Source organism: Phyllostomus discolor, chromosome 5 (genome assembly GCF_004126475.2).
Source record: "Phyllostomus discolor isolate MPI-MPIP mPhyDis1 chromosome 5, mPhyDis1.pri.v3, whole genome shotgun sequence".
Classification (NCBI taxonomy): Eukaryota; Metazoa; Chordata; class Mammalia; order Chiroptera; family Phyllostomidae; genus Phyllostomus; species Phyllostomus discolor.
Window position 1 is genome coordinate 166,217,005 of NC_040907.2, and position 72,089 is coordinate 166,289,093.

Here is a 72,089-nt window from a genome sequence, read left to right on the forward strand (position 1 = left end):
ATACACGAATACTTAGCACTGTGTTACACTCGCCCGTGGTACTCAGCCCAGGAACGTGCTGAGCAGGCTGGTAGCCTGGGAGCAGTAGGCTGCACTGGGTGGCCCAGGGTGCAGGAGGCCGTCGCATCCAGCTATGCCGCACCATCTGCAGGTGTCAGCACACTCTGTGATGTTTGCACGATGATGAGATCTAGCGCGGCATTTCTCAGAACACGTCCCCATTGTTAAGGGACGCGTGACTCTTCCTAGACATCTTCAGGGAAAAGTAGTAAGGACTTAGAGAAGTGAATGATCATTTCTCTGGCACTATAAATAATTGTATTAGAAAGATATTCTATAGAGTATAATGCTTAATGACATAGGGAATGGTTATGTTTTTCTAGCCCTTATTGCGTAGCTTCAAGATTACACTATCATATTATTACTGTACTAGAGAAAGCCTTAGAGACTGGGGAAAACCAACAGACTGAGCTTTAAAACTCCTGGAAAGATACTGACTCAAATGCCTAGTATAAATAATGATGAGTCTGATGACTAGCATTTCACCTGTGCAGACATTAAAACAAATACAGCCACCAAAGTGGACCTTTCAGACTCACAGGTATTTGTGTGTTTCGTGAACAAATCCTTAAGTGGCAGTAGAAAGTTGGAAAACAAAACCTTTTGTCCAACGGAGGAATTTCTGACCGTCTTCCATCACCAGCCTTTCTCTGCCTCCACCCCCCTAAATCGTGGAGGGGTGACCTCTGTAATTTGTCTTTTCTTCCACATTCTCCTTCCTTTACTTGCTTTTCTTTTTTCCTTTTGCTCATCATTTATATAAATTCATATATATATAGACATACTACTTTTAAAAATTACTGGCTTTAAGGATTCAGCTTCAACTATCTAATATCAGATAATTCTGTGGTCAAACTCGATATTTTTTTTTCAGATTCAGCATGTTTAAAAAAAAGTGTCATTGTAAAACTGCTTAAGGGTACAGAGATAAAGTACCTCATTTCCTTTGTCCTGTGAACACTCCCTGGAGACACATGTTCTGGTTCATGTCTGAGCCCCTTTAAACTTGCCTGAGGATCATGCATGTTTATTTCAAGCTTAACAGCCTTTGCCTTTCCCCAGCCTTCACTCTTTCAAGCACCCTGGGCGAGATCTGCTTGTTGTACATTCACTTCAGAAAGCTTCCTGACTCTTACCTGTGATCAGTGATGGATAGGAAAGAGGAGGGCAGCAGCAGGTCCCCCCAAAATCTGGCATTTACTTTCTGGCATGCAGAGGAAGCAGTGTGTAAAAGGGAGCAGGACCTTTTATTCTGCATGGGGAGATATATATATATATATATATATATATATATATATATATATCAACAAGGTGCTTGAAAACTAAGACTTTTCCACATTTTTTGTTGTTTCATTCTTCCATTTTTTTGTTTGGAAAAGGGTGGTAGCTTTGGTAGAGTGAACCAGAGCCTTAAAAGTGGTTTCTACCAGGACTGCTAACTAAACCCTGAACTTGAAAAGATCAGTCGGATAAGTTTAGAAATAAATGATTATGTACTTATGTACTTTTACCTTTTAATTCAAAAATAATTTGAGTCACAGGAAGTTGCACAAATAGAATAGAGTTCCCACGCACCCTTCAGCTAACTTTCCCCACCGGGAACATCGTTGATAGCCGTGGTACCTCATGACACTGACACACATTGCTGCAATGTCATTCACTAAACTACAGGCCCTGTTCAGATTTGATCAGTTTTTACATGCACTCTTTTAAAATTTTGTGTGTATTGACAAAAATGTTATTCTTTTAATTATTTTTCATCTCTATTGCCTCTTTTCTAAAATTTTTAAATTAAAAAACTTTTGGTGTATGGTATCGTGAAAATTTCTCACATGTGTAGACTCGTGTAACTGCCATCGCCATAGATAGATACAGCACTGGCCCCTTACCACAGACTCCCCAGTCTCTCTCTCTCTCTCTCTCTTACACATTTTTGAATAATTTATTTTAGTGACAAATCATGATCCTCGGTATATTCGTTTAAACTCAAGAGGTGAAGGATGAATTTTCGGAGTTGGAGAAGAACCCAACACTGTGAACCACAACAAGCGGTACAACATTTGGAGTTCCTGCCGACGGCCTTTCCCGCCCTGGGCACTCGGATGTGCCCGAGCCGAGGAGTGACGCAGGGAGCGTGGGGAGTGGCTGGGAAGGCCGTGCGTCCGTCTCAGAGGCAGAGCCGCCAGCAGGGAAGAACTGTGCTGGAACCTCCGAGACAGGACCTGTGTAGGGCTTATTCCAAGTTTGGAGGGGCTTGAAACATAGATGACTTGGGTAAGCATTTATTTCAAAGGGAGATCATTTGATCATTCATTTATTCACAGTAAATCTGCTTCTAGATCAGTCTTAAACTGAAAACTCTTGACTACATGGATGCATTCATTGGTATCATTGTTTAAGATTGCAAGCTCCTACCCAGAAAGACGGAAGCAGACACCTGCAGGTTGCAATGGGGTGAGTTAGTTTCATCAGCTGCACTGGATGACTTAATAGGTTGAGCTGAAGATAAGAGGTCATTTTTAAGCACCAGATTTGAAGTCCTTGTGCCAGCCACAAGGGGACCTTGGGGCACAAACACCACACAGAGTCTTCTCAATGGCGACGAGAGAAATGACAGAGATCTTTGTCTCCTTCACAGTTTTCATTATAGTGACCTTATTTTTAAGGAAGCACATGGTTAAAATGCCAAACAGTTGTGGCTTGCACACACTAAAAGGGTTTGTGGGAGGGTGGCCCTGCAGCCTCTTGGCCTCTCTGGGCCACACCGGAAGAAGAGTTGTCTTGGGCCACATATTAAATACCTTGTGCCATGTAATTCCCCCCAAACCTCATAATGTTTTAAGTAAATGTATGACTTTGTGTCGGGCCGCATTCCTATCCATCCCGAGCTGCATGCGGCCCATGGGCCGTAGGTTGGACGCCCCTGGAAGGTATAGCCATCCAATACACACTTCTCTTGCCCGAGAACTGTGACATTACAAAGCGCGGAGAAGTCAAACTACTCATGACTGTTTGCGAAAGAGAACCGATATCTGTGTGCTAGATGGGATGATTCCAGAGGCCGTGTGCACTTTTAGAAATGGAATTAATGTATATAAAATCCAAAGCCTAGCAGGTCATCAATAAAGGGTGGGTATTCTTGTCATCATTTCATTTATTTTATCTCCTTGAATCCACATGAAAACATTGGAAAGTCTCCATTAGTATCCTCATTTTTATAGAGGTGGAAACACGATAAAAAAAAAAAGAAATACTTTCCATCAAATCACAGAGCACAGTGAGATTCCCCATTGGCCTTCTGATTCCAGTTGTGAGTCCTTTTTCCTGTCACCGAGCAGTCTCCAAGATTTAGGGACCTTACCTCTTTACTTCCTCGTTATTCCAGGTGTAACTTCCTCGTTAGGTTTCCCTGCACATAAATGTGCTCCAACCTCAGATCGTGTGTATCTTTTCTATGCTGCTCTTTAGGAGCCTCTTACAAAAGTGGCGAAACACATGAAAAGGCTAACTTGGTTTCTATCTAACACGTCTCTCTAACTCTGGCCCTGCAAGAGAGAAAGCTTTGCTGACCCCTTTCTCGGGCGCACAATCCATCTCGCATCACCTCCCCACCTTTCAATTCCGTTTCCCCGGCTTTTATCCCTCGAGACACAGATGCGAGGAATGAAAAGATGCAACATGAGATCCCTGCCTGCCACGACTTCCAATTTAGTCACAAGACAGACACCTACACAATTGACCATAATGCACAGAAAGGGACTCGATGACACGGAAGCATTGAGAAACAAGTGGATGCTGACAGGACAATCGTCACATTTGTGAGGGGACACTTGGAGTGGCATTGGAGCTGGCCCTGGAAAGAAAAGGAAGACTAGGGAGAAAGGGAGTCCGGGCAGCAGAAACAAAGGATGCCAACACCGTGGGTCATGAGCAACCCCCAGGAGCGCGGCCTGCAGTCCGACACCCACCGGAGCAGAGGGTTCTGGGAGGGCGCGAGCCTGTGGGGAGAGGGCTGGGGAGTAGGTTGCAAGGGGCGTCTGCCTTGCTCGGGAGCTGTGCTAAGCAGTGGGAGCCCGTCAAAGGATTTTTAAGTAGGGATGTGATATAATCACTTTCCCCCCTAAAAATAAAGACCATTCTGGGGCGAGTGTGGAGAATGGATTAAAAGGGTAGGAGATTTGAAAGTGGAGGATCACTTTAGGGGCCAACTTTTACAATAGCCTCTTCCCTCTGGGAAATAAACTCATCTACCTCCCGGTGAGGTTCAAATTAGGAATAAAAGGGTGAGTTCTCTTTTCTTATGAAAAACTAAAGATGAAAGTGGGGATGCCTCACCACTTGAGTGCTCTAATTGAAATTTCTTATGGAAAGGACCCGAGAATAGTTTAAATTTGATTTTTTTTTACTCTGGATAACTTTACTGGGACCTCTTGTATTCCACGGGCACTTCGGGAGGGGGGAGAGGGGGGTAATAAATACTATGTGAGAACCTAATGAAATTAGCCTTTTATATTTCGGCATAAATAGCACTTCACTAAAGTGCCTGAAGAATGATTATTTTTAAGCAGAAGGAAAAAATGTAGAAGTCATTCTTTAGTTTCAGCTCCAAAGCCCAACTGTTGCTTTCCTGCTACTTGATGGTGTTGAGTTTTCTCGCATTTATATGCATCTGCCTCTGGCCGAGCCACTAAGAAAGCACCTACCTCAAAGCCCTACCTCGCGCTAACGGCTTAATGTGACAATTTGTAGATGGTATTCTTATATTACCCTTTAGGACCTTCATAATTAGTTTTTCTTTAGTGCTGTATTAAAGCATTAAAGGCCATAAATTCCACAGTCACCTGTATCCATTTATTGCTAATTTATTATGGAACATATCATAAAACTTTCCTTGACAGATAGGCCTCTTCATAACAATAAATCTTTTTTCAACTGTTTAGATAACTTATGCTTAAGTTCAAGATGAGACCTCTAGGAGCAAATATTTAAAACATCTATTTATTACACATTGAGGGTGCAGGGTGGACAACCATGTGAAGTCACGGTGAAGGATTCATTTACATTCAGGATATTTATCACTTCCAACCTTTATAAAGATAAATCTGATTTCAGGAGGGAAAAATGTTCACTGGCAAGTAGCTGTTTTACTAAGTGCTTTAAAATGTCCAGTTGAATAAAGCTATCTCTCTAGTTAGTATATAATACCAAAAAAAAAGAAATGTTGCTAGTGAGATCAAATTTGTCACTAGTAACTCAGTGAAGTTTCAAAATGTGTGCAGTCTGAAGGCCTCTTTCTGATGGCAAATGTATCACGTTAGGCAACTGAGAGGCTGTTTCCTCCTGTTTCAGCCGTGGAGATGATACACCGTAAGCAGCCAGCAGTTCCTGAACATGTTTGCCTTTCTGCATCAACTTCCATGCGGGTGCACATGCGTGGGACACGCACCCAGAAAGAGAGAGGAGAAAATCAGCTCTCCAGAAAACCAATTGTCGAAGGAGCAAATTGCTAAAAATCAGCATTTCCATTAACTTTGTCAAATGCTATCAGTAACCATGCTGCCTCAGATGGTTGCAACGATCTTAGGGACATTTATTGTCTTTCAAAGCTTTTATTTTGCTTGAGTTTTTCTGCAGCTGCAGTGGATCCTAGGTTTTACCGCACTCTGACTTTGAGGAATAAAAATATCCTGTATATTTCAAACTATAAATACAAGTATATTGACTGTCTTGGGATTTATAAACAATGGCATGGATTTTTCTTTTATCGTATTTTCAGTCCATCCTTCTTCACTTTTCTCCATTTGCCATTTAATCAGCCCAATACGATATGAACATTGTGCGTGTGTTTTTAGCTTCTGAGAAGTGCACAATGTTTCAAGTCTTAAACCCATGGCCCCTATTAGAAAGAGTGATTTCAGCCAAGCATGTGGCTGAGTTTCCATTGTTCGAAGCTTTTGGTCTTTGCTCAGTTTTAGTTTTGCTGTACTCCTTTCACCCCAGCCGTCTGCCGTGAACCTGTCAGTGTAGTTCTGTTATGTCAAGTTCACGTGTGTTGATGTCTCGCAGACAGTGTGTCTCTGTGCAGAAAGGAAGGTACTGAGAGGGGATTACTATACTCACTGGGAGGAGAACGTCAAATAGAAACATATCAGCCATAGAGAATGAGTAATGTGAGAGTATTTAGAATGAGTGCCACTCAGCAAAGAATGAGTAATACCAGTTTACTCTGGTGACGAATCCTTAAAGACTGCTAAAAGATGAAAAAGTAAGACAAAAATAAGCATAAAAATAATTGGAAAGAAACAGGGGCCATCATAGTGCATATTAAGTTCTGGTCTCTAGCTGATAGTCATAGCAAGTTGAAGTTGCTGTGTGACTTCTTGGGAAATTGGTGAAATAATCCTAAAAAAAGGGCTAAAAATTTTGTCAAAGTAGAAAAAGGCATAAAATATATATATATTTTTTAAACTGACATTGTATTAGTCTGCTTGGGCCACCATAGCAGAATACCACAGACCAGGTGCCTTAACCAACAGAAACCTATTTTCACCAAGTTCTGGAGGCTGGAAGTCTAAGACAAAGGTGCCAGCAGGGGGGGTTTCTGGTGGGGACTCTCTTCCTGGCCTGCAAATGCCTGACTGCCTTCTCCCTGGGTCCCCACACACCCTTTCCTCCATGTGCACATACTCCTGGTGTCTCTCCCTCTTCTTATAAACACACTCACTGGTCCTCTTAGACCGGGGCCCCTTCCTTAGGACCCTCTTTAATTTTAATTACCTCCTCCGAGACCCTATCTCCAAATACAGCTTAGGGGGTTAGGGCTTAATCCTACAACTTTGGTAGGGATACAATTCAGACCACAATAGTATGAACTACAAAATTTCTCCATACATTCAAAGTCACAAATCCCAAAGTCATTTAGATTCACTTTTTTTGCTTTATTATGATTACAGGAAGCTCTGGTTCCTTTTCTGAATATTAAATACATTCAAAAGAGTAAACCACCCTATCATCTCTAGCTTTTAACAAGTTTAACACTCCCGTTAAAGCGACAGAAATCATCCCCTCCGTTACTAATTTATGTAAACTTTATGATGAAAAAAATGATCACATTTTAAATAATTTTGGTAGACTGTATACATGTGGCGAATTGGCGATTCAGAGAATTATGACTACGGTGCGTAGGTTACCCTGTGGCCCAGGAAAGTGCTCTGGGAACAGCTGCGGTCTCGTAGTGTCACGGCTGCGGTGAATGGTTCTGCGCGCGGTGGCGGAAAGCCAGAAGGAGGTCTGCAGAGTTCCTAGGAACCCTCATACCCAGTTGGTGGGAAGGCGAAATGGTGCAGTCACTTTGGACAACAGTCTTCCAGTTCCTCAAACGACGAAACATGGGATTTTCATATGAGGGTGTGTCCATAGAAACTCCTGACACTGAGAAGTGAAGACTGAGCCAAACCTACAGCCCGTTGCTGCAGAGGGGCCCAACGGGTGATCCGGGAGACAAAAGCCCCATTTCATTCTGTGTTGCTCTAGAAGGCAAAACTCTCGTTTTATTTCATATTGCCAAGCCCAAGTGTAAGTATTAAATACTCCTAGGAAAAATGGTAACATTTTTGAAAGTGGCTTATTTTGTTATAAGGGAAGTGCTATTACATTAAAGACAACCGCAGCCTTCAAAGGCGTTCTTAGATCATTTAAACACATCGTGGCTAAGGGGAAAAGGCCAAGTTAATAATGTGAAGATATTTTTTATCACCGTGAGTCTAAAATGTCTTTGAAACCCCTGCTACATAACTTATTATGAAGGACAGATTTTCCAAAAGCTTAATATTTATTTTTACAAAGAACAATTATAGTTTTTAGAACATTAATAATCACCAATGGTTTCAAACAGACGCCCTTTCATCAAGGAGCCAGACTCTCCCAGTTCACTAGATCTTAGTCGGTATAAAATGTTTAGTTTTGTTTGGGGCCACAGGGACTCCGACACACTTATCAGAAGCCTCAGCTTCATACAGAAAAAGAGAGGCTCAGACCATGTCAGTATAGTGCCGTTAATGTCTTCCACGTTTACGATTCCAAGGTCAAAGTCAAACCTCTTATTGTATTAATAATAGCAAAGCAAAAATAGGCTTTGTAGTTGCGAATTCATGGTTTTACAGAATAATTTCCCCATGTTTTTATTAATTCAATCCATCCATGGAACCATGCGGGGATTCCATTGCGTATTCCAATGGCGTATCTCGTGCTGTACCGTTAGCTTTGGGACACTACGAGAATGGATGTGCATACAATTCTCTACAGTCATCAGCGTATTTTCTTTGTTCCAAAGTTACACGGGCTTGTAACACTACAAGTGAGATGCAGTCAAATAAAGGGTAGAGCTCAGCAGTGACATGATGGAAAGCCAGTTTCCCTCTCCTCACTATGTAAAGCATGGTTTGCAGCCGCGTTCCCACGCTGCGTGTTACAAAGCGGGGCCCTGTGTTCTGGGTTCTGACACAGACTAATCCGTAGAGCAGCAATCATCAATGCCGTAGTAAAAACGCTCCAGGGAAGACTCCACCTGGGCTCAGCAAGCCCTTTCCCTCTGAGAGCATCCTGAACGCATGTCTCGTGCAGCGTGGGGAGTGGGGAAAACTCAGAGCTGTCAGCATGTTGCAAGAGGCCCTTGCTTGGCCGAAGCTTTCGTTAGGGACTCAGCTGACATGGATGTCCATCCCAGGTGACTGGGAGTGAAGATGGAGTGACGTGCCACCTGTGATTCTACCTGAGGGCCTAGCTCTTCCCTGATGCCTACCTGCCATTCTTCCCCAGTTTAAACTTGACCTCTGTGCAGGACAGTAGGAATTCAAAGCACAGCTGAATATACTCAGAGCTCCCTATTCTGAGTGGCAGACTTGGACTGTTTGCCTCTGAGAAGGGCAAGTTCACCTTCCTTATATGTTCTTAAGAAAGACACCCTCACCGAGCCAAACCCACTTTCTCTACTTAAGGTCAAATGCAGGCCTGTGAACCAAGCAGGGCTCTACATGAGACTTCACACTGACTCCATGAAGGTCCTGCTGGTGGCGGCAGGACTCTGGCAGCTGGCCTGGCTCATATAAAGCCCAGGTTTCAGTTACTTTGCAGAACTGAACATTTCTCAGCATTTTTCCTCATGAACGTCTTGTCATTTGTCACATTGCTTTACAAGCAATGCATGCTTTGAATGGGTCTATTTGGTTTGTATCTTGCAAATATCAAAGAAATGAAGTTTTATTTTTAAGAAGTGACAAAGAAGATCTTGCCTCTTTCCCTTAGGTGAACTACAAGACATGGGGAGAAGAATTCTAACTCACTCTTTGTTCATTTCCTCCATCAATTAAGAGGTCATTGGTGATTATAACTCTTTTTTTCTACTGACTTTTAAAAAACAAAAGAAATATTCTGCTTCTGTTTGCCAAATGATGTTCTACACTTATTGATTAGTAGATGTAGTCAAATCAGTTTAGAGACACAGTGTTCCAGAGAACTAAAGATGTTTCTTTGCTGAATCTGAGAGACAGCAACCAGAGTGGTCAGCAGTGTGGACTCTGGAACTTCTGCTCCTGACCCCTGACTCCACCACAGACAAAGTGTCAAACCATTTAATCTCTCTGTACCTCAGTTTCCTCTTTTGCAAAATAGGGCCAGAAATGGGGCATATCTCTTAAAGTAGTTGTGAGAACTACTTGAGTGGTTATATGAAGCCCTTAGAACAGAGACTGACACAAAATAAGCATCTTATACATGTTGACTTATAGTAGTAATTACTATAAGAGAGGCTCAGACCATGTCAGTATAGTGCTGTTAATGTCTTGTGCTGTTAATTATTACTTTCATTAAGTTTCCAAAAGGAATATAAAATAGTCAGCCTTTCCAAACCTCATTCATTCATTCATTCATTCATTTTCTTCTGTCCAGCATAAACCTTTTTAATTGAGAGGGAATTTGAGAGTAAGTGGTCAAATCAAGAAAAAAATATTCTCATTCATTCAGGCTATCTTTTTATTAGTGCTGCCTAGCTCTACTGGGTATTTGCTAATTCACTTTTTGATGTTTTTAAAGTTCAGATCAGAACACAATTTGAGGAATAGCCCATAGAAAGACTAAGACAACTGCACTCTCCATTTTTCTAATGTTTTAACTTGTGTTTGCTTCGTTAGTTGTCTGATCAACACTAAGATACAATATTTGAAGTCGTTGGAAAATATGGGATCTCAGAATTACAAACTTTTAGAGCTGGAGGGCATTTGGAGACCTTCCCGTTGGGCCCACTCATTTTACAAATGGAGAAACTAAGGACCAAAGTGGGCACAGGCAACTGTCTTTTTTTTAGAAGATTTTATTTATTTATTTTTAGAGAGGGAAGGGAGGGAGATAGAGAGAGAGAGAGAAACATCAATGTGCGGTTGCTGGGGGTCATGGCCTGCAACCCAGGCATGTGCCCTGACTGGGAATCGAACCTGCGATACTTTGGTTCGCAGCCTGAGCTCAATCCACTGAGCTATGCCAGCCAGGGCGGCAATTGTCTTTTGAATTGCACATTTTTAATGAGCGAACCTTTTATTTAAGGTTTATTTAAAACAGGATCCTTGTATCCTCCTAAAACATCAAATACTCAGTGTGTCAGTGAATTTACTGAATAAAAAAAAATAAACACTTTTAAAACTGCTTGTTTTTGACATACCTTTGGGTCTAGTCCTCATTTTAGAAGCAAATCAAACTGAAACAAAAAATTCCTAGTTTTATCGTGCAGCATTTCCTAGATGAAGTAATAAAACTAAAGGTACACCCAACTTTTATTTTTCTGTATTAGTGTACGAGAAGTGCCCCTTTTCTGAATGCAGCCGTAGCCTTCTGTCTGCTCAGATGACATGAAGTGGGGGGCTGAGCCATGGCCCAGTGATGAGATGCAGCCTTGACCTTTTGTTAACAAGGTGTATCCTATCATGGCCTGGAAAAAGTTGGCCTTCATTCTTGATTTCAGTTGGTATATTTAAAGGAGTGAAGTATACTTCAAAGATATGATTTCACGTCCTCAACATTTGATGACCATGTGTATTTCATGCACAGCATTATAGAGGATGGGGCGATGGGTGGGATCTGGGGGTCCTTTTCTCAACAGCGGAACCACCAGCTCCCTCTCCTTCGAGAGTGGGTGAGTCGTGCCTGTTTACTGGCAAATACGAATTATGTGCAATCTCCGTAAGGTGCGGGATAGAAGGAGGGGGAAACGTGGCTGTTGAAAGGGATGCTGGGAAAGGTCACAGCAGAGGAAACAGAAGAAAGAAGAAGGGGACATCGAGCAAAGAAAGGACAACATCTCCCAGAGGGCCCCCAGCACCAGGGACTGTGCAGGCTCCCCATCTGAGACTCTTGCCTTTCTTCTCAAAATCTATTTTTAGAAACTAAAATCTATTTAGTAGAATAATATTTCTCAAACTGAGATGCTTTTGGGTGGCAAACTTTTTTCTGAATATTTATATATGTAATATGGAATGTTTCAGAAAAACATATATTACATGAAATATATAAATATTATGTTACATATTTATGCATTATAATATATAAATATACATAAAAGCAGCACATCTAAGTATGGTAGTGAAAGAGGTTTCCCCTTAATAAAATAAATGTAAGTTTTCTTTTAAAACCTAGAGCCAAGTTTGTTAATAAAGATGAAGTAACTAACACAATAGTGAAACTTAAATATGTCAAAAATTCTAAAGGTCAAATATGAATGACAAGTTTAGGAAATATGAGATCTGTCTGGAAACTGTCCATCCATTGTTAATATAACTAGAACAGTTTGCACAGCATCCGTGTAACCTGGCAGCCAAGGAGCGTGACTGGGATGCGCATGTGTGAACACTGAAGACTTCACTGTACCAGTCAGTGGGGGCGGTAGACTGCACTGAGTGAGCGTGTGTACTGTGTGGCCGTCGCATTTAAAATGACTGAGTGAGAAGAGTAATGAACCTGCATCAAATATTGTATTAAGCTTGTACATTTCTCCGCAGAAACCATTTGGATTCGGAAGGCCACAGCTACGGGTGATTGGCAGCTTCATCACGACAAAATGCCCACTCATGCATCACGTCTCCTACAGAGATTTTTAGAGAAACATCACATCACCCAGGTGACTTGGCCCCTCTACAGCACAGATTTGGTGCCCTACAACTTCTGGCTTTTCCCAAAACTAAAAACACCTTTGAAAGGGAAGAGATTTCAGACTATTGATGAGATTCAGAAAAATATGACAGGGTAGCTGACGGTGATTTGGAGAACTGTGTGAGGTCCCAAGGTGACTACTTGGAAGGGGACTGAGGCATCATTGTCCTGTGTACAGTGTTTCTTGTATCCTGTGTCTTCTTCAATAAATGTCTCTATTTTTCATATTGCACGACTGGACCTTCTGAACAGACCTTGTGTATCTCTACAAAGAGCTTCTGTTTACATGTCTATCTTTTATCCTTTGCAGCTAACTGGTGTGGGGGATGATCTTGAAGAGTATGGGAGTATATTCTAAGTAGAACCGACATTCTCAAAGTGCACACACTCCGTAGTCACCTCATGCTCTCAGACATTCAGATGGGTGCCTGGTCCCTCCCCTACTCCCTCTGTGAATGGTGTAGAGACAATGGAATGAATGAATGAATCCTGTTTCATATATGAAGTAGAAAAAATATTTTGAGACAAAACTGTCTACTTGGAAACACATTTTTGATCAGTTGACATTCTGTAGTTTTACATTTTTTGTACAGGGGGATCCAAACTCTAGTTCATAATATATTTTGGCCTAGTAACATTTCACCAAAGTAACAGCCTTTTAAGAAATGTCTTAAGAGCGAAGTAGGTGTGTTATTCAGAGGAACAAAACCCTCCTGGGCATTTTCAAATGTTCCATTCCAGACTGAGATGGATCCAGTAGGGGCCCGACAGATGCCACTGTCATAGTGTGCTGGGACCGAATTCCTCTGAGTGCTAAGGACTGAATGCTGAAATAAAACGTGAAAGCTCGCTCCATGCTGTATCCTTCCCCAAATCGACAAGGCGTTTGTTTTGTAAAATCCTAAGTGGAGACACATTTTGGTGCCATAATTTCAAACAAGCCATCTCTTTTTGAACTCTGCAGCCTTGATGCATTAACACAATAAATAGCATGTCGAGTGCACAAAATCTCAGATAAACCATGTTCAACTACAAAAACGATGGAAAAGGTCCTCATTTTGCCCCACATCTCATTCTTCTTTCTCCACGCTGCTTTAAGAAAACTGAGTTTGGTCTCTCTTCAGTAAGAGGAGTTGCTGTAGACACGTACACTGCTGTGTATCTCGCCAATGGATCTATTTACAACTCAGCATCAGTCAGCTTCCCAGGCACCCCAACAAGGGACGAGAGGTCATCTTGACCACATCTACCATTTTGCGAGGCAAAGAGTGCATGGACAGTAGTAATCGAACACTCCAAAAATTAGTGATTGCGTTAAAATTGAGGTGCACACTCCATCATAGAAAAACTCTGTCTGACCCACTCATTTTATGCATCTCTCTTCTGAAATATAAGGAAAAAATACAGAAGTTATTATTGTTCTGTGTCCTGCATTGTGCCTCAACTCGTATGTTTAAAGCAGTGAAATACTACCACACTGGCTTTCTAAAGTCAGTGTGAAATATTTCAGTTCAGTAAAGTTTATCTATTGAAAATTCCAGGTGATGGTTTGGATAAACATGACTTTCTTTGTGTTTTTCTTAATATACTTGTTGAAAACAACATCTGAATAAAATAACCTGAATAAATAAACACCCCGAAAATAGCCCAGAATAATTGCAAAGAACAGTGTAGGAACCAGGATAATTCCTCATCGGTCAGTTACCAAAATGTTTTACTATGGTACAAATGCTTTGTAAATATATTACAGAAGCTTACATGTAAAATATATATATATGTATCCTTTAGGGCCAAAAGGTGTAAATCTGTAAGAGGCACAGGAGAAAGAAATGATTTATTCTGTTTTCCCAGCACTGCGAGTTTCCAGGTGTTCCCCTTTTGATCTGGCTACAGGCGATGCTTTTCTGAAGTGCTTTCTGATGGTGTCTGACATCATTTATAGCACTCTCGAACAGTCTCGTAATGTGCTAAACTACACCAAATTAGGTGAGCTAGTGGCCAAAAAGGAGTCCAGTAGGCCCATGAGTATCGTGAGTGTTTCGCTACTGCTTGCTGGCTCTTGTCTTCTCTGCCCCGAAGGAAGACATGAAGTTCTTTGATTCTCGAAGACCTCAAGTGGGGGATTGGGTGAAGAGCTGTAACAGATCTGGGATAAGTATGAAAGGATTCAGTAGTCTTAAGCGAGAGGGAATTTACAAATTGCCAGATTTTGTTCTTTTTTGTCATTCATGTATCAATTGATTTATTCATTCATTCCATCACCAAGTATCTATTGAAATACCACTCTCGCTAATGTAGGATACAATATGTTGTGTGAAAAATAAATATCAGAGATTCCCGATATTGATGTGTAGGAGTTCATAGTCTATGAGAGAGGAATCATATGTAAATGAATCGACTCAAAGAATAATATGTTGACTTATAAAGTGGTGTTATGCATGAGTTCAAAAGAGGGAGAGATTTCTGATGTAATCAAGAAAATATTCATTCATTGATTTAACGCATATACTTAGTGAGGGACTATTGTGAATAAGATACAGGTAAAGAGGCAATGAGAAGTCATTTATCCAATCATTCAACAAATATATATTAAGGGCCTACTCTATGCCAAGCGTTGTTTTAGACTCTGGGGGTTGTTCGATGAGCAGGCAAAGCCCTTTCCCTCGTGGGGCATGCGCTGTAGCAGGGCAGGCGGTCGATGACCCTGTTGAACGTATGCAGATGATAATCGGGGCTGTTAAAACTATAGATCAGCTGGGCAGAGCCAATAACAGAGAAATGTGGATGGCCATGCCAGACAGGGTGTCCAGGGAGGCTCTGGAGGAGAGAGGTCTAAGCGAGGAGAGAAGCAGGCCCCGAAAGAGCCTTGGAAGAGAGCATTCCAAGCAGAAGGAGTGGCGAGGGCAAGGCCCAGGGATTCTGAGAAACACGCAGGTGTCCTGAGTGGCTGGAGCAGTGGACTAGTGGAGAATGAAGTCTGACAGTAGAAAGGGCCAGGTCACTGGGGGCCCATGGACCCACTTTGGTACCGTGATTAGTCTCAGGGCTTGAGAAGCCACTGTAAGATTTCAGGCAGGCATGAAGTGGAGTCTGAGTTTCATTAAGAGTACCCCTCGGTGGCTCAAAAGTAGAACAAGTGTCCTGGTCAGTGTGGCTCAGTTGGCTGGAGCATCATCCTGTAAATCGAAGGGTCATGGGTTCAATTCCAGGTCAGGGCATGTGCCACGGTTATGGGTTCAGTTTCTGGTCAGGACACTACGAGAGGCAACCAATAGATGTTTCTCTCTCACATGGATGTTTCTCTGTCTCTCTCTCCCTTCCCCTCTCTAAAATCAGTGAGCATGTCCTCAGATGATGATAAAAAAAAAGACTGGAAAAAGCGGAGAAGCTAGTAGGTTAAAGCAACAATCTATAGGAGAGAAGAGGGCAGCTTAAACTTGTGTAATAACAGTTGATTTGATGAGAAGTGGTTAGCCTTTGGGTAATATTTTAAAATAGAGAGGATAAGCTTATGGATGTAAGGGGTGACAGAAAGAGAATGAGGAGAGCTGCTAGGGTTTAGACACGAGGAGGTGGTGGATTTTAGCACACATGACTGATGGGAGGAAGACTGAGGAGAAAAAGATTTGAGGGAGGAAACCCAGAATTCTGTCTGGGCATTGTATGAGTTTCCTAGGACTACCATTAAAAAAAAAATGACGATGCCATAAACTTGGTGGCTTAACACAACATAAATTCATCCCTATAGTTCTGGAAGCCAGAGTCAGAAATCACGATGTCGGCAGAGCCATATTCCCACCAGATCCCCTAGGAGAGAATCTTTCTTTGCCTCTCCCAGCTTCTAGTGATTTGAGATATTCCTAGGCTTGTGGCTGCATTACTCCAATCTCGGCCTCCATTTTTACACGGCCTTCTCCTCTGTGGCTGTTTTCTCTTCTTCTCTCTCTTATCCTTATAAGACATTTGACATTGGGTTTATGGCCTATTGAGATACTCTAGGATGATCACACTTCAAGATCCTTAGCTTGATTGCGTTTCCCCCAGCCAAGGTCACGTTTATAGCTTCTGAGGGTGAGGATGTAAAGATATCTTCTTGGGGACTACCGTTCAACCTACTACAGATGTGCTAAGTCAAAACGCATCTTGGACATTTAAATGGAGATGTCCGATGGCAATTGGATGAGCGTTAGAGCTGAAAGGGTAAAGATCAGGCGTGGGGATCCGCACTTTGGAGTCATCGGCTTATCAGTGTCAGGCATTGCCTAGGGAGAGGTGACCGTAGAGAACAAAGCCGAGGGCTCCAGCATTTAGAGATCTGGTAGAGGAGCTGAGGAGGTTCACAAGGAGCTGAAAGTGACTTGTTTCTGCACCCACAAATATCAAGGGGGCACAGCCTGCGGGTGGGGAGTGAAACCGTGTTAACAAGGGCCAGGAGGCAAGAACTGTCAGGCTGTGCCTAAGGAACAGTGAGGACCTGTTTCATGTGGAATAATTGGATTTGCAGAACTGCTTTGTATACAGAAGTTTGGGTAAACTTCATTGGATAGCAGCTTGTAATCAGAATGTTCTCAAGTGAAAGAAGGTAGAACAAAACCTATGGAAATGACATCCTTTCACATACCAAACTGTTGTCCAACTGCAAATAGCAAGGATGACAGAGCTTCCAAAATAACTCTTACCACTTTTGATGGAAACTATGATGTATTAGATAACTAAATTTGGACAAAATATGCCACAATTAAGGGAAACATATCCTTTGCCTGTTTCACTCAGATGGTCTAACGTCATTTCTCTGAACAGGCTAATTATTCATTTCTCTATATGGCCTGTGCTAAGAATTCCTTAGGGTACTAAATATTAAACTTTAATAAGAATAATTTAAAACTGGTTTTTAAAATACTTTTTCTTTTACTGATTCTACAGAGAGGGGAATGGAAGGAGAAAGAGAGGGAGAGAAACATCAGCATGAGAGAGAAATATCATTCAGTTGCCTCTTGCACGTGCGCCCAACTGTAGACCAAGCTGGCAAACCAGCACATACCCTGATGGAGAATTCAACTGGGAACCGTTCGGTTTGCAGGACGATGCCCGACCAACTGAGCCACACCAGCCAGGGTTTTAAAAATTAAAAATAGAAGAGAAACATCCAAGCTTCTCTAGCTTCTTAACTGTTTCCAAAAGCCACTGGTTGGTGATGGATGTGATAAGCCACAGCAAATTCTTTTGTGACAGTGTCCGTCCAATGTTCTGCTGCGTGGGAACAAATCCATCCTGCACTTATTTTGACTTAGTGTCTCATCCTTGGCATCGCTCAGAAGCTCAAGTCAGCTTGCTTGCCTGGCGGAGCTACGGTTCTGTCAAAAATCGAACCCATTGGCTCACGATCCATTAGCTTGGGTGGTGTGCCCAGACTTTGAGAGCTCATGGGTCACCTTGGAGGAGGACGTGATTGCTGACCTGCCGTGGTGACACCTCCCATGGAGGCTGTGCCTCCAAACTGCCTCCTTCCTTCTGTCCCCCCTCCCTGCCTGCCACTCCACTGTTTAACTCAGTAAGTCCGTTCATCCCGAGAGCGCCCGGGGCAGCTTTACCACGTTTCCCTTCCACCCACCTCCTCCCAAGCCAGGAAATATAAGTGACTGTTGAGTAGGGTTGATTAATCCTAGGGTTAATTCTTGATGTGGCTCTGTCACTTTCCTACAGAAAATCTGAGTGGAAGCTTCTGAGGTCTCTTTAGCAGCCTCGTGGAGTCAGACGGCGTGGAGACATAGGAAAGACCAAGGATGATGGGTAAAGCGTGCACCCCCCTCCAGCAGTTAAGAAGCACATCACTGAAAAGGCATTGCGGAGAAATCACGGCAGCATAGCTCATCTGCATGCACGCACCACACAAATTCTTACGCACAGCCATGGGAAGGAGCATTCATTGCCTTGTGGTGTGCTGATTGGCTGGTATAGTTCCCTTCACTGTGTCTGAGGCCCTAGAAAACCAAGGGTCTTTCTTTTGCAGTAGGGAACTGAGGCTGTGGATTACTCAGGATGAAATGCCAGTCTGAGAAACTCAAGGATCCAGTGTTCCTGCTCTTCCTGACCCTGTATCAGGGGAAGTAGCCCTGTTTTCCACGTGATTTCTCTCTGCAGCTAAAGCAATTCTGTATGTTTTCACTTGGTTATAGACACTGCGTTTGAGGCGAACTGCCTACTGTTGTTTCAAAGGACCCTCTGGGGAAAGCAACGTAATTCTTGGTTCTTCCTGCCAGAACTTTCTGTACAGATAACGCCAAGAAGATCCCTATCATTGACGTCAATCTAATTTTGTTTATGGGTTTGGTTCGACTGAGAGATGGATACTTACATTTTTTTTTTCTGCTGTTCCCTTTCTATACCTCAGAGACTGGAGGCATTTTTCTGAAACAATAAATATCTGCATAGGGTTCTGTTTGTCATTCAACTGGACAAATTGAAACGAAATGTTATTTGTTACTTGCCTCCTTATTGTTAGCTGGCTTTATTGTTAGTTGTGAAGAAAAGAGCTTTCTCTGGAATTGTTGTAAAGAAGAAGATGAAGAATAGTATTATAGATAGACAGATAGACACCTAGACATAGAGGTTTATAGATATTGATGTGCATTTCAAAGCCTTAACACTAGAGGTGATTTTAGGGATTAGTTAGTACAACCCATTAATTTTGTGAGTGGGACAACTGAATCCTACAGAATTTAAATTATTTTTCCAATGCTATGGAATTAACTGGTCATAAAGTCCAAATTAGGGTGCAGGCCTCCTCACTCTGTCCCGGTGATGTTTTCTCCTTGTTACACAGTCTCCACTCTATGGGCCATGGACATAGACGTGGGGGCCTCAGACAGCTTACTTTTCTGAGTAGCCTTCCTGTATCACGGAGTTGTGGGGGCAGTAAGGACACAAGCATTCGCTCCCACAATTGCCCCTTTCCTTCATCCCGCTTTTGCACGTATATAAGAAAATGTCCTCTGCACCCGTCAAATTGTGGCTTTTGTTTCTTAGATAATAGTGATAATACCATGCAAAGTTTAGAATGTAAGATATCTGAGGTCTGGAAAGACTTCTCTTGTAAGAGTTTTTTTTGGTAAGAAAAGAATCATTATTTTCGATATAACAACAACATGGCTCAGCTATCAGACATGATGACACACTAGTATAATTTCTCCTTAACCATCTCATCCAAGTATTCAGTCTTCTTTTCAGAAACGGGGCACATTTACACCCATTTTAGCCATATTAGAAACACATCAAGCCCTGGCTGGCATAGCTCAGTGGATTGAGCATGGGCTGAGAACCAAAGTGTCGCAGGTTTGATTCCCAGTCAGGGTACATGCCTGGGTTGCAGGCCATGACCCCCAGCAACCGCACATTGATGTTTCTCTCTCTCTTTCTCCCTCCCTTTCCTCTCTGAAAATAAATAAATAAAATCTTTTAAAAAAAGAAAGAAAGAAACACATCAATAATTCTGAAAGGAACCATGCTCCATTTTCCTCAGTCAGAGAGCTGACGTGTACGTAAATGTCAGAGAGTAATGGAGAAGGGAAAGGGAGGGAGGCCATCCTCCAAGCTCAGGTGTAAACTAGACGGAGGGGCAGAAAAAAAATGTTAGGATGGGGACCAAAAAGCGAAAGGAGAGTGCCCGGGTGGACTCTCAAGCCACCGTTGTCCATGGGCCATCATCAGGTTGGGTTCACTTGTCACAGCAGATGAGAAGCGCCACTTTAATTCAAGAAATACTCTACTGTTAGAAACGTTGCTGGAAGTCATAGAATATACGGCGATTGTGAATTTAAAGACCTTGGCAGCTCTGTTCTCCGATGGCGTTAGTTTTGTTCGTACTCGGCTATCTTTGTGATTGCTGGGGACTTTCCAGAAAAATGTAGTACTTAGGAATTTCAGTAGGCCTTATCTGTGTTCTCATGAAAGAGCAGATTATGGTTATTTCTTTGGGCATGTATGTTATATCCTTCTAAAAATAAACTAGTGGATTCTCTGTTATGTAAAACATACATATGAGAAAAGGCGGAAAATCCTGTCTCCGGCTGATGTTTTCCATTCATACTTCTTGTATTTTTTTTTCTAGGCATTCATTTCTTTACTTCTATGCTAATTAATTCACCAAAAGGCAACTTATCATCAAACTATGCTCTTCTTTAGAAATAACGAAATCTGTGTTTTATGAAAAATATAACTTGTGCAAACAAAAACACATACTGAAATAACTGATATAGAATTAGATATTGAAATCAGTCTTAGAGATAGTTATATCAGAAAAACTACAATTCATTTCAGCACAAGCCTCCTTTTCTAATTTTGTGAACAAAGAGGTACTTCACACATCAGTAATTTTTCTGAAAGACATTTCTTACCCTAATACGTTTCCATGTACCTTTCCACCTTCTCCCACAGGCCAAGATGCTGACTCATTTATAGCGTGGGGCCCAGAAATCTGCATTTTCCATGAATGCCCTGATGCCAGCTGAAGTCAGAGAGGCACTATCCAAGGGAAATATCCCCCTCTTTTTCTCAATAGGAAAGTAAAGTCAAAATAAAAATTTGCGAGGCCACCGAGCATCAAATACTTATTCTCCTAAAAGGAGAAAAGGACTATATTCAAGTACGCTAAGTGTGTATATGTAGTAGAGAAATTCTGTTTATTACAGGGACAAGACAACTAGTTGAAAATCAACACTTCAGAACTTTCATCAACATAAACCCAAGATGCCTTTTTCTTTGCTGATGTCATCAATAATTCAATATTTTCCTACCAGGTTTACTGGACTAAAAAAATGAGATACCACTTCACACCGGTCAGAATGGCCATCATAAACAGATCAACAAACAACAAGTGCTGGTGAGATTGTGGAGAAAAGGGAACCCTAGTGCACTGTTGGTGGGACTGCAGACTGGTGCAGCCACTGTGGAGAACAGTATGGAACTTCCTCAGAAAACTAAAAATGGATCTGCCTTTTGACCCATCAATTCCACTGCTGAAACTATATCCTAAGAACCCTGAAACACCAATCCAAAAGAACCTATGCACCCCAATGTTCATAGCAGCACAATTTACAATAGCCAGGTGCTGGAAGCAACCTAGATGCCCATCAGTAAATGAATGGATCAAAAACTGTGGTACATTTACACAATGGAATGCTATGCAGCAGAGAGAAAGAAGGAGCTCCTACCCTTTGTGACAGCATGGATGGAGCTGGAGAGCTTTATGCTGAGTGAAACAAGCCAGGCGGTGAACGATCATACCATATGATCTCAAGTGTAAGTAGAACTTAATCAACAAGACAAACAAGCAAGCAAGCAAACTGTAACCAGAGATGTTGAAATCAAGAACAAACTGACAGTAACCAGAGGGGACTAGGGAGGGGATAACGGGGGAAAGAAGGGGAAGGGTGGCCAAGGAACAGGTATGAAGGACCCATGAACAAAGCCAACAGCCAGGAGGAATTCAGTGTGGGAGGTGGGAGTGGGTAGGGAGGGGGAGAGAAATGGTGGGGTGTGGGGGAAAGGGGACAACTGTAATTGAATGATGATAAAAAAAATCAAAAAGAAAAAAAAATCTTAAAAAGAAAAGAAAGACACAGATTTGGTTCTTTATAATATGGTGTGAGGGCACTGCAGGACTGAGCCTTTTCAGGTCAGACACATGGTCCCCTCGTGTACCAGAAGGTACAATTATCAGGGGAGGTCCCTTGAACGGGTCCTCTGAGAGCCTGATATACCATTCACAGCTCCAAAGAGCATCATCCAAACACCAAAGTGGAAGTTGCTTGCCATTTGGGAGAATTGCTCTAAAACATTTTCAATATTTACTCTTTTGTCATTTTGTCCCATTTTTCCAAAGCATGCCTTCAAGTCCTTCAGAAGGAGGTGCAGCGATGCGGTGTGTCTGTCCCCAGGGTGCTGCCCTGAGATCTTCGGGGCTCTCCCCTGACTGCGGCCTCAGGACCCGGACCGGAAGCAGTGCTGGTCCACAGTAGGGGGAGAGGGCACATCCTCAGACTGGGCTTTCCGGTGCACTTTCCTGCACTTCTTGGACTCCCAGTGTGGTGCTTCGCATCCTGTTCCTTTGGGATACCTAGTCCCATTCATTCCACCCGTGACTTAGAAAGCCAGAGAATGGGAGCCCTGTCATTTGCTTTCAGACTTCCTTGTCTGTGTCCCTAGCCACTTAGATCACTGTAACCCATCCCAAGAGACAGAATGGACTAATTGCACAAATAATGACAACGGCGGCGACGATGACGGTGGCAGCAGCAACAGCAATAGAAGAGGAAATAACTTAAAGCAGATTTATCTTGTGTCGGGCACTAACCACTTAACACGTAGCAACTCATTTAACTCTCACAGCCGCCAGATGAGGCAGATGCTATCATTATCCTCAGTTCACAGTTGATGAAAATGAAGCCCAGGCAGATTAAGAAACTTGCCAAAGATGAAGGAAGTGGTGAGAAGCAGAGCGAGGGCATGAACCCAGAGTCCATTCTGTCGCCCACTCCTCTGTGCTGCCACATTCTCATATTAAATTACAACAATGAAGAGGCCATACATTCATGTGGCTGTAAACATGAATCTATATGATCTTCACAAGACCTATATGATAGCTGTAATTAACCCACTTTTAAATGATAGAATAACATCGCACAAGGCTTTCATTAGTTTTTGCAACCCCGTGGCGAGCAACCCTGTATATATTTACTTATATTGATATTCTTCGCACATCTGAGGAAATTTTTACATGCAGCTCTGAGATGTTATTAGAGACCAAGATTTTTTAATGTTTCTCCTTGATTTTGTTGGATTATAGCTTTAAAATGATCTTTCAAAGCCCCCTAAGGTAACCCAGAAGCCAGAGTAAGCCTATTCGCACAGGAAAACCGAATGCCATTTGGTTCCTTCAAAAAAAAAAAAAATGTGGGACAGATGTGTTTCTCTTCTTCTTCGACGAATCCAGAAGATGAAAAATGTATTTTATGTCTTGTGAAATGCATTTTCCTGTTGATCTCAGTATGTGGGACTGTCAAAGTTTATAAGTTTGGCAATGTTCTAACATGGCCATTCTGTTCTCCTTTAGAAACTTATTAAATCTATATTTTTTATGAAAAACAGAACGGGGGAGATTTTTTCATCTTTTGACATTTACTTGTTGGTTGGTGTTTTTAAGTCATGCTAGATCTCAAACCAGAATGGCAAAACATCCAAGACTTAAGTGTTTCCAAAGCTTCTTTGTAAGGGCCGGTGGCGGGGGGGGGGGGGGGGGGGGACACCAATAATGACAACTTTTGATCTGGGAATCAGTGATGATTTTAGAGCTGTTAACTAACTCTTTTAGGTAGCCATAGGTTTTTCAGGAGGGAAAATGAATGAATTACCTTTTCCTCCAAGGTTTCCTATGCAACAATGCTACTAAATCGCCATGTAAGGTCTATGCAATTTTTAAAAGTTTGGGTGTGGTTGGGCTTAGAGGCAGTGGGCCAACTGGATGGCATTTCCAGGTTCCGTCTGGAGCGAGGGTCCCATGAGACTGCCCCCCAATCATTTCCTGGAGCTCGGGAAGCTCTGTGGGCCTGCCAGCCCCACCACCCCTGGAACCGTGAGGGCTCCTCACCAGGGTTCCAGTCTCCTTCGCTTTCTCGGGCCCTTCCAAGCTCTACTTTTAATATCCCAGCTTTGCCTGATGCACCAGATGTTTTAAAGAGCTTCAGAGTTGACGTGAGTGGTGCCCTAGTGCTATGGAGAAGTTATTCTATTATTTCCAAATTCTTATTCTGGATGATTGGGTTTGACAGCCTCTTAAAGGATTTGTTGAGGTTGCGTGTTCATTCCTGAACAAATGGCATTTTTGCATTTGCTATGAAGCTTTCTGCAGGAAAGGAAATGGCTAGTCATGTAATTTTTTTTTAATCTTTGGCTCATTTTAACTTTGTTCTTGTTAAATATCCACCTTTAAATATTGTGATTGAAGAACCCTAATTATTTATGTAGCATATGTTAACCAAATCATAGCATGAGCGTCTGATGAGGTTTCATCTGTACTATACACCCTGACATGAAATTCAGCATTCGTTATGGCTCCCATGTTGCAGTTCACCCCTCAGACCTGCTGGTCTGGCAGGGCACAATCTTGGGGGAAGCATGGAAAGAGAGGAGAGAAAGAATTCTCCATAGATGTGCATGAACATTCATTTGATGGGGGGAAAAAAAGTTCAACAAGCATTTCTCTATACTCCCTACACTTTAATAGGCTGAATTTTCTCTTGCCCCATTCTTTGCTCCTGTTGGGTACAGGAGAAAATAACTATTCTACAGACAACTCACAATAGAGTGGCCAACAACTATAGTTACACAGAACGCTTTTTACACAAATTTTCCCAGAACCCGTAACTTGAATAGAAAGCTCTTTTTTTTTTTCTTTGCTCCACTGTGATGAGAACAGTTTGTTTGACTCATACCAAACCAAATCAAGCATTTCTGTGGGCACAAAGAGGAATGTGGAGCGAAGGAAGATTTTCTTCCTTAAAAAGAATATGCGCATGAAAAACAAAATTGCTTCGAACTCCACAACATCCTTCCCATTAAACACTGGAGGCAGATTCGGGTCAGTCCAATTTCCTTTGCAGATATTTAACTTTAAAAATCACATATTCAGCTTTTAAAAATGGATTTGTGTGAAATGATATATAAAAAAAATAATCCATGGTCTCCAAGTCATGATGCGTTTCAACTTCTGTTTAACCTCTGCCTCTTCCTCTTTAAAAGATGCAAATTGCCTGAAGGCAATATGGGGACTGTCTCGTCTAAGTTTCTCCAAGTCAGTCCCTCACAGGCATTTACATTAGAGACTCACAGTGACTGAGATAAATGTCTCTTCAAAAGGTTGACCGCCCCCTGTGTAGGGAATTAAAAGTCATCGGGAGAAGTTTTTTAAAAGCAATAACAGGGAAGTACACAGTTCTTGGTTTCTCAGCCCAGCCCTACCAGCACATTTCCACATGACCAAGTCTGATCACTACGTGGCTGCTTTCAAGAGGGACGGCAGGACTTTTTCTAAGTCATCCGAGTGTCATGCTCTTTCGGTTTTCCAAGCTCACAGATCGGGGCTGTTCTTATTCAAGGAATGCCGTGTGTTTGCTTTTCCCTTCAAGAACGCAACATCACAAATGCATTTTAGATGTGATTTGATGTGGAGCTCTGTCATTCTCTGCATGTGTTTGAGAACTACGGGTTCTGGCAGCAGAATCAGAGAGAGTCCGTTTCCTTGTTTTTGAAACAAGGACATCTTGCCTACCTTCTCACACGCCTGCAGTGAGCACTTAAATGGTGGAAAAGTAGATAACTGAGGTGTAGACTAAGTTCTTGATGGTCATTTGGGTTCCATGGCCCCCTCAACCTTGCAACAGCCCTTGTGAGTGAAGGAGGGCAGGGCACCACTTAGCAAGGAGAAACCATTTGCTGGGCATCACACAGTTTGTCGGTACAAGAACCAAGACAGAACCTCAATGCTTTTGACTCTAGCCTCCCTGCTCTTTCAATAAGGTGCCATGAAATTCCTTTATAAACAGTCAAGTGCCTTACGAATGGGAGGTGTTATATCAGACCTCTTAAATCTCACTTCTGTCCTCCTGAGGCCAAAGCAAGGCAGTGGCGATGTTGGAAAGCGAGACACAGGACTTTCCATGGAACAGTTCGGGAAAGGGGCCAAGAGGACACGAAAGCCATGCACCCAATATCCCAGGGAGAAAGCTCAGCCATGAGAGAAAGACTGGTCATTAGTTGAGAAAAGAAGTACAGTCGACAGCCAGAAAAACAAGGTCTCAAGAAGGAAAGATGGCTGAAGGTCTCTCACTTCTCAGGAGTGTAACTGGACACCTTGGTTTGTGTGGGAATCAAGGGGCAGTCATTCACCAAGGGAACTTGCTTGAGGAGGTTCCTTTTTCCGGTTAAATTACCTCCCCGTCTCTTTTCCCCACTTCCCTGCCCTTGTTTCCTTTATCTCCCAATTAAATATTTGCATTGGAATCCTTGTTTTCGAGTCAGAGGAAGCCAAACAAGACACAACTTCCCAAGGAAGATCACTGTCGTCTTGGGAGAGAGCAGCAGGCTGTAGGACCAAGACCAAGTACCAAGGAAGCGAAGGAAAGGACCAGGAATATAAAAAGAGTTTGTAAAGACCCATGACCTCTCACTGTAGCTAAGAAACTCCCTAGAAACAGTAGGTCAGAGCCTGCTGATGGACAGCCGAAGGGGCCTAGAAGACATTGATAGCAGAAGGCAGGGTTCATCGTCTAGGCGGTCAGGGGCCACTGGCTGGGCAAGATAATGGGGAAGAAGAGGCATCAGCCCTCAGACAGGGAGGAACTGGAACTCAGGGACTATTTTTATCTTCTTAATAGAAAGAGTCTAGCTGCCGGGGACAGGAGGCTTGAGGTCTACAGGAAGCTGTCGTTAGCCTCAGTGGCTGATACCAGGAGTACTGGGGAAGAGGGGAACCCAGTGCTTGTTAGACCCAAACGTAATCCTGGGCAGGGTTTCATCCAAACTCTCGTTCTGCACATGAGGCATCGAGAAACAGAGAGGACAAATGTCATATTCCAGGCCCTCGAAAGTCAACCTTTTCCATCTCATGGCACACATAAACTACTTAATGAAACTCCGCGGCACACCAAAAAAACATTTGTTTTGCAAATCTGACAAAAATAATAGGTATGATTTTGACTCATTCACACCAGACGGCTATTGTTGTGCTGGCTGTTGTTACTGTTTTTATTCAACATTCGAAAGGAAGAGAGGACAGCGTTCCTGACTAAATAGTCGGGTATTGTGTATTTTACAAATTCTCGCAGCACACCAATGGAAAATCCCTGCTCTACATCAATCCCATGACACCTAAAGCACCGGAACCGGAGTCATCCCCCAGTACCTTTCCACTACTCCACGCTATGCGGGCGAACGATCAAGTCAGAATTTTGATTCTCAGATTTGATGGACTTCTTTTGGAAAAGAGTACCCAGTTCTCTAGAAATGAAAAATTAAGAAGTGTCTCAATTTCCTCCTGAGTGCTGACACCTCCACAGAAGGGCAGACTGCATGGTCCACAGTCTATCTCTTTCACAAAGTGTGTATAATAACCCTCTGTCGCCTAATGGGAATGCTGCTGTGAGTTTTAATTACTATTCATTAAGGGCTCACATGTGGTCTGTTCAATGAAACGCTCCAAATGAATTTTATGATAGCTTTACCGGGTTATAAAGAAACGACAAACTCTCAAGAACCCAACTATTTGGGTCAACGTTGATGCTACCTCATCATTATTAGCAACATTACACCATATATCATGTCACATTATATGTAATGATATTATATTTAGCGTGTAATATATAACAATATTAACATGTAGTATAAAGAAATAATTACGCTGTATTACATTTCTGGCTTCTCTTTAAATCCAAGTTTTAAAATATTCACTGTTGGAGGAAAAAAGCATATCTTTCTGATGAGCTCGACAGTGGACGTGGAGCAGGAAGGCTGCACAGAATTATGTTCTTGGAGACAATTATCTCCAGAGGTAAAGATATAACAGTCTTATCAGTTTCCTGCCCTCTCACAAATGGCGGCAAATATTTAGGGAAACATTCGAGTTCTGGGGTACTCTACTCTGATTAGCTCAAAGTCCCAATTGTATTCTTTTTTTTTTAAAGATTTTCATTTACTTATTTTTAGAGAGGGAAGGGAAGGAGAAAGAGAGAGAGAGAGAAACATCAATGTGTGGTTGCTGGGGGTCATGGCCTGCAACCCAGGCATGTGCCCTGACTGGGAATTGAACCTGCGACACTTTGGTTCGCAGCCCGCGCTCAGTCCACTGAGCTACGCCAGCCAGGGCCCAGTTGTATTCTTTTAAAAAGTATCTCACAAAGGCTAGCTTGAGAGAAACAATGATGGTCTGGGTCAGCTCAGAGCGAGCACCTGGGGAGGGATTTGTACACACACGCAAGCACAGGCACACACAAACACGTACCCAGCCTGATACAGTTCTTTGGGGAATTTAGGATACTCTTTAATAATATGTATGTGCTCCTCTCTCCAGGGGAATACCTAGCCCTACATAGAATAAGCAAGCGAAAACTGGATTCCCAGAAACACGAGACTGATTTATTTCAGAACATGGCATGTTGCAGATGGAAGGGACGGTGGAGCTCATTTAGTTCAATGCTCTGTGACTAAGGAGACTCGGTCCAGAAGGAAAGGACTTGCCCAAGGCCACCCCGCCCATCAGTGGGAAGCCAGGTCTTCTGAAGCCCAGCCTGGGGTCCTTCCCGCAAGACCAGCAGGAGGGCTCCCTTTTCCGCAGGGAAGACGGGATACACTGGCTCCCCAGGGGCCACTTCCTGGCCTCATAGGCCTCTCCCAAACTAAACAAAACAAAATGCCACTTACACGACAGTCCTCTCAGGGAAAGGTGTGTGTTTTGCGAAGAGGGGCAAGTTCCACTTTTCCCGGCGATACTACTCCTTGGTGACCATCAAAACAAAAAAGAAACTTTGCCGTATGGAATGCTGAAACATTTGTAAAATTGCCCTGATGACACGCTAATGACAACATTTTGCAAACTGTCCCTTACCCTGCTCATGAGCTCCACTGAGTAGGATCCGAATGTCACATTGCCTCTTCTCCACCAAAGAAAGGATGGCTCTGACTCCATGCCAAATGGAAGTTCCTGGATTTTATGTCCTTGTCCTCTGAGGGTTTTCTAGTTGCAGACAGACAAATCAGAAACCGCTGAGGGCTGGTGAGGGCTGTGCAGTGAAATAAGGCGATGGTTAAACATCTTTCTTTCCACAGGAGTGCCTGGCAGGGTGGCCTTCAACACAGAGACAGAGGAGACAGCTCCCAGAAGAGCACGATTTTGGGGCCCTGGGAGGACCCCTCCTGTACTTCTGTACCTTGGCTAGCTTCTAGAAGGACCCTAGTCCTATGTCCTTCATGCCAGTTTTAGATCTCTGTTCCTATGCAAGGGCCCTGGTAAGAATAACCTTGATTAGTCACTTCCTTCCATAAGCTAAGTAAAACCTTGGAGCATCACGAGTTTTATCAAAAAGGAAAGGGAAGGAAAAAGACAGCACAGACCAGAGGTCCCCCTGGGTGCTTCCCACAGAGAAGGGGATGGGACCACCACTCAGAAAGCGGTGATGAGCCAGCAGACGCAGGGCTGAGATTGGCCAATGAAAGCTTAAGAGTCTCTACCATGCCATGACCTGTTCTCGGTGTTCTTCAAGCTTAATTTATGTACCCTTCCATCTTTTAAGGTCAATAGTCCTCTCTGCTGGAGATGAGGCCACAGAGACAGACGGATTAAGCCACTGGCCCAGGGTTACTCGGCTGGTAAAGAGCAAAGTACAAATACTGCAGTCTGCTTCCAGAGTCTCAGCCCTGAACCACTACGGTGACCAGCCGTCTATATTACAAACTCGTCATTGTAATGACCTGGTTGCTTCATCTTGTTCTTCTTGCCACTGCAATGGCCCCAGGAAGTCTCTTTCCTGCCCCCATCTGGCTGACCCAATGAGTCTGGTACTTAGGGCCCCAGAGCTGCCCTGTCTTGACGACCTCTACGGCACACTGTCCCCCACCCCCACTCCCGCCACAGCCCCTTTGGGGGCCTTTATAAAAGAAGCATTTTATAAGGTCTTAGCAGCCCCTTTGCAAGTGAATTTCTCAACCCGGGGCTGATAGGAGGGGAAGCGCAGGCGGGGTCCCGGGCAGAAATGGAAGGCTGCCTATATGTGATAGAGGCTGGGGAAGGCAGGCCCATTCTGCTGCTATGTACTCAGTCTCAGAACCGTCACAAGGCCTTTGTCTCTGTGGATGAGTAAGCACTGCCCTGGTTCCGAGGCTGCAGGAAGGGAATCAGGCGATGATGGCCTTTGGGTGGGAAGCACATGAATAATAGAATCTCCAGGACAGGCAGCACGACTCTGGCAGGCTGCTCCATACACAAGTAGAAGACTGGGATTTCTCAGCCGTCCCAGGTAGCACTTTGCACAAATATCAAACATGAATAATTGAAGACGCAATGTTTAAAACCGGGCAGACAAGATCCCAGGTGAGTCTGCTGCTTCCCTCTCTCCCTACGTGCCTCTGCCCCTCCGGCATCTCCACGGATGCGCCGCAGGCAGTGTGAGGCCTCGGAAATGGTGTCGCCCTGCCACCTCGTTCAACGTCCTTTCCACGCGTGTGCTCGTCTGCCACTGTTTTGAAGAGGGTCAGAGAATAGAGTAATGTCCTTAAAAACTTTTTTCTTAAATAATTACCTACTTTAGCCCAGGCTGGCGTAGCTCAGTGGATTGAGCATGGGCTGTGAACCAAAGTGTCACAGGTTTGATTCCCAGTCAGAGCACATGCCTGGGTTGCAGGCCATGAGCCCCAGCAACCGCACATTGATGTTTCTCTCTCTCTTTCTCCCTCCCTTCTCTCTCTAAAAATAAATAAATAAAATCTTAAAAAAATAATTACCTACTTTAATAAAAAGTTAACAAACAAAATGACTGTGAACTTAAGAAGAAAAGCTCCCACTCGAGTTTGCACAGAATTTCCTCGTAGCCCCGTGGGAGCCCCACCCAAGTAGAGAAAAGTCTAGTACAACACGGAGCAGAATTCATTGGTTGTCACATGAAACGCTTGTTTTATATACAAGCATATATAACAAATGTAATGGTGATATTTGTTAAGCCCCTTGAATACAGCCTTACCCACAGAAACTCCGTAATATTTAAAATTGAAGAGCCCTTTCCATTTCTCTAACAATCTTAGGTTTGAAATTAGTGATGACCCTTCTTAGCCCCAGTCGTAGCTGAGACAGGCAGTTAGTTAATAAAATTACGAGTCCGAGACTGGCTTCACGTTTGTTAGCTCACTAAGTTAGATATGGCCGATGGCTGAGCTGGCTAGGCCGCGCCCTGATTCCACGGTAAACCACTTAAACCCAGAACGCTGTACACGTGTCTATACAGTTAATTGGTTATTCACTGTTTAAAGTAAGAAGGCCGAAGATGTATACCTTAGGCCACGCCTGCAGAATCACTTTGTGTAACAGAGGCTTTCCTGCATGAAACACTACGCACAACCAAGTCACGTTTCATTAGTACCAACAGAGCAAGAAAATATACAATATCAGCGAGGCCAAAACAGTGTGTCAGATTTGATTTACGAAAACAAACAGAGGAACGTTTCTGGTCATCTTCCCTCGGATGTGATGGAGAAACAGGATCCACCCAAAGCCCGCAGGGGTGAGATGATAAGGGAAACATGGTCACGTCCCGGAATGCATCAGATGCATCCCTTTGCCAAGTAAACAAAAACACAAAAAGAACAGCAACACCCAACAGCATGGGAAGAGGGGGAAGGCAAGATGGCAGAGATTTTTATTTAAAAAAAAAAAAACAAAAAACGCCTTAATGTCAAGGGAAAACAAGCTAGGGACTGTCAAAGCAAAGTCTGACGCAGCTGAGCCGCGCACTTGGCAGGCAGGGCTGCCATCGCGCTGTCGTGTTCTGGCCGCCGCGGGTTCCGTTGGGCCGAGGAAGAGCGATCGCAGGCTCTCACGGGGGGTCATGGAACGGTCAGCTGACCATCTCCACTGTTCCTCCAAATGGCCTGCCCCGGCCACTAGGGGAAGATGGGAATGATTTCTTTGAGGGATTGGGTTATTTGTAAAATAAATATGAAGTCTGATATCTATTATGCGCAAACGATGGAGCCGGAGAGCTCCGGCGGCTGTCTGTTTGCTGAGCATCAGCCTCCTGCGCGCAGAGATGGCCCCGCGCCGGGGAGGAGCACAGTGCGGTGCGCCAGACGCCGGGCTGCTGCGAGGTAGACCCGCCGGTCTGTGGGCAAGGAACGCCTTGCGTTTTCAGCTGCTTCTTGGTAAGAGCTTTCGTAATTGGAATCAGTTATTCAAAACATCGCTAAATGTGATTTAAATGGCAAGGATTTAATAACAGAGAAAGAAGCCATTAAAGGGGTTCAAGCAGGGGAGAAGGGAATTCCGTTTTTTAGAGAGCAGAGGGAGAAAAAATAAAGCAATTACTTGATGTAAAGGCCAGAAACAGGACTCCCGCTGTCAGGGAGAAATCAAATCTGTCAGCAATTAGTGGGATCTTAGGAGGTAAAGGACTCTCCAGTGTTGAGAGTGAATAAGGGGTGAGCAATTATATGAACTGATAAAAGTGTTCTGGTTTCCAAACAGCAGGTTAACAAGCCTCACTTTTTTTCATAACTTGATGCAGATGTGATGAATCACACTTTATGATATTTTCAGGGGTCCGCCGGCGAAGTTCCTTAATCAGCACATTGTGCGGCCCCCTTGCATCTCCAGCGGTGTCCCTGCTACCTGGCTGTAAGCGATGTGGCTGCCGGACAGCGTTTGGATAGAAAGGCCCTTCTTTAATTAAAAAAAAAAAAGGGGGGGGGATCATAATTCCATTATTATTCTTGACTTCAAAACATCAAATGAGAAATCCACAGCCTGGTGTCTGCTCTTCCCCTGGGGTGGATAGTTACTGGTATTTTCAGCATGGAAAGAATATTACATGATATAAAGCAGGGAGACTTCATTAAATACGTCAGTTGACTTTAGCATGATTTGCTTGCTCATTATGTTTCAGTCTTAGGAGTGAAGGGGTCCAGTGCAGGGATTTGTTACACAAATGTGGCCCACAAATGACTCCTCTCCTGGCTGCGTTCTTTAAAAACCATTTTGTATTGCTGTGTACGGGTTGGGAGAAACTCAATATGATACGTGGCCATATCAGAAAGAAAAATCCATTATTCTGTCCCGAAAATCAGTTACACCCTTTCAAGGAGCTACTCTCTCTGGGGAGAGAGCACTTCAGATGTCCATAAAGATGAGTATTTGAAGTCAGGTCATTTGAAAAGCCTCCCCTGGAATCCCCTTGGACTAGCTACAATGGTGGCCTGCGTTCCCACTGACCTGTATTGTTGTAAAGACATAAGCAATTATACCTGAACACCAGCGCCGCAAAGAGAAACCTATCATCCGGCATATGCTACTGATTTGCCAATTCACAGAGACATCAAAACAAGAACTTGTTTCTCTTCCTTTTTTTTTTCCTCCTCTAACAAATTCGGTCTTAATATATTTGGGCACCGAGGAACTCCCTGCTTCCACTTGAAACACCATAGAAGCTCATCGTTAAATAATTTAAAAATAACCAGTCACTGTATCCCCCAGGAGTTTTCCATTTTGAGCAAAAACTCCTGGGACCAGAAACAAGTTTACCCCTCCTTTCTGTTGTCACGGGTCTGCGGGGCTCCTGTTGCTGAAGGAACCAAATGCTCTCAAAGGCCAGCGATGGTGAGGCATTGGTGAAACCCAAAGCGATGCAGAAATGCGTGTTCTCCAGAGTGTAGCTTTAAGGGCAGCTTTCAATCCGGCTCTGAAGTCAACGTAAGTTTTGTTATTTTTCTCTTTTGCAACACAGCAATCAGTTTTACATCATTATGATGTATTTTATTTTATTTTATTTTTTTAGATTTTATTTATTTATTTTTAGAGAGGGAAGGGAGGGAAATAGAGAGAGAGAGAGAGAGAGAGAGAGGAACATCAATGTGCGGTTGCTGGGGGTCATGGCCTGCAACCCAGGCATGTACCCTGGCTGGGAATTGAACCTGCGACACTTTGGTTCGCAGCCCGCGCTCAATCCACTGAGCTACGCCAGCCAGGGCTCATGATGTATTTTATATAATAGTTCGTATTACTATATATCAGAGCTTAGTTTTCCTAAATAGCAGATGGCCTTATGCACATTTACAAATGGCACCTAGCAGGCTTTGCGGGATGGGTTTGGGGGAGAGCATGGCACGAAGTTGGGTGCCAGGGGCCATCAGCCAGAGCAGCTGGGGTTCACTGCAGAGCACCGGAGCCATCTCTTTGCATTGTTGTCAGATGCGCACAGCGCTGAGCTCAGAAAGGCCCCTTACCCCAAATGAGCCCGAATGTACCAAATACTGCGTGGAGTATACTCATTCGTGCATTGTACTCCTTCGTGTTTATGCCTTCATTGCTAATAAGCTATGACCATTTTTAACAGGCAAACAAGTGACGCCCCATCACTGACTCACTAGTTCATATATACACATATCCATATATTTATTTTTAATAGAGAGGATTGCAACTTTTGGACTTAGTTAATTCCTGGGTTGTTTTGTTTTTTACAATTTCCCATTGTCTCACTGCAAGTATCCCTAAACTCCAGAAGACACTGAAAGCAACCGAGTTAAGGAAGCAGAAAAGATGAAAAATACCAGATTTTAAAAATTCTCCAGCACAGAGAAATATGCCTGTGGAAGAGTGTGCATTGTACGACTCTGGCTTTTCTATGATGATTGTGCTGAAATTCTTATCCTTCAGTCAAACCCTCCCGTTTGGGGCCCCGTTGACGGGGTGCTGGGCTCTGGTCTCACCACAGTGAGGAGGGACTCACCTCCAGCCAGGTGTCGTGAGTGGCTGGCTGGATCGTCACATGACCTTACCAGCTCTGCCACCGATGGACTGTGCTTCCTTTGACGGAAAGGTCCCCGGTGTCGTCATCTGGAGGCAATAATAATGTAGAAAAGGCAGAATGTCCTTTCCTACATTCCCCGGAAATTATCAAATCATCATATAACTTTGCCTAAGAAAATCGATTGGAACAGGTGAGCCCTTAAAGAGACAGGCCTGGTAGTCCCTCCGAGGCTTTCCTTAGCTAAGGTTTGGCATCGCCTCAGGCTTCTCATTCAAAGCACTTGCAAAGGGACAGGAGCCAGTAGAGTGTCGTTGTGAGACAAAAACATCTTTTATTTTTATTATATTTTTATTTTCTTTTTTAATCCTTACCTGAGGACATTTTTTGGAACGAGAGAGAGAGAGAAGCATCAATGCACAAGAGAAACACTGACTGGCTGCCCTTTCGTATGGGCTCCAATCAGGGATTGAACCTGCAGCCTGGGTATGTGCCCCGACCGGGAATTGAACCCACGGCTGTTTGGTCTACGGGATAACTGAGCCACACCAGCCAGGACACAAATATTTTTCCAGAACATGCTTCATGTGGCATCACTGAAAAAGCTGAGGGTGTCTCAATGAGGCATGCTAAGGACTCAGTATTGTTCAGAGCAGTGTGTAGGACACCCAAGCAGCTATTTATTCCACGTGGCTCAAGTCAAGTGCAGGGTTGTTTCGATGACACCTCTGCGAGGGTCAGGAAAGGATCTTCCCTAGCCACAGAGAACCACGTGCCAAAGAAGCTTCCGATCCCAGCTCCCGTCCTTTGAAAGCCACCTGGGAGCGGAGCAGTTGCCTAAACTGCTTCGCTGTATTCTGGCTTGAAGATGCAGCTTCCAGAGTGTGAGGCAGAGCGACCTCTGCCAGAGCAGTGGCCACCACATGGGTGACAATGACACACTGCAGCTAAGGGCCTCAGGTCCAGGATCAGACATCACAGCCGTGATGGTGATGATGCAGTGTGGCTGTTGGGACACCCCAGACTGCCCCGATGGGAGGCTGCGTGAGTCCTGTCACTCCCCACTCTCCCCCAGCGGGGTACCATTTGGAGGACGGCCCTGCTTCCATGAAGCGGCCTCGCTGCGTGTTAAGCGGGACCCGAGGCCACTGCTGAATTATAAATCTGAGTGTGTCCACAGGAAGCACAACCCAGAGGTGAGTATTTAAAAACCAGCTAGGCCGTGAACTTGACCCTATTTTAAGAAAGACAGGCTGTGTTCAGCAAAGGAGTTTTTATAGTCTTCGAAGATCTGATGGGAACAATATCTTCCTATGGGTCAAACTCTAACTACGATGGTAAGGGGTCATAGGTAATTTTGAGGTTTTTGCTCATTTTCACCTAAAACAAATTCTTAGCTTGTCTTCTTTCCTTTAGTTTGAATTCGTCTCAGTGTGGCCTTTAGTGAGTGTTTGTAACGGTCATGCGTGTTTGCACAGTCTGGTGGCCCCCGCCAGCACCCGCGAGATGACGACCAGAAAAACGAATCATCAGAGCTACTGTGGAAGCTCTGTAATAAGTGAGCAAACAATTGCGAAGTATTATTATCATGAAATTTTGTCGATATGATATCAAGTATAGTCAAGTATCTAACTTAAGAGTGAAGACTGCAGAGGCTGATCTGATCACTCTCTCTCACTAGTTCTGTGGTCCAGGAAGAGACACAACATTCGAAAATGGGTTTCAAGATTCCCTACGTTGTGTGGCTATTTTGACCCTTCATGGGGGTTTTCTGGTAGGCCAGAGATATCCCATAGTTCCATAAACTGCTCATATCAGCATGTGTCACCGTTTCAGCTCCCTCCCCATGAGGGGGCCCTCATTGTACATGCCTGCGCAGGTCAACACGTGTGTTGCTCTGAACGGTGCTCATGGCGAAGGCACCAACGAAGTCAAACCCAGCAAGACGGAGCTCCTGTGATGGGAGCTGGGTATGGTCTGCTCACGGCCTTCCAAAGCTGTGCTCAGAAACACAGCACCATGTGTGAGAGGGAGTACACATGGGAATGCTTTTTATCTCCCATGAACTGGTGTTCGGAACATTTCCATTTAGTAAGCCGGTCTTTCAAAGGGCATTTTCAAAAAGGGGGAAATGCAAACTAGAGGCATGGGCCAATTACACAGAAAATGAAGGAGCTGCCAAGGAACAATCTAGCAGAAGGCCTGTGGCATTGCGGACTAGACATCGACGGCGCCTCACCGCGCTGTCACCTGTGGAATTGGGTCCTCGGTCCTTGTCGTTAGTGTAACTCTTACAAGGAGTACCAGTTCTAAGCTGCCTTAAATGAGAACAAGGGCAATCCTGCCTTATTTGAATTCCATTCTTCGGGTTGTGATAGTACAAAGTAGCCGGGTCATTGTAGGTTGGAGAATGCGTCACGTGTAGAAGTTGGGTGGTAGCAGGAGGGATGACTACACTATTGGTGAGGTATCCTGTTCTCCCACATGTGCAGAAAAAGCCAAAATTAGTTACAGTCTTGCGACTTTACGATAACTCAATGTCATTATGAAAAGTCAGCATTGACTCACAAGTAATTCAAAATTATCTTGATTGTTTTTTCTTTCTCCCAGTGGTGATAAGACATTTCCTCTCGCCTGGAAATACTTTCGATCCAGGTATATATTTGTGAAGTGGCTCAAGGAAGTTCAGGATGTGGTTGGGTGCTCATGAAAACAGAACAAGACGAGCTGGTGCTTTTCCCCATTCAGCCCACGGTTACATTGTCCTTGGCTTGTTAGCATCCTGTGCCAACCCGCTGGCCCAAGGCCACCATGCAAAGTTCAGAGACTTTTAGAGTCATATATATATTTTCCGTTCCGTGTGAAATCTGCTAGGGCATCCCGATCAGTGAAATTGAAATCAGGAGCCCCGGGTTCTAGCACGGGTTCTGTCACCATCCCATTGACACAGTGTAGCGAGTTCTCTACGCTCCAGTTTCCTGCCTGCAGAGGAAAGACAAGAAGACCTGCCACATCTAACTTTACAGGTTTGTCGTAATGAACCGTAATTGAGATAATGGGCGTCCTTAACATAAATAAATTAAAAGATGATGTTTTTCACATAAAATTAGTTGGCATAATGATACTCTCATGCCTCATAAGAGACTATTCTCCTTCCTCTGTGATGCTGATGTGAAGTACCCAGTGTTCTTGCATTCAGAGAGCTTCTCCAAAGCGACAGGAGCTTAATGAACATCCAGTCCCGATTTTCTTTCTCCGCATTTAGACTCTATCAAATTTTAACCATTATTCCACACCATGTGCTCGGGGGGTCTGTTGCCCCGGCACGTTTGGCTCGTCTCCATCCGTGAAGTGTGGTCTTTGTGCCTCTTGCTCATTGTTATTCTCGGGGCCGTAGTCACTTAAATGCTCGAGCAGGGGAAGCCACATCCCGGCGTCAAGTCAGCTTCAGCTCTTGAGACCTGAAAGGCAGCCACTTGGAGCTCATTACACATTTCTGCTCAACACTCCTGCCTTAACATTGTATCGCACGAGAATGCTAAATTCATGTTGGCTGCGTTACAAGGCCTGTTTTCTGCCTGGGTGCCCAGGTCTCTCTTTCTTTCTATTGTCTCTGGTTGGTGTCCAGGAATAAAGGATACTTAACATTTAAAAAGGCAGAATTGTTTGCAGTGAAAATACTTCCCACTAACTGGCACTCTCGGAGAACTTTGAAGACTCAAATGAGGACAGTCACTTCCTTTGGGAAGCCTTATTCATTTTTATACATCTTTTCTAAGGAAAAAAACTTATCTCTGGGTGTATGTGGCTCTTCATCATTTTTGCTTGCAGTCCATGAGAACTTGACAACACAGTGAACATTTCTTAATGCAAAAGACTTTTGAGTAAGTAAGAGCTTTAATGCTCAAATATAAAATATGCCCCTAAACAAAACCCTTTTGCTCAAGTTTCTTGTGACCCACTAGGTTTCACACTGGAACATGAGTTAAATTATGCTGAAATATAAATATTCTAAAATATGTCTTGGCATATTTTGTTGATAAAGGCAATTAACGAGGAATGAACTTCCATTCCTGGAAGTGGTTCTGTCTATTGGGCACAGTAAGTAGCAGCGCTGTGAGGTTTAACACACCTTGAGTGCCTTAGCTTTTCTCTCTTAAGCACAACATATCTACAGAGTATTCCGTGCAGCTGTGCCATAATTCGGAGACATGTGTCGGTCGGCCTCAGAGAAAAAAAGCCACTAGAGACGCTGAACAGCAGCAGTAAGTTAGCGAGGTGGAGAGGAAGGAGGTGTGCCTGCACTTTTTGGTCTGCGTGTGTGTGCACACATGTGTGTATGCACACGCATGTGCGTTGTTTTCCACAGGGAGAAACTAATCTCTTGGCTTAGATCCACCTTAGTATTAGCCTCAGCGCTTTCTCTCCCTCCTTTACTCTAAATCATTATTAAGTTTATTACTTCTTTTTTCTTCTGCCGGAGAAGATTAATGGTGTCCCCTGGACGGAGGGAACTCGGCAGAGCTCAGTGGCTCTATAAATAGCACCTGCTGCTAAATCTCCAGTGCCCGGTATCTCCCCAACACATCTTGGTCTTTAAACAGTTTGTTCAGAAGAAGAAAGCTAAGGGTCACTGTGCACTTTGGTGTTATTCGAAATGTGTTTTATGGGTTGTGGGTTTTTCTCCAGGAAGTTTGGCCTGGCAGGTCCTTTAGAGAGAAACTGGACGCTCTAGCACCACCCCAGGGAGGCACGCCTCGCTAACCAAGCTCGTGGGGCTGCCACAGAACCTGCTGGACCTGTGGGGGTGGGGCCGTACTAATGGCTTTTGCTATTAACTTCCCCCACCCCTTTCGGTAATTTCTTCTTCCTCAGTAGGTTTCAGGCTCAGCTGAACTGTTCCAATAGCCCAGGGGAGATGTGACTCCATGGAGTTATAAAACACAAAAAGGCAAAATGCTGGGGAAATTACAGTGCTAAGGTTGAGTAACTTGTGGTTTGGGAAAGTGGAATTCTTCTGGACAACACGGACTGCGTGAAAAGCCAGTGGTCAGCCTTAAAAAACTACCGTCCTCTTTAGGGTGGTAGTGGGAACAACAGAAAAAAGCACCTAACTTCTGTGGCAGAGAGCAGGTGTTCAATGAAACTTTGTTGGATGAATGGATGGAGGAAAGGAATATTTCTTGTTATCAGAAACTTGCTCATCTGATGAGCCGGTGTCTGGGCAGCTGCAGGCAAAGTCGTGTGACAAGCAGGGCATGCAACCTCTTAAGGTCAAGACAAAGGAAACAAAGCCTCCCTTTTCCTGCTGTTCAGGTCACACACTTCAACAGCTGCTCCTGGGTTGTCCAGATCACCACCAAAAAAAATGGCCAGTTGCATTAAACCTCCGTTATGTTGCAAGACGCCCTGATGAAAACACTGAGCGGTATATCTTGTATGTTAAATGCAGAATCCTCTTACAAACATCCTCCATTGCTATTCCATATTTATAAGTGATTTTGAGAACAATGAGTTCTTTCCCATTTGTATGATCAGTGGGACCAACGAAAAATCCAAGGATGCTTCTCAGACCTGAACTTGGAATACTCGGAAGCCTTAACTCTTTGTAAGCCAAATCACTGCGTTTCCATTCTCACAGTACAGGATGCCCATGACCACCCCAACTGACCTTTAGCTTAAGGGTTTTATTTACCTTTGTCATACGTGCAAGGCAAAACACATTCATTCTCTGCCTGTTTATTCCATCAGTATTATCATATAATCACACAATAGCCTCTTATGGCTGAGAGCTGCCACAGAGATAATGTAGAATAAACCAGTGATTTTTCAGCTTTAAAAATGGATGCTTTGATGCACTCGATTATATGCATACAGGTGAGAAACAGAACTGCTTTGCCAAAGTAGGGCAGAGGGGGGATAGGAGAACCTGGAGTCCATCATGTTAATGCCCCCCCTCCTCTGCCCCCCTGGGCAGTGCCTGAGGCAGATCCAAGGAGGCTGTGGATCAAGAAATCAGCTTAAAATATCTCCGCTTCAGCACAAGGAAAACCACCTCCATCCATCTACACAGAGGAAGAGTTTGCAACCAAATACGTTTTCAAAGGCATGGCTTCGTCCACCTCCAAAATCACCAGTCAACTCTCAGAACAATGCTTTCTCCAGATAGCAGAAAGCTGGGTTCATTGTAGCCATTTAAAACATTTTGTTGAATAAATAATTTTTTAAAGATTTATTTATTTATTTTTAGAGAGGGAAGGGAAGGAGAAAGAGAGACAGAGAGAGAGAAACATGAATGTGCGGTTGCTGGGGGATGTGGCCTGCAACCCAGGCATGTGCCCTGGCTGGGAATTGAACCTGCAATACTTTGGTTCGCAGCCCGTGTTCAATCCACTGAGCTACACCAGCCAGGGAATGAATAATTATTAAAGGATAACAATTCAATTTCTGGAAATGCTCAACTACTTCTCCTTGTCATTTCCTCTCTCCCTCTCCTATGTTCCCAAAAGGCATCATGGGTACCTTTGCTAACACACTCTCCTTGTATTGGGCTCTACTTTGACCTGTTTCCTGTCTGGCCTGGGAAGTCCCCAGGAGCACGACTCCAAACTCACGGTGCACAGAACGCACTGGGCATGCAGCAAGCTTTGGTAAGAGCTCATTGTTGAATAAAGAGATGGAAGCACCCCAGAGCTTCAGGGCTAAGGCAGGTTTTCTCAGCCTCAGCATTATTCTGTGCCATAGCAGACTGTCCTGTGCATTGTAGGACACTTAACAGCATGTTAGCTTCTACCTACTAAATGCCATGAGCACCACGATCCCAAATAATGACAACCCAGAATGTCTCCAGATATTGCCACATGTCTCCTGCAAGACAGAACTGCCCCTCGCTGACAACCACAGAGTTAAGGAAAGTCCTGTTGTCTTCCCTCCGAGCTCCTGTTTCGGGTGGACTCCGTCTGAACTGGATCTATTCTAAAATGCAAACTGTTTTGACAAGTAAAACTAGGCCATTGTATTGCTCAGATCTGGAATTAATAATGAGTACTGTCAACCATTAATTCACTTCACCCTCCGTTTTATTTTGTTTTATTTTGAGGGAATTTCAGTGAAGAACACGATGCTTACTAATTTGGGGAGATTATGTTCGTTTCATTAAGGAACACGATGCCATTATTCTCTTGAGCCATCAATGGCCTCAGGTTGGCCAAATGCCACCGTCCTAGGGCAGAAGACAAAAACGACAGCTTCGCATGTTCTGTCATCATTCGGAAGTTGGACTGACAAATCAGCCACTTTTCTGTAGTCTCCCCGCTTTGACGGTTTAGTGGCAAACTCTGTGATTTTAAACAGATGCCCATTCAAGGCTATAAGATTTTAGAACTCCTGTCTATTCTGTTCTAGGCATTACATGATCATTTTTTTCCCATGGCATCTTTTGTTTGAGAGCAATGAAATGCCAGTGAGTAGCTGTTCTCACTAATGGAACTGGACTCCCCATTTCCAATGTAATCGGGAGTTGAAAGAAATATCTGAGAAAAATTTCCCGTATCGCCCTCCCAGAAACACATAAGCAAGATGCAGAAATCCGAAACACAGTTCCCTGGAATCGGCATCCTCAACTTCTCCATCTTCTCACCCCCAGCCTCAAAGCGTCCTCAGCTTCACGTTGACCCTTTCCCGATAGTTAGGTCTTAACAACTGGTAGCCTGGCTTCTGACAGCTTTGCTTTCATTCATGTCCACATAAAAGGAGTCACTAACCCCCAACACTGCAGACTCTGGGAAGTCAGACATTCCAGATGCACTGAACAACGATTTACTGAGCATCCTATGTGACTACCAATGTACTCGATGGCCGCTCCAGATTCCTGCTCCTATCACATCCCTGTCTTATCTCCAGTAGCTGTTCTTCCTCCTACTTTATCTCAGGTATAGTCACCCTCTCTTCGCCTTCACTCTCCAAAGCACCACAAACTCAAAGCCGCTGTGTGACCTAGATTCTCATGGAAGGCTGGTCCTATTAGAAAGCATGACAAGCTTGTGCATGACAAGAAGCCATTTAAAATGGAATAGCGGCCATCACTTTTTCTTCCGAGACTCTGCCGTCCCTGTGGCTGGGATGCACTGCTGACCACCTGCATCCACGGGTTCTGCTTAACAGGCTGCGCGTTTCCAGGACCTGCTTCCCTGCCTCCCAGACCAGAGCACAGACCCCTCCCGAGCTCCCTTCCTACCTGTGGCTGAGAGACCCCTCCCAGCTCTGCTGGTGCTTGTTTTGAGCTTGATTATCTAATGTAATTTGAGTCTTTTGTAATCACCCACAATTCATTCGCAAAGAAAGCCTATCAAAGTGGTTTTCTAGGCTAAAGATTCCACACCCTTAGCAAGGCAAAACATAAAGAGAAGCTTTGCAATTTTATTTTCCTTTTCATTTTCTCCAATTCATATTCTCAGGCACAGTCCTTGGCCAGTCCCGTCAGCCTCGGAGAGATAGAATGATGGCTGGCCAGCAGCAATTTATTGTTTATTTATCCAGAGCAAAGGCCCTGGGGTACCTTAAAAAAAACCATTTAATTACATTATTACCCAAGTGTACTCATTACTCCTTTAGCTCTGCCCCCGAGTACAAACAAGTTGCTAATTTTTATTAGTGCCAATTATGAAAAGGGAATGGGTGAAGCTGTACCTCAGGTCCTCTGGGTTTTTCCTTTTGAATAATTTTAGCCTGAGTCTTCACGAAAGGAGTCATTATAATGAACGGGTCCAAATGAAGTCTGTGGATTTATCCATTCTATTTCTGTCCAAAAACAATGGGACACAATGGATTACCTTCCACCCGGGAGTGCAGACGCTCTCAGGAAAGTCACTAACGCTGTTGCGTGGAACCTTTGGACTGTCCTCCGGAAAACTCGGGCTGTGAAAACTAAAGGACGTGTTTTCCTCTAAGAAAATCCTGAACTCCTTGCCAGGGTTTACAGGGAGCAACCCTTTTGGGTGCAAAATGGAAGGAGGTCAGAAGAGGAGGGCTCTGTCTGGGCCTTGCAGACCTAACGTGTCCATGAGCAGGGTATCCAGTGCAAGGAGCTAAGAGGGAACTCTGCTGTGGGGTGTGTAAGGTGAGTGTGTGCCTCTGTGCACACTCGAAATGAGTATGTGAATGAAACAAGCTCCTGTCGTCATCAACAAATCGCACTGCCTAATACCAATCAAATAGAGACACAGATGACAAGGATGGAGGTTCTTCTTTCCTTATACACAAATAATGGCCTCATGCTTCTTTTAATGACGTCAACTCTGCTCCTGATTGTTTTCCATAGGTGGACAGCATTTATTGAGCACCTACTATGTACCAGATACTCACTAAGCTTTATCCTCATCACTGCTTAATCTTCACAGCTGTCCGATGAAGTCGTCCCTCCCATCCCCAGTCCACTGAGGAAACTGAGGCTCAGGAAAGAGAAGCACTGTGTCCCCCATCTTATGAGTCAAGGACAGAGTCAGGACCCCTCCCCAGCTGTATCTGACATCAAAGCTGTGCTCGTGGCCGCTTCACAGTGCATCTTTCAAAATGAAGTCAATATTTCCAATTTTGTCTGTTTTGACTTTCAAGCCCTATTTTGAAAATCAGACTGTATTTATTTTTTTTTTACTATGTCAAGTTAGGCAGTGGTCTTTGGCCTAAAAGTCTGATATGATCTTGTGACTGTTTTAATTAAATACAGTGATTCTTGCTTTGTCCTATTATAGGCAAAAGCAGACGTGATGAATTGCGTGGAAGTCACGTGCTTCATATTTTGCTAAAGTTGTTCTACCCTTAAATATCTAGGTACATTTAGAATCCTCACTTATTTTGGTCAAATAGCTCTTTGCCTTTGATATAGTTTTAAAATTGTCACTTGTTAATCTCAATATAATTCTTTGCACATGCTAACTGTTCAAGGAAGCTTTGTTGACATAAGTAAGCATATTACAATTTCTCAAGAATAAAATATGGCCCAAGAGTACTTAAAACCTGCAAAGTTTGAAAATAATTTCAGTTCCAAAAATAACCAGCCAAATTTTCATGATTTGGTAGAAAACAAAATAGTATGTTAAAACGAGTTTCCAAGTATATGCCCATGTTTTTCTTGTCTTTTTCAGGTAAACAGGACACAATGTCTTTAAAAAAGCACTTCACTTCCCCCCATGTCTCAATGTGGGGGTGATCGTACTCAGGGCTGCTGACCAGGAGTCTGCCCAGGACCAGCCTTTGCTCCTGGTGACGAGTGGATCGTTTATGTTTGTCTCGTAGCAACCCACTGTGATGGGCATTTTCTCCACTTGCAGGTGATGGTAATCACTGTACTAGGGCCCCGCCCCTGAAGTGGCAGAAGTGCAATTCAGGCCCATGTGGGTGTTTTTCCAGAACCCTTCCGTGCTCCTCTCTATGAAAATGACAAGTTCTGTTCTTTGTGCAAATGAGTTCTAGGAAATCCACTTGCATCGTTCTTAAGTACTACAAAGGGAGATATTTCATGATTTCCAGGGGGATTATTACTGCAAGCTCCCTGGACTGGATGCCTGGCGTCCTCCCTCTGGCTCCCGTTCTACCACTGGGTGACCCTGGGCAGTCACCTAGCCTCTCTGGGTTCAGGCTCCTCGATCTGCTTTCTCAGTGACTCGCCGGCTCTAGCATACAGTGACCTTCACAATAACGTTCCATCTTCCCCAAATGGTAAGACAAAGTGTTACCTAGCATAGTGAGCTGAATATTGCCCCTACCCCAAAGATATATCCGCGTCCTCATCCCTGGAACCTGCGAATCTCACTTTATATGGCAAAACCGTGACTATTCCCTTGTATAGCTAAACAAGGTGAAGTTACAGGTCTTGAGTGGAAGAATGTATCCTGGGCCATCTGGGTGGGCTCAGATACAATCACATGTGTCCTTGTGAGTGCGAGGCAGAGGGAGTTCTGAGACAGGAGGAGGCAATGCGATCGCGGAGGCAGAGGCTGGAGTGATGCAGCCACAAGCCAAGGAGTGTGTGGAAGAGACAAGGAACGGATTTCCCCCGGAGCCTTCAGGGGGAAAGTGGACCAGCCAACACCTTGATTTCGGTTGTTTTAAGCCACTCAGCTTGTGATCATTGGTACAGCACCCTGAAACACCTGATTACACCCCAGAATGCTTCTGCTGGGTTTCCCTGTAATACTTGCAAGGGAACATTCATAAAAGAACAAGCACAAGACTTGAACATTAATTAAGTTTTCTCAGGTCAACATCCACCTTTATGTAGCAATTAGAGACCGTCACATAAAAGGTATTTAAACTCTTAGAAAAAGTGGGGGCACTCTGGTGAGTTGGCTATGTTGAGGCTAGGCTTACATGTCGGGCAAACTTTGGCTGGAGAGTATAGTCCCAAGAGGAATAAAAACTGGGCCCCCAGCACCCCTTGCAAGAACTGGAAATGTCTGCCCTGATTACCAAATCCAAACTGGAAGTGAAAACTGATTATGAATTGAACGTGATGCAAGCAGGATCCGCAAGGTGGTAGATTCAGGCTCAGCTCCGGAGCATGAGGAGAGATTCCTGAGATATTGGCCCCCAATCATAAGGATGGGGGGGGGGCTTCAGGTAACATGTAGAGGCAGTCCGTGGCTAAGAAGGATGCCAGCTCTTATAGAAGGTCTCTTAAAATCCAACCCATTAGCTGTTGCTTAAATTTCCTTACATCATAGCCATATCATTACCCAACCTCTAAAAACATCTAACATCATTTGTTCATTCATTCACTCACCCATTCAATACTTGAGTGCTCTCTCTATGCCAGGCCACAATAATGGATAAGACTAGATGTTGACAGTCTTTTGTAATAAACGATAATAAGAGGTGGTTTTGTTGTACAGAAGATCACTATGCATGGGGCAATGAGGCCAGAATGAGGACCTCAGCCTGGGGAACTCAGGGCTGGCGTCTTAAGAGGTGATATTTGAGCTGAACCTTAGAAGTGAACGGCACCTGCCCCTAAGGCAGCTCATTTCCTCTTTAAAAGTCCTTCCTTCGTGGAACCAAAACGTGTGCTTCATTAATTTTTACCTAAACTCTGAATGGTCATTATAACCCAAGCCAATGACTCTTGAGAACTTTGATCTCAATGGGTGGAAAGACACCAGGAATGTATGAAGTTTGCTTTCAGAAAGTCTCTGCCTTGTGGAGGGTCCTTTGAAAGGAAAGTACAGAATATTCTCATTTCTTGGACAATAAATTCCTGGATAAGAATTTTTTATGGATCACCACAGGAAACTCTTTAGATAGTTAATATTACAGCCGGTATGAATTATTAGCCCAATGAGTAGACCTTTCCTACATGCAATAGGAAGGTGGGAAGTTAACACAGAGGGGCTGTGTGAATCGTGAGAATCCAGCTGCTTAAGCCAGAAGCCTGGACGACAGCAGGGGTCCCTCTCCTATGTGATCACTTCCTGTTGACTCTAGCCTGCCTGGACTCCACCCATCCGTCCCTGTCCCCTCTGCCCCAACACCTCTCCCCTGAATGCCTGCAACAGCCTCCTGCCTGGTCTCCATGTCCCCATCCTTGCCCTTCTCCAGCCCATTCTCCATTCAGTAGCTGGTGGTGCTCAAAAATGCCAATTGGATCCTGTCGTCCCTGCCTAACTAAAGCCCTTCGCTGCCTTCCCATTACCTGCAGATCAAGTTATACAACCTTTTCACGTGGCTTATAATTCCTGCAGGTGCCCAAACCACCAACCTGCTCAGCTGCTTTCAAACCACTCTCCTCCTTGCTCTCTGCACGGTCACACGCTTGCCCTTCCTTAGTTCTTTAAAAACACAGGCTCCCCCTCATGTCCAGTCTTTGCACTGGCTTCCCCTTGCTTGAAACACTCTCACCCTCTTCCCTCCTTGTATCTGCCAGCGCCCATGCCTCCAAACAGCGCTCTCTCTCTCTCTCTCTCTCTCTCTCTGTCTCTCCTTCCCTTTCTGTCTGTCTGCCCTGCCCCCTCTCATGCGCGCGTGCACACACCCCTTTGGCTTATCTGACTACTCGCTTCTCCTCCACACTTTGGTTTAAATGGCACACCCCTCAGGAAGCCAGTTACCCCAAACTGCCTTGGCTCCTGCCCACCGCAAGCTTCCCCATTGCCCCTTCCAAACACCGTCCACTCTTTCATCCCTTGGTTAGTGCTCCCATTCCCAGCTAGCCTGGAAACTCTGTAAGAGCAGACACTACGTCTCTCTTGTTTAGGTTTGTGTTTCTAACATTGACATGTAGTATCTGACACATAGTAGGCCCTCCTCACTAAATATTTGTTGAATAAATAAACAACTGATTTCAATGATTGACATAATCTTATGAGTTCTTTGGGGGAAAACACTCCGGTAAACTCAGAGGGGGATTATAGTATTCCCTAAGAGAAAGGAGAAGGTCTTTCTCTTTCCGGAAACTGGCTCTTGGAAAACAAACAGAGCAGGAGCAGCGGGCGGAGGCCCTGCAGTGAGATGCCTCAGAGGCCGGGGAGGGACACCCCATCAAAGGTGCCGCTGTTACTGTTGTTTGTGCAGAGTCTCTTTCTTTTCTTTTTTTTCTACAGAACACACGGATTAGAGTTTTGTGTTTTTTTAAAGATTTTATTTATTTATTTTTAGAGAGGGAAGGGAGGGAGATAGAGAGAGAGAAACCTCAGTATGTGGTTGCTGGGGGTCATGGCCTGCAACCCAGGCATGTGCCCTGACTGGGAATCAAACCTGCGACACTTTGGTTCGCAGCCCACTCAGTGGATTCTCAATCCACTGAGCTACGCCAGCCAGGGCTCAGAATCGCTTTCTTGTTGTTTCCCCTTCACATGGAGACAGAGAGTGGCCCGAAAGGCAGCCTTTCATCCAAGTTTGGCTCCGGAATCTCTGAAGGTTCCTGGTTTCCTAGATCCCTCAACTCTGCCCTAAGAGCCCTCCAGGGTCCGAGGCCCCTCTTATCTGGCATTTCCCCTCCCGTCGCATTACTTTCCATCACACATCCTTTGCTTCAGCGAGTCAGACCTCAGCAGATGAAAACCCACCAGGCACTCCTTTTGTACAAGACACCAGGTTAAAAAATGCAAAGGAGAACCACTGTGCCAGTGATATTCCAGTGGCCCTGGAGTCTCGCAGTTTGGATTCTGGTCCCTGCTTTGCGCTTTTCTAATTACGTGATCAGAACAGGTTCCCTAATCTCTTTGAACCCATTTTGTGTGTTTCCTCGTAGAACTGTCGTGAAGACGAGATGAGATAATGCCTTGGAAAGGCTCACATGGGTCCCCAGGCCATGGGAAGAGCTTGGTGCGTGTTACTGTCACCACTGCTATTGCCATCATGGCCAGTGTTACGTGCAATCCCTCCCCTCAGCTGGAGAGTCCTGGGCGCATGAAAATAGCTAACGGCCCAGAGAGCAGGTACAAGGCAAACCGTACCTGGTTAGAGGCTCAGTGAGTCTTTGGTAATAGATTGATGTAGCACTGTTTTCACACCCACCTTTGCTAGGAACTGAATTATTTAAGCTCCAACACTGTATGTAGCTTACGGCAAGTGGTCAGTTAGGTTACTTCGATTAATTCTTGGTAGCAGTTAACCGGAACCTTAAGTCATTTTTTGTCTTTAAAAAGCTAATCTAAGCCCTGGCTGGCATAGCTCAGTGGATTGAGTGAGGGCTGTGAACCAAAGCATCGCAGGTTCGATTCCCAGTCAGGGCACATGCCTGGGTTGCAGGCCACGGCCCCCAGCAACCACACGTTGATATTTCTCTCTCTCTTTCTCCCTCCCTTCCCTCTCTAAAAATAAATAAATAAAATCTTTTTTTTAAAAAAAAGCTAATCTAAAGCAACAAAATAAAATGATTAGGTATTTCTTAAACAATATTTTTCACAGACATAAAACTATAGGATTTCATGAAATGTGAGTTGTTCATCTTTTCATAGAAATTCATTTCGAGTTCATTCAGAAAAAAGGGCCATATGTTGCTCAGGGTTCTATGAACAGCCATCGCTCAGGCCACCAATTCTGTGATGGCGGGGGGGGGGGGGCGGGTAGAGGGTGGCTTTGGGTACTTCTGAATGAGATTTGGGATTCAGCCTTCTTAATCACAGTTTCATTTTCAGACACTTGAACAGTCCACACACAAATAAAACCCAGGCTCTTCCTCACGGATGCCGACCACAGTTAAAACATGGAAGCAACCCAAGTACCCATCATGGAATCAGTAGATAAGCAGAATATGGTTTACACCTACAAGGAAATATTATTCAGCCTTAAAAAGGAAGGAAATTCTGATCCCTGGCTCCACGTGGATAACCTGAGGACATTGCACGAAGTGAAACAAGCCCGTCACAAGGAGACAAACGCTCTATGATTGTACTCACAGGAAAAGACCCAGAGTAGCTGAAAGTGTACAGACCAAAAGTAGATGGGTGGCCGCCAGAGGCTGAGCAGAGAGAAGACTGGGGAGTTGTTGTTGAATGCATATAGAGCTTCAGTTTTAAAAGATAAAAAGAGTGTGAGCAGTGCCCTTGGCGGTCCCCTATCTGTCTTCTCCGGCAGTGTTCGGACAGAACAGACCCAGGGACACCCCTTCTTCCAGCCTCCGACCACGCTCCACCCTCTTTTCCAGCTACCGCCTTGGAAACCACCTCAGTCATCCTCAGCCTCCAAGACCAGCCAAAACCATTTTTTTTAAAGTTTCACTCCTTATTGCCGAACAATCGCGAGCTCCCAAATTCATCAGAATTACTCCACCAAGGTGGAGGCCCTGTCACCCCCTGGTCACCTGTATCTGCAGGCCTCCGACACTTACCTCCGTCTGGGCTTCCGTCTCCCAGACTTGGCCAAGGTGAAGTGCGACGGCTCCCGGCGGCTCTTAAAGATGCAAAACCAGGGCGGTGGCCGTGTCCTCTTGCAAGAGGCGCTGGAGCCTTCCCGTGACGAGTGGGTGACTCTCAGGATGCCGTGGAAGCCACCACGGCCGTGGAGAAGAACCCGAGCCAAGTCCTCCTGAGCCTGCAGGCCTCGGGGTCCTCCCGCACGCACCCTCAGCTCTGTGACTTCCGGAGAACCGCATCCTGGATGAGCAGGTGCAACTCCTGGAGAGCACGGGCGATCACCTGACTCACAGGCGGGGCCGGGTGAGTGTCTCTTTGCAAGGCCCACTCTCAAGCATGAGTAGGAGCCTGTGCAGCCCAGAGGCCTGTGCTTGGCCCCTGGTGTCAGGCTCTTGCCCGAGCCCCTCCCTGCAACCACCGGGCATCCTTTTGACCACCCTGCAGCCCTCGCCCATGCAAGGGGCCAAATGAAAACGATAAAGCTTTTTTCAGGAAAAAAAAAAGATGAGAAGAGTTTGGAGATGATGATGGTGGTAATGGCTGCATAGCATTTTGAATGTATTTAATACCACAAAAATAGTGTGGACAATATGTTATAGTTAATAGGGAGTTAAGTAAGGAATAGGGTTATAAAACAAATGTGAAATATACCTTTAGTTTATTCAGCAATATTCAATTAGAAAGGGTAATTAAAACCCGTTCATATTTTTATATTTATATATATGAATTCATATCTACCTGTGCAAGGTTTATTTGATGAAAAATAAGGACCAAACGTTAGTGGAGGCCTAATCGGGCCAGAGTAGATGCAGGGCAGTGCCACGTGCCCGGACGAGGTGGCGGAACACCGTCCAGGCGAGGGTGCTCCCCACATTTGTCAACAAGTGAAAACCAATTCCAATGGACTCCCCCACTGGGATGTTCTCTGGGACTTAACGTATTGATTTTAAATTCATTAGAAGAGCAAAGACATCAGAATAAACAAAAACTATTGGGAAAAAAAGAGGGAGAAGTCGATTGACCAGCTACTAAAATACATGGTGAAGGTACAATAATTACAAGTGCGATATCAAAATAAGACAGGTGATGGAACAGAACAGCTGAGTCAGAAACAGACCGTGAAAGAATGTATATGGGAAATTAGTAATTTTAAAAGTTGGTATTTAAAATGAATGATGCTGCCCTGGCTGGCGTAGCTCAGTGGATTGAGCGCAGGCTGGGAGCCAAAGTGTCGCAGGTTCTATTCCCAGTCAGGGCACATGCCTGGGTTGCAGGTCACGGCCCCCAGCAACTGCACATTGATGTTTCTCTCTCTCTCTCTCCCTCCCTTCCATCTCTAAAAATAAATAAATAAAATCTTTTTTAAAAAATGAATGATGCTGAATTTACTGGTGGCTGAGAATAAAAGAAGTTAGATTCTTACCATAGGACATGTATCGAACTAAATTCCATTGAGATTTCCATTAATAATATGGAACATTCCACTGATAATATTGTTATTATTAATAACAATAATAAATATTATTGAGTGCCCTTCATGCTCCAGATATTTAAGTTTTAAAATAAAGCCATAAAAACATTACATGAGGGTTTAGATGACTGTTTATGACTTTATAAAAGCAATGAAAAGTTTGATAGAATTGACTACATAAAAATTTAATATTTATAAAAGTCAAATACCATAAATAAAAATAAGGACAAAAAACAAACTGAAAACATAAGATTATTTTCAATCTTATGATAGCCAAAGAATTGCCATATCTAAAGTGGAAAATATTTATAACCGACCAGTTTAAAAACTATAATAGGAAAAAGACTGAGAATATTTATAAATAATTCTATCCGAAGTAGAAATGGCTGGTTGTGTATTTAAAAAACATTTTAACTTTCCTAATAGTCAAAGAACATCCCATTTTCATATTTTAATGTAAAATTGTAAACAGTAGATATGTAAGGAATATAATGTAAAACATGCTTATGCGCTCATCACCCAGGGTTGATACTTCACTTCCACTTCCTGTGAGTGTGAGTGTGTGTGTGAGTGTGTGTGGGTGTGTGTGAGTGTGTGTGTGTGAGTGTGTGTGTGTGAGAGTGTGTGAAAAGGAGCTGTAGCTTCTCCTCCCTGGGCCTTGCTCCTCGGACACAGCCATTCAGAAGAACTTGGTGTGTATACTTTGATTCCATATTTTAATACCTTCACTACCTACCTGTTACAAATAATATGTAAAATAACAGCTTTATGGGTTTCAAAAATTTGGAATGAATGTTGCCATACTATACATGACGCTTTCCAGGCCTGTCTTTTTACACTCAGCCATTGGTTTCTGAGATGAGTTCACCACGGAGCATTTAGGGTGAGTTCACAAAATTCAGCTGCGGTTTTATTTCAGTGTATAGATATGCCACAATTTATTTATCCATTTCTCTACTTGTGGATACTGAAATCATTTTGGAGATTTTACTGGTGAGTATGCTGTCATGAACATTCCGTATACGCATATGCAAGAGAGTCTCTGGGAATTGGGTTGCCAGTTCTTAGAGTTTATCTCTTAAATAGATTTTTTACCTGATAACATGCGGCTTGCTAATGATTTTTATCAACTTACCTTCCCATCAACTACATACTCAAAATCTTTGCCAGTGCTTAGTTTACTAATCTAACATTTTGTCAATCTGAAATGTTATATAATTATTATTTTAATTTGTATTTTCATAATTACTAATGAGTTTAAGGGAAACTTTATGTTATTATCATTTAAACTTCTTCTGTGAATTGCCTGCTGATAACATTAAACCATTTTTCTATTTGAATGTTGCTCTTTTGTTTGTTGATTGGTAGAAATGTATATATCCTGAATGCCAAAGATTTTATTGTCCTATGTATTGAAAAAAAGCTGCCCATTGAAAGTTTGTGTTTTAACTTGGATTAGGATGTTTCTAATCTTACAAAAAATTTTTTGATCTGGCCAACTTTGTAATTCTTTCCTTAATATATTATGCTCTGTGTAATCTTCAGTAAGAAATCCTTCCTGGCCCTGAGGTTATAAAGATATTTGACTATATTTTATATTAGTGGTTTAAATAGTTTCACATTTGGTGTTTTTCTGGAATTCACTCTGCATGCATGGTGTGAGATAAAGATCAACATTTTCTAACGCGGACAGGTAGTTACCCCAGCCACCATGGAGTGCAGAGTTCGCCGTCTTCCCGCTGATCGGTAGCGTCCCTCTGGCGTACACCAGCTTCTCACTTACGTTTTGCTCTCCAGCCTACTCCAGCGATCTGCTTTCAAGTTCTCCACCACCTTCAAGCCATTTTAATTACTGTAACTTATGATTAGACTTCATACCCAGTAGAGCAATCCCTTTTCTTTCTTTCTTTTTTATTTTTTAAAGATTTTATTTATTTACTTTTAGAGAGGGAAGGGAAGGAGAGAGACAGACAGACAGACAGACATCAATGTGCAGTTGCTGGGTGCCATGGCCTGCAACCCAGGCAAATGCCCTGACTGGGAATCAAACCTGCGATGCCTGGTTCGAAGCCCAGGCTCAATCCACTGAGCTACACCAGCCAAGGCGAGCAAATCCTTTTCTTATTCTTCCCTTCCACTTCCAGAAGTTTCTTGGTAATTCTTGGATCTTCAATTTTATAAATTCAGGTTGATTTCCTTACTGGGTTGAGATGCTTATTGGAATTTTCATTAGAATTGCCTTAAATTTACAATTTCACTTGAGAAAATGCTTATTTTTTATAATATTAAGTCTATTCATCCATAAATGTTGATTTTACTTGATCACATCTTTTCCCGTGTTTTTTATTTTCTTCATAAGCCTACTGTACAGATTTGTTACATGTATTACCAAGTTCATTGTAGATTTTACCGATGTTGCACCTGCCATAATTGTGTTGTCTTATCTATTCTGTGTAGCACATAGAAAAGCTATTGCTTTTCTGTGTATTGGCCTGACAGCCAGCAACAGTACTCAGCTCTTCCGTTGAATTATTTGTCTACAGAGTCCTTTAAATCTTCTCTGAAGACTATGATGTCATTTTCACAGACTCTGCATTCTTGTAAACACTTTTATTTCACTTAATTTTTCAAACTTATTTGCACAAATATTGTTCATGGAATTTTCATATAATTTTAAATATATCTCCTGTAGTTTCATGCTTTTTTGGGTCTTAACATTACCTATGTCTCCTTTTTGCCATGAACAATCTTGAAAGAGGTTTATCTATTTTCATAATAATTTTGAGACACTTTCATTGAGAATCTTTTTCCATCACATTGTATTTCATTAAATTCTGCTCTTATTTTTAGCTTTTTAAATGAAATAGCTCCTTCTTTCCCCATCCTTTCCTGTTTTTTAATAAGTAAATTTTATTTCATAATTTTCATTGTGATTTCTTCTATACCTTATGAGTGATTTATAATTGGAATATGTTTTTCATTTCCACTTTTTAGACCATACTTTATATTTGAATTATGACTTAATTGTTCTGTGATCAGATAACTGGTTTTTATGCTCTCTATTTTCTGAATTTGAGTTTTGGTATACCTGTGTCTAATATGCTATTTTTCCTGTAAGTTGAGTATTTTTGTTTTTGAAAATTCTATTTTAGTTAGTTTTTGAACCATCTGTGTGTGTATGTGTGTGTGTGTGTGTGTGTGTGTCACTCTCAATAGTGTCCTCCTCCTGTCTCTTTAAAATTATTCTCTCCCCATATTTGGAGTACACACTTTTCCATTATTAGGTGTCCTGACCTTGGTTTCCTTACTGAGTCTATAATATTCCATCGTGGGCTCATCTTTAGCAGTGGTCGTTTTTCCGGACATGCCATTATCTTTTCATAAAAGCATCTCCACATAGTCATTTAGTTTTTACTTCTGTAGGTTCCTACAGGTTTTGTTAGTCCGAGGTCTTTTTAACCTAATTATTCAGTCTAGATGCCTGTACCTCACTGGTCCATGGAGACTGACCCCACAGGGGTGTGTCCGGGGTTCTGTTCCAGTGCCTGAAGGGGATGCTTTTTTTTTTTACTCTGACCCCACATGGCTGACAGGCTTCCTTATTATGTCCACGGGCTTATGGGAGACTTTTTCTTGCACCTCTGTTAAGGAAGTGGCAGCTCTTTATTTCTCCAGGCTTCATGCACACAGCATCATTCTAACTCCGGCTGTGTTGAGGGCCTGCACCCTGCACCTCCTTCCGGTGGGAAACAGCTAGGCCCCTCCCCCGTGCTCATTCACATTCCCATAGGCTCCTCAGCTGCTGCTCTCACCTGGCACGGAGTGCTTTCTCTCATCAGTGTCTGGCTCCGTTATGCATTCATTAGTTTTGTTTTGCTACATTTTGTCAGCTTTTAAACAACATGGTTGGAGTACATGAGGTTTTGTCTCTGTCAAATGAGAAGCCTTGAAACCATTTTTACGTCATTAAATTGGTATAGATGAAAGAAATAAAAGATCATTCTCATTGCTGCCAATCGTTCAGAGATGTGAGCATTCACATACACCAGTTGGTGGGAATATAAATTGCCTTATAATTTGATAATTCATGGAAAAAGCCTTAGAAAAATACATACCCTTTGAACAGTCCATTTTGTCCTGGTAATTTATCCTAAATAAATAATTAAGAATGTAAGCAAAGATGTAGCTACCATCACTTGCAATATTGTTGGAGGGCGGTAAACTGCACTAACGAGAATTATTTTTAAGTGAGCAGCGTGTAGGATTTTGAACAATCAAAGCTTTTAGGATATACTGTCTTCCCAACAAAAGATACTTTTCCATCTCCTGGTTGTTAAAATCCTCATTTGGGATCATTTTCATATAGTGTCTGCTATTAATGCAAGGAAAGCCTCAATGTCTCAATATTACAGGTGTTTGGCCCCATCCATGTATAGTTATCAAGAAGTTAAAAACATAGTTCTCATCTAATAGACCTCTCGGTTATCCATGCATCTTCTTCAAAGCCTGGAATATCTATCCGTTTTTTTCCATGTGCTCCTGTTGCTATTTTAATTCAGGCCATTTAAACAATCTTTCCTTGGACCACGACAGTATCCTCATAACTGCTCCATGCCTCCGATGTATTCCGCTCCTAATCCACCTATCACACTGTTGGGCAGTTATCACGCTAAAGCCCAGATCTGACCATGTCATTTTTTTTTTTGCCCAAAACCTTTAAAGCCCATTCCCCCTCATTACCTAAAATAAACTTCAAACTCTTTAATATGCTATTCAGGTCTCTTCATCGTCTGACCCAAAGCTTTTTCAAACTCCGCTGCAGCTAGCTCTCTCAGATCTATGTCCAAGAACCAAGCACAATAGCCTTCTTGTGATTCTTTGTACATGCCGTAGTTTCCTGTCTCCCTCTGGGGAGTCCTTTCTGCTGGTTCCAGCCTCTCGTTTTGGAATGTGCATCCCCTACCCTCCACCCCTCGAACCCTGGCTCAGATGACTTCTCCTCAACTCCCCTGTCCACAGCTAGAATTCACCTCTTCTTCAGCTACACTCTCGCCTGTCTTCGTGGCCTTATCGAGGCACTTACTACGGACTGCCATTATTAGATGAAGTATTTACATCTCTCTCTTCTTTACTAAATTATAAGCTCCTTGGTGACTTAACTATGTTTTCCATTCACACTCTGCCATAGTAACTGGAATAGTTCTTGCACCCCATGGATGCTTGTGCATGTTGATGACACGTTTGCCTTTCACTGTGGGGCTTGAATCTAGAAAAGCAAAGCAAACGCTCCAAGAAGCACACAGGAAGGAAAAGTAACTCCATGTAACTCTGTAAAAATCTGAGCAGGTCGCTTTTATTGTCAAAGAAGGGAACGGTTTTATGGACGTGGGGAGTGATCCCTCCTAAGGACCCAGCCCTGCAGCTCGGGAATGATGGGGTGTGATAGGACAGAGTTGTCAATTCGTATGTTTTTCAAGTGATTTACACGTGCAATGTATTGGGACTTGTACAAATTCTCAGACTCGGAGGATGGTCAAGCTAAAATGATGCTGAGTAAAAAAAAAAATCTAAACATTGTACAGAAGGTATTTTAACTAGTCAAATGAAAAACAGATGTCTTAAATTAAAACACATAAATTATTTGAGCTTAAAAATTTCATATATCTTTGTGATGAAAATCTATCACTCAAGACTTAATAAGATAGATTTTGAAAACTTACATATTTGTGTGTTTAGTTAATTGATGACATTCAATAAAATGTCTCTTTGAAAAGCTGCTTAAAATTATAGACAGCAATGATTATGTTGTTGTTGCATTATTTCCACTTTAGCATTACTATTAATACTTGTTTAACTTGGGGAAATTTAGAAGATGTAAAATAGTGCAGAGAAGAAAATGACAATCATCTGTATATTTCCAATACCTAGAATTAATCATTATTACTGTATTTGCTCCTCACTTCCTAAGAAAAATGACTGCTTTTTAGTATATGTGCTGCCAGAGCAAGCACAGAAAAACTACTTTTTTATAAATGTGATCCATATTTCTTCTAAAGTATTTGTATCATTTAAAAAAGTACAAAATAAAGAATTTTTTTAAAGTGTCAATTACTTTAAAAATTCATACATCGTCATCCTTGGCTAGGGACAACAGAATCTTCTGGGTATTTTCAAGCAATTTTTAAGCTGCCCTGGAGAGTGTCCGGACACTCTTCTGAGAAATACCAAGTTCCGTCTTAAACTTAATAGTTACTATGAAGTAGATTTTTCAAAACTTTGACCAGTTTCAGTTTGGAAGAATGATGTTTTTTTAATGAGTAAAACTTGAGTAAACAAATTAGGTGCTATGAATTGAGAACGGTGTTGAAGGTCTGCAGCAAGGAATATTCTAACTGGGGAAGATCAGTATTGGGGTGGTTACAGCTGATCCAGAAACCCTTGAGAGAGTACTGTGCTTGAAACTTTGACCTCTTTGGTTACTGTTCCCAAACACAGTTTCCTGAGAGCAGAAAGTGACGAGAAGCGCTCGCAGCACCCGAACGCTTTCCCTCCGCAGCGTCTGCTGCTCGGCCTGCAGCGGCCCATAGTAGGTCAGCTCTTAGAGAGACGGCCCTTGCTGTGCTCATCTCTTCTCCCAGACAGAAGGTACAAGAAGACACCTTACACCGGCATGAAAATCTTAGGTAACCAAGGCATTTTCTCTTACGTCTCACCTAAGGGGAAAAAACACGCAGTGCTGATTAAAAAAAAAAAAAAAAAAAAAGCCTTTCCCATCTCCCCTTCACCTTGCGGGGAAGTGGACGAGAGCGCCTCCCTCTGGCTGACTCCAGGTCCCGGGCTTCCAGTGAAATACACGTTGTCTTTATTAACCACGTGTTTCATCCTCTGGCATGAAATGTTTGCGCTTCAAAGACAGGAAGCAGAACCTTATTCCACTGAAAACGTCCAGCTTTTCAAAGGAGGAGGGTTCTCGAGAGCAAATCCTCGGTGGGAAAACGCATCAGGCGGAAGATGCATAGGCAGCCGGACCCGTCCGTCCCGGTGGACCCAGAGCTGGGGTTCCATTTGGTGACAAAACGCACGGAAGTCGGCGTGAGACACGCGTGCTGTGCGAGTCCACGGCGAGCGTAGAAAACCACGCTCCGCGGTCCGATACGAGAAACACCAGGAGAACATTATTTTTTCCCTACCTTAATTAAAAAGTCTTTTCCAGCTCATTGATGGACTCTTATTTTCGTAGTTCTCAAAAACTGGTTTGTTCTATCTTCTTTTTACAGTAGGTCTATCTTCCAGATACAGTAGCGCTGTCCTCTACGGCCCTCCTCCGGCCTAGCCAGGCTCCCCAGCATTGCCGCTGGTGAAAACCCAATGAGAAATACCAATGGCCCCCCATTCGGTAATGGCCACCACACCTTGTTGGTGAAGAGCTGGCACAGCCTGCTTCATCTAACAGATCGAGGTCAGTGGCTCGTCCCAGGTCCCACGCCTTGGAAGTGGCAGGGATACAACTTGAACCATTTCTCCTCTTCAGCGTTTTGCTTTTTGCACCACCGGTCCTGGCCAATGTCCAGGATACATGATTACTCCTGGGGCAGAAAGAGATGGGAGTTTGGTAATGTTATAAAAGGTAATTCCATGAGAAACCTGGAAGAAGAAATTTTATCAACCTTACTGTGAACCTCCAATTCTGGTCACTTAGCCATCTGAGCCATGCTCGGGGATCTCCTGCTACCACCCCCTAGAAGTTCAGGATAAAAAGCAATGAAACAAACCCAGCTAACAAACAAACAAAGAAAATGCATAGCTGAGTTGGGTGGGGGGAGGGTGGCAGGGAAGGAAAAGACCATGCTCAGTTGCAGGAGCAAAAAGAGCAAATGCAGAACCAGCGCAGCTGGCCAGCGGCTGAGGGGCCATTGTAAGGTCACAGGTTTTAAGGCCTGAGCAGGGTCAGGAGCTAGAACCTGAGACCCTGGGCAGGGATTTAGAGGACAAAGATCCAGACCTTAGAAGGGAAGCCACACGGAGGTACCTCTCTGCTTAGCGCTCTGCCTGAGGCCTGGGAGAAAATCCCCCACAAGAAATCCAAATGAAGTCGCACGGAGAGGCAGAGGCTGGATTGAAACCGCTCACACGGGGAGCTCATTCCATACCAGGAGATGAGTGTAAAGACCAGTCCCCCACCTGCAAGGCTCAGGAGATGCAAAACCAAGTCTACCTTGTTGCTGAACACATTTTTTTTTCTCTTTAACATGGCATGGTGGTCACTGCAAAAGTGTCATTCATAAATTATCCCCTTGGGAACCCAATCCCAAGCCAAGTCATTCATTAACTTTTTAGAGGGCAGGAGGTGGGCCTTCCCCTACTGGGGCACCGTAGATTGGTCAGTGTAGCTCCTATCCTCATTTACTAATTCTGTCTCCTACTAAGTTATACTTTTGACTTTAAAAAATACAAAGAATATAACCAAATCAAGGGCACTCGAATCTATACTACTACAATTTTTAACATCAATTTAGGAAAACAGCAAGTTTTTCAGTAAAATGATACGGAATTGATTGTTGAGTTGCTTTGCAGGACTGGGAGCCCACGGGGATAGATCTTTTTTAACCCTTTCAGCATTTATTTTAAGGCAATATTCTTCTAACCTCAGTAGCTTTTTAGTTGTCATTGTCTTTATACAAAATTTTCAGTATTGATTGATGAGAGGGATTTGTCCACTTTGCATTTCCAAGAGCTTAAAAATATTTCCATGATCTTGGAAATAAATGTGAGCACACCTCCTTCCTCATCTTTTTTTTTGCGGGGGGTGGGGGGGGAGCCTGGAGCCATGAGGGCGGCTTGTTTACTTTCACTGCAGCCCCCACCCCACGCAATCCCACTGAACCTGCCGTGACCTCCTCTGACCAAGCCTCCTCATCCACAGGCAGCCAGAGAGCATCTTGTGGCCAGATGTGCGCCCCCACGCCCAGCGTTCCTGGGCTCAAATTCATAAATCCCCCGCTCTCGCACCGGCTGCTCTTTCCCCGCTAACAAATGCCTCTTTAGATCGCTGCTCCCTGACCCAATTCCAAGGCAGGGAGGCGATTGGCCATTTTCTGAAATGACACAAGATCGATGAGGTGTCGTCATCCCCAACCCAAGAAGATGACAGTTAGGCCTCACACCCAAATCCTCCTTCTCCTTCCCTAGCAAGCAAGCACCAGGCTGATGAAGTTATCCTATATCACCCCCGGGTCCAAGAACTTTCTTGATCCCAGAAGCATGGGATGTATTTTTGTATCCCATCCGCCTAGACTGAAACGCCAACATGGAGGTCCAGTCCCTCACTTAGCAGCCAGCATCCACATGTTCCTGCCTCATGTATTGATGCGTGCAAAAATAATATTTCATCTTAAACTTTACTAGAGAGAAATCATTCATTTACTTCCCTGCATATTTTCTGCTCCTTCATTCTTTTCCCTTCCCTTCCGGGGCCATAAACAAGTTGACATTTGCATAGCACTTAACTAGGAATTTCTATCTCGAGTCTTTTATCTCCTCCTATGAGACAGGTATCAGTGGTGTATTTTACAGACAAGGAAGCAAGGCTCAGAGCGGTGATGTGACTTGTGCAATATCACGTAACCCACATATGATAGGGCTGGTTCTCCAAACCCGGGCCTCCCACTGCCTCATTGTGTGACCTTTCCTCTGTAACATTACCAAGTCTTCCAAGGGCATCTGGTTTGGCCTTTGTCGTATTCGAATGAGCGAACTAGCTTCTGAGCCTTCCTCACAGTTATATGTTTGCAAATGGACAATGGTAGAGCTCAACTCAGTCAGGCCTTCCACGCTCTTCATCCCCACATCCTTCTCCTCCCCCACTCCTCTCATGGCCCTCCCCTCCCTCCCCTGTCCCATGCACCCACGCACCCCCGCAGCGTGCATGCATGGTTGTCTGTGTCTCCTGACGTGGGCCTCAGAGAAAGCTGCTACAAGAAACCTGGGATCATATGGGCCCAAAACTTGGTGGCACTCAGTCACCAAATGAACCCCCCTCGTCTCCCACACGGAGCTCCCTCACAGACTTCTCTCTTTCTGACTCGCATCTAGATGCTCTCGTAGGATAAACAAACAGGTTCTGAGCCATGCATCGCCGTGTTACAATGGAGGTGGACAAAGAAAACACTATTCAGGACCGCCGTCTTTCCTTTTTTATGTCTTCGTATGAATCGTGACCTTTCCTTGCCTTCTCTGTGGTTCTGGGGAATTGCAGGCAGAACTGTGGGCTCATCATTATCCCTGAAGCAGGACTGGCCAGACACCCATCCCTCAGGTCAACAAAGAGACGCTGAAGAGTCGTGGTGCCAGAAGAGCCCTCTTATCATCCCCAATATTTCTTCGCTGTCATCCATAGGGAAGCTGGTGCCCAACATTGATTAAAAAAAAAACAACAACAATGGTAGTACCTCTCATTTCTGGAGTTATTTACAGCTTATAAAATGTCTGTGGTCAATTTTTTACAATTTCATTTATAAATAATAAAACTGAGTTGCAGAAATGTTAGAAAATTGCCTACCAAGCGGCAGAGCCGGTGACAGACAACAATGGCATCCTGCCCATCGTGAGGAGAAAACCTCGCAGACCCTGGTCAACATCAGCTATGCTATTGATCACGTGGGGTCTGTCAAAAGCATCGGAGGATACTGAAGCAGCTGTCAGACCGTCTCTCAAGGACCTTTAAATTTTGTCGAAAGGGATGCCCGTGTTAAGTTATTCAGGGCCACAGCCTTGGAGGAGCCCAGGAAGCACCGTGTGCTAATATTGGGGGGCACATGAGAGTTTCTCTCTAATGTGATTTGGGTGAAATGTTCACAGTGATTTCTCTCCAATGAATGGAATCACCGTTTTACAACAGAAGAGAACCTCTCTCAGTCTTCCTCGGTGCTGGAGCCAGAACTGGCTGCAGCTCTCACCCACCCACTTCCCAGCAGCTGCCCCCCAACCCCCAACATTCCTACCTAGTGGCTTTCCATCGCTTTCTAGAACAGGTCCAGGAGCTCGTTCTGGGAGGAGGGGAGAAGCTCACCTTCTCACAAAGCAGCTTGCTGGATTTTGCCAGAAGTCTGCGTTGTTAGAAAGTTCTCCTACCGATGGAACAGCTCTAACGCTACCTACATCAGCCTTTGTTGTTATCCTGACGAGGAAACCGGGCCAGTGAAGTGTCCTACACAGGTCACGTGTCCCAACAGGGCAGAGAGAGCCAGCCACAGCCTCGCCCAATGGTCTTTCTGACTCTAGTTCTCCAGACAGGAGCCAGCTTTGGGTACTGTTGCTCGCCACCACCTGCCTTGCTCTCCGCTCTGTCTGGATGGGAGCTGGGCAGGACGAGCCCGCTTGGGTGGTGCCTGGGTTCTTCTGAGCAACCACCACGGTGAACCACACTTCCCCATGCTTTACCTTCCTTGCTCACTTAACCGTTTGTGAGCTCCACGAGGGCCACATCGGCCTGGCTGAGCAGTGCATCCCCAGACCCTGGCACCACTTGGGGCCTTGGAAAGACTTGTATTCTGAATAAATAAATAAAAAACCAACCACAATTTCTGTCAGCCTCAGGACCTCCATCTCACAGCCCCATCCCATGAGTTTGCTCCGCCTCCCATCAGTGGCCACGCAAACTTGCCCCAAAGCTACGTATGGGCTTCTCATTTGAGACATTCGCAGTTTCTGTGACCAATTTGGTCATCCAGGCCCAAGAGGCGAAGGAGTAATATTCATGCCTGAACTTTCTCTTTCTTGTTTCTGGGAGATCATTGTCAAATTTTTCAACTGGGACAAGTCAGGAGGGGGATATTAAATGCAAATGGACTTTGGCAGGTTGAGTGATTGTCAGGCAGCTACAAGGACCCAACTTCTGCGTCCACTCTCGAGGAGGGAAGGGGGCTCAGTTTCAGCTCTAAGTGGGAGATTTATTTTTTTAGGTCAGGTGGTTTTTGAAGTTTGCAGATGGCAATTTCATTTGCATTTAATGTCCTTCAGATTATTTCCTTTCTGTTGTGCTAAACACCTCTCTCAGTTGGGTCTAATTTGATGAGGTCATGCTGTGACCCTTGACCCTTTGGATCTTAAATGAAACCATCTGACCAGCAGGGAGAGAGCGCGTTCTCAGCCTTGTTCGCAGACATTTGATATTTGCAGGTGTGCGGCCGGCTTTGCTAACTACCCACTTGCCAGCTTCGTCCTTGATTAGAAGTGGAACTAGTCAATTCCCCGAGAGTCCAGCATTTGAAGAATAAATGGGCCCAATTAATCCTTTGTCACATTCTTGTCAAAATAGAATCACCGTGCCCCAGGAAGAAAAGCAAGCACCTGCACCTACAGAGGGTAATTTGGGATATTAGCAAACAATTAATCTTGGAAAACACCGAAACACGGCCGTGTACACACTGTTTGCAGGGAGGGGGTGCTGCCGGTGAATTGAGATTTACTATGCAAAAGCAGACAAAGACAGGCTCCTGTGTTACAGAACGCGCTGCCTACTCCACCAGGTTCTTGCTGTTACAGGTTGGGGAAAAGGGACCTAACTCCTTCATTAAAACTCAGAAGTTAAGAAAGCAGGTGCCTAAGTAGAGGGTGAGATTTTCCCAGAAGAATAACATTGTTATGCTCGGTTAGGCATTTGAATTGCAACCTTATAAACATTTTTGCAAGAATGCTTACTTTTCCCCCCTGGACTTTTACCTTGTATCTGTCTTTTTCCATAGAGAAGATGCCGCGATATCCTATCTTTGCTCATATGTTACGTGAAATAACCTATAAAGTGGCATTCTGGGAAAAGATATTGATACCTCAACTTTTTACTCAAAAGCATACCTGCTTCTGCCGCGGTGGCTAAATTACCGCCTGGGCCCCTGCTTCCCCGCTGGGGGGAGGGAGCCCCGCTCAGAGCTGAGACCTGCGGGTCGGGTCCCCCTCAGAGGCTCCTGTCCAGTGCTGTGCCAGGCACCGGGGGCTGTGCGGCTCCAGAGCAGGGGGAGGTGCAGTGTTTGCCCCCATCCTGCAGGCTCACCGGGTACCAACCCCAACAGGAGGCTCTTTTGCACTGCCTTCCAGAGTTCCCGTGGCTTGGCCCGCTGAGCTCGCTCCTGCAGGAGGGATGCATGTCCGCACCTAGCCTCAGCCTGCAGGGCACTCCCCCTGGGGGAGCTGGGGTTGGAGACTGTGGTGGAGACTGAGGGGTAGGGCTGTGGAGTAGGGGCCACTTTCCCCACACTGAGTACTGGACCGTGCCACCCCCAAGGAGGGGACCCACTGGCCCCATCCTCTCAACCCCTGTGGCCCTGCCCCACTGAGCTTGTGCCTCGTGGAAGGGGCTGTGTATGGCTGCCACCTGGGCCCATTCGACAGTCTTTCTTCTGAAGGCTCTGAAGGAAGAACAGGCAACCTCAGGGGGTGGTGGAGTGGCTGACGAGGCGAGGACTTCAGGGAGCTTCGACCTTTTATTGATCTGCTCCCAGCTCAGAGTCGGAGGAAGTCAACCTTGTACATGGTTTGTGCACACACACGCCACACACACACACCCAGGCTCAGTAGACGCGGCCACAAACAGTGAACAGCGTGGTAGCTCCAGACAGACGGCCCAAGGCCCGTTACAAGCAACGTTTGGCATCAACCTGCACCAGAACCCCACCCAGGCGGACCCAGAACCGACACAACCGGCGGTGGGCTTCAGACCACACCGCAGCTCGGCACCCCTGGCCAGACAGCGGCACACCCACAGGAAGACCCCAGCGGGCACCAGACCCTGCTGGGGACAGCTCCACCTCAGCCAACGGGGGCTGGGGGGGAGGTGGGAGACGGGGTGAGTGGTGTGGGGGAAGTGGAGACAACTACCCTTGAACAATAAAAAATAAAGTGAAAATTTAAAAGTGCTATCTCATTGGTATTTTGTATACATTATTAGTAGATTTAATTGTCTTCATGTTCATTAACTATATCTTCTAACACAAATTATTTATTGAATAAACTACTCAATCTTTCCTCAACTCACTTTCCTCATATGTAAAATGAGTATAATACTCTTGCGCTAGCCAAGCAGGAAAGTGTTAGAGTTAACTGAATTTGCTTTTATGCATTTCTACACACACAGCGGGCAGTTCCTAAGTGTCGCTGTTGTTTGCTCCATCGGGACGAAGCATGAGGGCAATCTGCACCCCGTTGCTTGTTCTCTGGCCCATAGGACGATGTCGAATCGCAGCCCCGTGGGAGCCCTGCCCACGGCAGGCATGTGCTGCTTTGCACTCTGTGCGTTTTCTCGGGTTTGATATCCACATGCATGAGATGGGCACCGGTATCCTGGGTGTTCGAGTAAGGAGACCATGGTGTGGCAAGGTTTAGCCACTTGCCTGGAGTGTGAGAGCCACGACTCCAGCCTGAGCCATCTCGCCACGGAGCCCACACTTAACCACTGGCCACACTGTCCACTGAAGGGCCCTGCCGGGTCCCTGGGCCTCGAGGGGCTGCCCAGACTCCCACCCGCTCTGCTTTCCCACTGTGGCCTGATGAGGATAACACCCCGGTTCCGGGCCATGGCATCCCGCTCAGTACAGTGGGAGGATCTGAGTAGATGGTCCTGAAGTTTCACCCACAGGCGCCCAGGTAACTTCACGGACAGGTGTGCAGGCTCATCCGTCTGCACAGACTCACACCCATAGACACACCGAGACGTCAGGGGCACACACATGTTTTGGAGAGTCAACCCTAGTAAGCTATGCTTTGGGACTGTGTTTGTCCTGACCTTCTCTATCTATATGTCTCCACCTATGTGCCTATAGGTGGAGATACACAGATACACATATACGTTTAGGTGTATAGATATATGCATAGATATATATGTTTATACACACATGACAATTACCATGTTTACTGTGTGTCAGGCACTGTTCTAAAAGAACTATTTGATTCATGTCTCTCGTCCTCACAGCAGTGCCAAGAGGTAGCTCCCGCTGCCCCCCTCCCTGAAGGAGGAAGCCGGGCTACAGAGGTGCTGTATCGGCTGGGAGCGTGTGCTCGCATCCACCCTCCCCTACAGCCCTTATGGGTAGAAACGTGTTCAAATAAATTAAAAGTAATCAGTAGGACTTGAGAAAATGCATGTCTTCTTATAATTTTTACACTAATAACATTGACAGAAGCCTAATTAAAATAAAGGATAAGGTCATGAGTACTTGTCATGACTTAAAATGTCTATTTCCTTTTTGTCTTTGTTCATAAGAAAGTAATTTGAGCACGCATTGTAATCACAGCATGGATTTAATTTTGTATTTTGCTTTATTCAATTAATATTATATCATAAGCACTTCTGTTCAGCTACCTAGTCATCACTAACATATTTGGAAATTGTGGAATAACATTTTATCAAATGACAGCTACATCGTTTATCCCTTATTATTACAGGTTAACATTATTTCTATTTTTACAGTTATAAGGAACAATGCAATGAACATAAATCCATGCAACATTTAATTTTATTAGGATTATTTTTTAAATTAATTTAAACCAAAGTAATCACTGTAGTTTACTGTGTATAATGCACACTTTTTGGCCAAGTTTTTTAGGGAAAATCAGGATGCACATTATACATGGATAGAATGACTACATACGATGGGTATAATAATACCATGTATAATATACACAAAAACATGGGTGCGCATTATACATGGCAAAATACGGACCTCTCTCCGGGGAACCCTGAACCCACTCCGGAGTCCCAAAGGCAGCATGGCCCCGAAACAGGACTCGGGATCCACGCGCCAGGGTTCGAGGCTGGGTCCACGGCATCTAAGCTGGAACCGTAAATAGACGTTCATGTTTTCTAAGGAAGGGGCTGTCTCTTTTGCAGCCTGATGTGACAATCGTGAGCCTGTTCCTTTGTCTTCCCATGGGTTTAGCAAGCTCAGTTTGCCAGACGGCGGGGCGTGTGCCACACCACACTGTACAGGAACGACTCGCATGAATTCTCTGTCAGCTATTTTATCATTATTCCTCCCTTCTGATGATGACAGCGCTTTTCTAAAGTATTGACTATGCAGGGACTTGGAGGTGGCAAAAATATGGCTCATTTTTTATCTCCTCTTCTCATGAATCCCTGACTGGTTCTCGAACCATTGGCCATGTGGCTGAAGGGAAAGAAAGTTGGGGGTGCGAGGGGGCACTAGAGAGTATGGGAGGAATCTCTGGAAGATGGGGTTTGAGGGTCCCCTTCTCTGAAAGCAGAGGGGCCTTGACCTGCCCACAGGTCCTTCTAGTTGGTGATTCAAATCGTCCCAGGTCATTCCTTTTGTGGGAGGGAGCCCTGGGGCCACCCTTCCCAAGGACCCCCACTTGCCAACACCTTAACGACCTCCTACGGAAAATCAACGCCTGTCCTCTGTCAGCTGACACGACCCTGTGTTCCTTAGGCCTCACTGACAGCAAGAGGCAACTCCTGACACGGGACACCCAAACGCTGAAATCAGAGACAAAGAGTGATGGGATGTTCTAAGTCCGGACTTCTTTCTAAGACTAGAACAAATTAAACTTGGGAATCTTGTCTGGATGATTGTCAATAGGCAGAAAGGACACATGTTTGTTGAGCTCTAACTCTCTGCCAACTGTCTACTCAAACCATCTCATTTCATCTTGTTTGGTTATATTGCACAAGTTCCACGTAATTCTCCATAAAGCCGGCGAGGTTCAGAGAGGGTGGCTAATTACCTAAGACACACAGCTAACTGGAAAACCTGAAATCGAACTTGCGTTTCAAGCTCTGTTTTTCTGCTACTGACTCCACATTTTTTGCAGTTCAATAAATGCATGGGTGCTGACGTTTCATCTTTCTAAAACATGAATAAAGGCAGAAAGGAACACGGCGATGTGCTCCACAGGAACGCCCAGCTGTAGGATTTTGCTGTGTTTTCAAAGTGTTCGGAGTGAGCACGTCTTCCTCTAAGCAGGAAGCAAATGTAAACAGGTGCTGTCTACAGGAGTGGTTCTTTCTGGAGTGTTCGATTCCTCTGAGGAAACGGCATAAACCGTGGATTCTCTTTCCCCGAGAGAAAACGCACATGCGCAGAAACATTCGTGCAGCATTTCTGGACTCACAGGTGCCCTGAAGACTGTGGTTGAGAAGTTTAAGAGACTGGAGTTTTCTCATTGATCTAACTTCCCTTCTTTGTAACTTTTCGAGGGGCCAGTTTCGAGCTTTTCTTCATCGGTCAAATATTTACTGGCTCTGTGCCGGGGACTGACGGGTTGAGAACACAAGCGTGAACGGACACGACGCTGCCCTCGAGAAGTCTAGAGTTTAGGGAGGAAACCATAGGTCAGCCGACTGTTACAACGCGTGAGTACAGTGGGCCCTTGAACAAGGTGGGGGTGGGGGCACGGACCCCCGTGCAGGTGAAGACTGTGCATAACTTTTGGCTCCCGCCAAACTTTACTAACAGCCAGCTGTTGACCAGAAGCCTTGCTGACGATGTGAATAGTCAGTGAATGCATAATTTGTGTTGTGTGTATTCTATACCGTATTCTACAACAAAGCCAGAGAAAAAAATGTTATTGAGAAAATCATAAGGAAGAGAAAATGCATTCATTGTGCTTACTGGGGAAAAAATCTGTGTATAATGGACCCACACGGTTTCAACCCACGTTGTTCAAGGGTCGGGTATAGAGGAGAAGACAGATGCTGACTTCGAGGGAAGGATGGGAAGCCAGCCCTGCAGAGGATTCCAGATTTGGCGAAATGGTGACTATAGTGGACAGTTGTCATTGTTTTTGTCTGTGCAGTACAGTAACTCTTCCCTAAATTTGGAGAAGACCACTCCCTAACACAGGCGTGCCCAGTGTGGTACACAGTCCTCTTCCTCCTATTGAAGCCAAAGGGGCCAGATTCCGGTTTGCTGGCTTCCCTTACCTGGGGCACAACACGTGGCTAAATCTCCACCAATCACAGGAGCCCACACCCTCAGTCTCCAATCAGAAGCTGATGCAGCAGAGAGGCGGGACCTCCCCCGGGGCTAGGATTTAGCAGCACCTGCCACAGCTGCGACTTGTCTCCAGGGGTGCTTGTCGCAGTGTTTGAAGGGGACAGCAGTGACTGTCCGGTGCTGGTGGGGGCAGCACTGTGGTGCAAACCCCATAACATGTGCCTGTGACAGTCACAGAAGTACCCACCAGAGTGCTTCTGCAGCATCATCTGGGTCGTGCCCTTGGCTGCCTGTGTCCAGGCACATTGTTTGAGCCTCCCAGAGGTACTGTGATTTGCCCAACACCCATTGGCACTTAAATTATCCTATGTCAGTATCTGTGCCTTGAACTTGAAACCCTGGTGGATGCCATGATTCTCTGTGAGTGGAGAGGTGATGCCGACGCGTGCGTTTGGATTCCCCTGGGGACCCTTACTTATTCCATGGAAACCAAGATGTTTCTAGTAGCTAACACCCACCGCGTATCCACAGGCGGACAACGGAAGCTTCCTTTTGATATTGCTTGTTCATTTTTTGACAGTGATTTTGCTCAGCACTCACTTTCCTGAACATTTGGTCTCTAGGTTTTTATATTTTTAAATGATCTGCTTGTGATCATCCCACCGTCATTTCAAACTTGACTAGAGAACTCAGTTGGCACGCGTTTACCCGGCGCTTAATGCGGTTCATGCAGTGGGGGCACGGGGGGGGGGATATGAAGCGTAATCTGGAATAGTTTTTTGCTCTGAGACCCCTTAAGAGTTGGTTGGAAAGACATGTGCATGTGTCGCGATCAATCCTAGTTCCCTGAATGCTTATTCTGTGAGCAATACAACTAATTTTATTACATAACCAGAGGGATGGAATTTGTAGATTCTACACATTTTAAAACATCCTCACATTGGAATCCAGCTGCAGACTTAACAGCTAAACTTCATATAATACACTATGACCATCTGCTTTGATAACTGGGTGATGGACAGGTCATCGGCAATCCGTTGTCTTTCACAGATAAACAGCCACATAGTCCAGTTTCGTCTCACCCCTTACTCACAGTTACAATTCAATAATGCCATCAGCAATGATACCCACACAGTGACCAGAGGTAGAACGATTTTGGGCTTCCGTTTTGATGTCAAGTTCCTATGAGGTCTCGTTTTAGTACAAAACCTACTATAACGCTTAGCTGACCAAAGAGCTGGTCCCCTGAAATCTCACTTTCCTTGGTTCCCAGAAAAAAAATTAAAAGCAGGAAAAGAACCATAGGCTGAATCAGAAGCACGTGAATTGAGGTCTTTTTCTTTTTCTTTTGAAAGATTTTATTTATTTATTTTCAGAGAGAGGGGAAGGGAGGGAGAAAGAGAAGAAGAGACACATCGATCAGCTGCCTCTCATACGTGCCCCGACCAGGGACCCAACCCACCACCCAGGCATGTGCCTTCACCAGGAATTGAACCGGCAGCCTTTCGCTTTGCAGAACAACGTCCAACAGACTGAGCCACACTGGTCAGAGCTCCCTGAAGTCCTAAAGAGAAGCTCCTGCCAGTTTGTCCCTGGATGGTGACATGAACACACTTTTTTTTGTTGCTCTTAGCACCAACTCTAAAAGAAGAGTTGACGAGAAACACGAGTGGGAAAAGCCTCGTGGTCGGAGGTGCCATCTGCTCAGCTATTCGCCCTCCCGGTCAGCGTTCCTGTCTCCTGGGCGAAGACCCCGTGTGTCAGCATGTTCCCTTGGCGCTAGCAGGCGGCTCCCTTTTTATCCCTGGGCCTGAGTCAGCTGGAATCCTCTGAGCGCAGAATGTCCTGAGTATTGTGCGTATTTTCAATCACCTCCTTGTTAGGGGGAATTTCTTTTCAAAAGTCTGTTAGGAGAAGGGACAGAATTTGGAACTGACCTGCTTATTTTTTATCCAAGAAATTGGGGGGGGGGGGGTAGATGCAGAGGATTACATTCCCCTGTAGAGTAATTGGGATA